At 41.8% G+C, this 51,393-nt stretch overlaps 1 protein-coding gene across 1 annotated transcript; it reads left to right on the top strand.

Annotated features, from left to right (window-relative positions):
• Positions 1 to 13,618: 13,618 nt before the first annotated feature.
• DSTN (destrin, actin depolymerizing factor) lies at positions 13,619 to 50,864 on the top strand. The gene is made up of 4 exons (XM_036826473.1): positions 13,619 to 13,915; positions 44,749 to 45,056; positions 47,594 to 47,670; positions 49,689 to 50,864. Exons 1-4 carry the CDS (start codon positions 13,913 to 13,915, stop codon positions 49,796 to 49,798), a joined length of 498 nt encoding a protein of 165 aa, XP_036682368.1. The 5' UTR covers positions 13,619 to 13,912; the 3' UTR covers positions 49,799 to 50,864.
• The last annotated feature ends 529 nt before the right edge of the window (positions 50,865 to 51,393 follow it).

Genomic DNA, 51,393 nt, shown 5'->3' with positions numbered 1-51,393 from the left:
CCACATGCCCTTTCATTCTTTTTTTTTTTTTTTCTTTAAAAATTTTTTTGGAGTATAGTTGATTTACAATGTTGTGTTAGTTTCAGGTATACAGCAAAGTGATCCAGTTATATGTATACATATATTCACTCTTTTTTAGATTCTTTTCCCATATAGCCCATTACAGAGTATTGAGTTCCCTGTGCTATACAGTAGGTCATTATTAGTTATTGATTTTATATATAGTAGTGTGTTTGTGTCAATCCTGATCTCCCAATTTATCCCTTCCTCCCCTTACCCCCCTGGTAACCAGAAGTTTGTTTTCTACATCTGTAGATAAATTCATTTGTAGCCTTTTTTTAGATTACACATATAAGCAATATCATATGATTTTTGTCTTTCTCTGTCTGACTTACCCTAGGTCCACCCATGTAGCTGCAAATGGCATTATTTCATTCTTTTTTATGGCTGAGTAATATTCCATTGTATATATGTACCACATCTTCTTTATTCATTCATCCGTCGATGGATACTTAGGTTGCTTCCATGTCACACATGCCCCTTCTTGAAGCATTTTTCTTAGCTCCAAGATTCCACTTGCTTCCAGGTTTTCCATTTCTTTACTCCTTCTTAGCCTCTCGAAGGGATCCTCTTCAAATTCACATCCTTGAATTAGTGGGGGTCCGCAGGTTCTGTCCTAAGCCCTCTTCTCTTTCCACCCTCTGGGCCACCTACAATCACATTCAGAGGCACATAGCAGGCACCCGCCAATAGCTTAACCAAACATGATGGGGTCTAGAGATAGGCAGGTCAGGGCTGGTTGGTGGACCCTGATTCCTCCCCACTCTCATTCTGCCGACCTTAGTTTGTGGCTCTGGTGCCCCTGCTCACGAGATGCCTGCTGCCAGTGTCTCCCCACCAACTGTTTGGAATCTGATTCATTCATTTATTCAACAGATATCTATTCACAACCTACTATGTGCCAACACTCTTCTGCACTGAGAATACAGAAGTGAAAATATATATAAAAATCCTTGTTCTTGTGGAGCTTATAGTCAGATGGGGGAAAACTGAAAGTAAATAAGATAAACAAGTGAAAATTGCCCTGTGTCAGATTGGGTGATGGGTGCTATGGAGAAAAATAAAGCAGAGGGAACCGTTGCTTCCTGCTGTGCATTTTCTCCTATTACACATCGGTTTTGGGGTGGGGTGGACCAAACATTTTTGTTTGGGGACTTATTTAGCAGTATTGAGTCTCTTATAGCCCTACTCGGAAGCCTTCCATACTCTCTACTCTTTATATTTCTTTATTTCTGAATTTATAAAAGCCCCCAAACTGCATATAATATGAGCCTTTAAGCATGGGTAAAACTACCCCAATGAATGGTTTGGAAGGTGTGTTAGGGAATGGAGATGCTCCAGAGCACAACATAGTTTTTTTAAGCAGCAAGTTACATCCCCCTGCAATCCTCCCTGCAATCCTTCCTACAATCCCTCCTGCAATCCCCCCTACAACCCTCCTGCAATCCCTCTGCAATCCCCCTGCAATCCCTCCTGCAATCCCCCCTATAATCCCCCTGCAATCCCCCCTACAATCCCTCCTGCAATCCCCCCTACAATCTGCCCTACAATCCCCCCTACAATCCTCCCTGCAACCCCCCTGCAATCCCCCCTACAATCTGCCCTACAATCCCCCTGCAATCCCCCTACAATCCCTCCTGCAATCCCCCCTATAATCCCCCTGCAATCCCCCTACAATCCCTCCTGCAATCCCCCCTACAATCCCCCTGCAATCCCCCCTACAACCCCCCTGCAATCCACCCTGCAATCCCCCTGCAATCCCCCTGCAATCCCCCCTACAATCCCCCTGCAATCCCTACAATCCCTACAATCCCCCTGCAATCCCCCCTACAACCCCCCCTGCAATCCTCTGAAGCTTTTTACCCGAGTCCTTTCTTGCCTCTCCAGTGCTTTTGCCCTTCAGATGGACCGTAAACATAATTTCTTGAACACTACTAGAGAGACTTCGAGACAATAAGATCGGTACTAACCAGCTCTCACAGATGTTTGATCATGCTTGCTTGTACAGTGTTCCCTCATTTTAAAAAAGGAATGTCATAAAAAGTTTTTTCCATAGAATTAAGTAATATTAAGATGGAAAAAAATTAAAAAGCAGAGGGAATCGGAAGGCTGGGGTGTGTGTGGTAACTTTAGACAGGGTGGTCAGGAGAGGCTTCACAGAGGAGGTGACATCTGAGCAGAGAACCAAGAGAAGTGATGGGACAAGGACCTGGATGCCTTCCTGGCACAGGGGAGCACGCTGATGATGGAATACGATGCTAGCCACGGTTTTTAACTCTTTTTTTTTAATTTTTATTTTATTTATTTTTGGCTGCATTGGGTCTTCGTTGCTGCGCGGGCTTTCTCTAGTTGCAGCGAGCGGGAGCTACTCTTCGTTGCTGTGTGCAGGTTTCTCTTGTTGCGGAGCACGGGTTCTAGGCGTGCGGGCTTCAGTAGTTGTGGCATGTGGGCTCGGTAGTTGTGGCTTGCAGGCTCTAGAGCGCAGGCTCAGTAGTTGTGGCACACGGGCTTAGTTGCTCCGCGGCATGTGGGATCTTCCCGGACCAAGGCTCAAACCCGTGTCCTCTGCATTGGCAGGCGGATTCTTAACCACTGAGCCACCAGGGAAGCCCCTAGCCACGGTTTTTAAAAATCACAGGAATACAAAACTATATCTATTGATGGATCAATCGTGTGTGTGTGTGTGGTGTGCTGTGTAAATGTACAAACTCTGGAAGGGCACATTTCAAACCAATGATAGGGTTTCATTTTGGTGAGGGGCAAAGAACTGCAGGGGAGTGAAGTTGAAATTTTCTATGTTTTGTTTTGTTGTTGTTGTTGTTGTTGTTTCAAGTAGAGGGAAGGATTTTTTATTTATTTATTTATTTATTTTTGGCTGTGTTGGGTCTTCGTTTCTGTTAGAGGGCTTTCTCTAGTTGCGGCAAGCGGGGGCCACTCTTCATCGCGGTGCGCGGGCCTCTCACCATCGCGGCCTCTCTTGTTGCGGAGCACAGGCTCCAGACGCGCAGGCTCAGTAGTTGTGGCTCACGGGCCTAGTTGCTCCGCGGCATGTGGGATCTTCCCAGACCAGGGCTCGAACCCGTGTCCCCTGCATTGGCAGGCAGATTCTCAACCACTGCGCCACCAGGGAAGCCCTGTTTTGTTGTTTTTAAATAAGAGAAAGTACTCCCAGGTAATTTGTGTAATTAAAATTTTTTCAAATCACCTTTTAAAATGACTGGATGAAAAGGCAATGGGCAATGAGGGGGGAATACTTATTTTCTTTCTTATACATTTTCAGAATAAAACAAAACCCTGCATTTTTTAATAACCAGGAAAAAAATGCAACAAGGCGATTTCTGTTCTGTAACTATTTTTACTGCTTTTTGAGTCAACCAGCAGATGACCCAGGGCCCACCTGTGTCACGGCTCGTGGCCGGCGGCGGGGTGTTGTTGCTGGGGCCGCCCCCGTGACTGCTGCCTCTGTGTTGCCAGCATCACCATGGCCACCTGCAGACACACTCCTGCCACGGCCTCTGGGGGTGGGGAGAGCCCCCCAGCAGGCTGCAATGCTTAATAATATAAGATGAGCGAAGAAGCAAAGGGAGGAAAAGTACAGAGGGCCAGGCCTTCCAAAAGCAAAGTCCCGGGTCCTTGGCACCCATACCGGGCGCCTGGCACAGCCCCTGGTTAACCTCGCAGTTTCTCTCTCCGGGAAGCTGGAGATAAGCTTCCCAGCAGCTGGGGCAAAGGGCAGTCGGACGCAGTGTTTGGCCGTGCTTGTGTTCCAGGCCAGCTGGGCGGTGGCTTCTTTACAAGAGCACGGGGAGCGACTTTAGCCATTTCTCTGCCCTCCGACCTCCCCTGCAACGTGTTCCAGAGTCTCGGCCCTGGGGGTCTGCACCTATCCCAACATGGCCTCCTCTTCCAAAGGATGGATGCCTTCGTCCCCTGAGACTGGGTGTAGGCGGGTCATCGGCCTGACCTGGCAGACTGACAGAAACATCTTTTCAGACTTGATGCCTCTTCCCGGGTGCCTGGCCTGGGCCCCTCACAGGCTTCACAGTCACTTAATCCATTTTATTTGAGGCATGGAACTGTGGTCTGAGCCTTTCTCACTTTATTTCCTTTTTGGGGGTGGGGGAGTGGGGGGGGGCATGCTGCGCAGCTTCACTTTATTTATTGGTCCTCCTCACCATGGATTTACTATGACTCCAGACTGTAAAGTGTGTGTGTGTGTGTGTGTGTGTGTGTGTGTGTGTTGGGAAAGCCAATCTTAAAGAACACTACTAGTAAGTAAAGCTGCTCTGTTAATAAACTTACAATGGTTGCACAGGATAAAGCAGCTGCAAGGAAGATTTAAGCTACTCATTACTAGGTTTTGCTAAGTTGTTACACCAGCCTTTCCATTGGGTATGAATATTCGTATATTTTTTTTTTTTTAGGAAATAAAATCAGCGGATGGAAGTTAAGGTAATGCTGACTTTGTTTCATGAGAAATAAAAACTCTACTCAGGAGGAGCCCAACCGTTATTTATGGCTCAGACTTTCTAAGTTTTCTCTGAAACAAGCTGATATTCTGGATTCCCAATATTCTCTCCAGAATGCCTAGTTTCTTCTATACAGAGAGGTGGAGGAATTTTTACTCAGGAAGGAAATTTTTTTTTTTCCTAAGGGGAAAATATTTCTAACTGTACCCTCATGAAGTATTTTCATTATATTAGCCAAAAAGAGTCTGGACTAAATAAAGTATAAAACCAAAGGCATTTGAAATGGCTTCCTAGCCAGGAAGATCCGGCAACCATCTCAGTTTCTGGACTCAGGAAAAACAAATGAGATCGCGGCTGGCCAGGAAGGCCACCGCACAACATCCAGGAAGTGTTTTCTGCTCTTTTTTCTCTGAAAGCTTGGGAGTGGAGTCCCAGTTTATTTGTTGACTACACTGTTCTTGTTTCTTGTAACCATAGAGTCTGGTTTAGTTGAGTGTTTCTTATGTCAGGCTCCTGCCAGGCCAATATTTATCATTTTAGAAATTTCCATGAGTCATAAAATAAACCTGAACCCCGCTCTACCTTCTATGGGCACTTCTTCCCTAGAGTTGTTTAAAATAAAAAGAAAAAAATGCTGAATCTAGAATCCAACACAGCATTTATCAGACCACATGCATACTTTCTCTTGCATCAAGGGTCCTTCTCTGAGACTTGAAAGCCATTGAAGGTGTGCAGCCTGGTGCCTGACCCCTTCCTACCCCCCAGCCCAGACCCCTCTCCGGAGGCCCAGGCCGGGGCTGGGAAACAAAGGAAGCCGGAGAGGTCTGAAGCCAGGAAGTGACTCACTGGCTCATGGTGCGGGAAGGAAGGTTTCCCACAGGAGTGAGGAATAAATGATCATAGTGATCAAGTGATTCCTTCCAACTCCAGCGTGGAAAATCTTGCGAGTGGACCACCTCTTAATGACTGAGCCTGAATGTACTGACCAAAAAATAAAAATAAACAAATGTCTGTAAGACGTGATAATGTTAGCCTCTCACGGACATGAAGAGTATGTGACATGAATGCTATTTTTTCCCTTTGTGCCCATCAGCTCCCTTCCCCCAGGTGTGGGTGGCTGAGAGAACCCCATCAGGCCACCGCCTGGACAATTACAGCAACTTACTGATTTTGCTGTAAAAATAGGCCCTGTGTCAAGAGCCCAAGGCCTAGAGTTTATATATCAAAATTCGAGGGTGTGCCTTAGTATTACTAGAATAGGCTACTCTACAAATTGCCAATACTGTGCTGGATACTCAATAAATCTTCTCTTTAGTGCATTTTTGAGCTAAAGGGGTTAAACTCATCAACACCTTCAGTCTGCAGGTGACGACAAGGAGGCCCAGAGAGTTATGTTGTACGAGAGGTTACATGGCCAGTCAAAGCTGGAACTGGTGACAGCGGTATCAAACACCGCATTGGAAGACTGATGATGGAAATACTGGCGTCTTAGAGGCAAAAGCAAAACAGTTATAGCAAAAGGCCCCGGATTTCACATCACAACCTCTGTCCCTTGGCTGTTTCTGGTCTAGCTGTCTTTGAGCCTGCTTTGAGTTCCTCACTGGGCAGAGCTGGGTGTCTTTGGCTGGACCATCATTTGACACCCCTCCTCCCACCCCCAGAAGAAGGGAAAAGAGGAAAGGTAGGAAGCACAGCAGAGCAGCCTCTCAAAGCAAAAACAAACCAACAAAAATTCACATTTACATCTACCTAGGTATCTTAGTCCACGGAGTTTAGTTTTTTGGTAGAAACATTTGGTGCTCTTTCCTTCCAACCATCAGTCTCTGAGTGAGCCCCTCTCGCCACCTTTCCGTACTTGTGTTCGCCAGCCTCAGAAATCATGTGGGGAACTTCCTCTCCTGATACCTCACCCATTAAGCTCCAGTAACATCTCCCTGCTATGATCTGCCCCTCCAGTAGGAGTCTGAGAATTCCCAAGGGATCCTGGGCAGAGTTGTTCTTGGCATTGATCTGTTTGCACTCGTGATCTCCTTGTGGCAGGGCCCATGACTTATTCATCTTCGTGTTCCTGGTGGCGAACACAGCCACAGCTGGCACACAGTAGGGACCCAGCTGTCAAATCTAACTGAAAAAATCTTGCAAAGTGGCATCCCACTGTGAACGCAATGTTTCGCCTCCAAACACAGACTTTCATTTTTTTACCATTTACCTCCTCTTTTTCGTATGAGACATTCAGTTGGTAAAAATAGATGGGATGATGCAAACATCCTTTAAAAAGGCCAGGCTGCTAGGGCTCCTACTTGGTTAGTGTGTATTAGATTGAACCATAAGAAAGTCCTGTTTTTGTAAGTCAAAGATAGTTGAGTTGAGCGTTGCCCATTTTCTATGTTCAGACTAACATAAGTGAAAATAATATAACTACAAATACACCACTTTTTACTTTTCATCAGACTCTTGAAGGGAACGATTGGCCCAAGAGGGATGAATAACCACTGGTCAGGTTATTGTGAGACTACCTACTCCATTTTCTCAAGTATCAATAGTGCACTATTATCTGAAAAACACGTCACAGTTGTTCAATTTTTAACATTATAAAATAGTGGTATATGACTTTAAGGATTAATAGAGAAATCGATAGTGTTACCACGTGGTACTACATTGTTCCCATGAATGTACTTAAATATATTTAGCCCTTTCCTAAAATAGATGCCCAGGCCCCTGGGGCTGCCTGATCCAGCAGGACTAGGCTACAGTAAAGGAATGTCCAGAATGTATTTCCTACGGCTTCCATTTGCCTCGTTTTGTATAACCGCCCACCCCCCGTGGTGTTAAGGAAGCAACAAGGGGTCCCTAGTTCTCTTGTTCAGCATCACTGTGAGTGATGTCACGTGGCGTGATAATAATAATAAGCAGATGGCTTATTCCTCTGGGCTCCTAAGGAACATCTCTCCCCCTAACCTCATCTGTAGAATGGGACTAATAATAATATCGACCTATGGCCATCACCACTAGTTATCTCCCAATATCCATTTCCCCTTCTTCCTTGGTAAAGGAACCCCAGTTTCTTCACTGAGCACGTTGCTACTCAGAGAAGAGACCACACTTCCCAGCCCCCCTTGCAGCCTTATGACCAAGTTCTGGTCAGTGAGATGAAAGGAGAAGCCTTGTCTGGAATTTCTGAGAAGTTTCTTTAAGAGGGAAGAGGCAGAGGTCACATTTCTACTTCCACATTTAAGGAGTTTGCAGCTCTGTCCTAACAACAAGTAAGAAGCTGGACAGACAACTCTTCTTGGATCCATAAGAGAGAAGAGAACACAGGGCAAACCACCGCCCCCAAAGTGGAGACAGACGGGAGAATCCAGGGAGCTGGGGTTAACCAGAGCAGTCTTACGAGGGGAAACCACCGGGGAACCAGTGCCAGGTGGGAAAACCTGAACTGTGATGGACAAGTTAGGGGAGGTTCAGTGCGGACAAGGCTGAGGGTTAAAAACTCCCGAGAGACTCAGTCACAGGGGGACCCTATGCTTTGCCTCCTGAAGCTTACCGTGTTCCCACAGTAAATATCAGAGAAAAATCCCCTCCTGCTTCCAGCAGGGCAGGGCGACAGGAGCCACTGGGAAATCCTCCAGAGCACTTTGTTCTTCTTAACAAAGCCTGCCCTCAGGGGAAACTAGTTCACTGGAGCCTAACCAGTCAGGATTTGATCAGAGCCTAACTCATCTGGGTAAGGGAAATACCCACCTCCAGCCCACTCTAGACAACTTGGGGGTGGGGGCAGGAGTGGCTGAGAAACACTTGTGCCGTCCACAGAGGCACAGGCTCAGTAAAAGACTGAGACCAAAGCACAGGAATATAGAACACTTCCCCTCCCCTCACGCTGCACCACCATGTTACTAAAGGCCTATTCACCACAGTTCCTTTTACCTAGGACATCGTGTCCAGCTACCAAGAAAAAATGACAAGGCATACCAAAAGGCAAAAAACAAACAAACAAATAAAACCCACAAAGAAATAAAGAATGCCTTTGATGGGCTTATTAGTAGACTGGACACAGCTGAGGAAAGAATCTCTGAGCTAGAGGACATATCAGTAAAATCCTCAAAATCAAAAAGCAAAGAGAACTGAGACTGAAAAATACAGAACAGAAAATCCAAGAACTGTGGGACAGCTACAAAAGGGGTAACATACATGTAATGGGAATACCAGAAGAAGAAAAAGAGAAAGGAACAGAAGAAATATTTGAAACAATAGTGACTGAGAATTTCCCCAAAGTATTGTCAGACACCAAACCACAGACCCAGAAAGCTAAGAGAACACCAAGCAGGATATGAATACCAAAAAACTACACCTAGACCTATCATTTCAAATTACAGAACATCAAAGATAAAGAAAAAAAATCCTGAAAGAAGGGGAAGAAAACATTTTACCTATAGAGGAAAAAAAGATAAGAATTACTGACGTTTCCTCAAAAACCATTCAAGCAAGAAGAGAGTGAAGGGAAACACAAAGTGTTGAGAGAAAAAACCCACCAACCTCGAATTCTGTACCCTGCAAAATTATCCTTCAAAAGTGAAGGAGAGGGCTTCCCTGGTGGCGCAGTGGTTGAGAATCTGCCTGCCAATGCAGGGGACATGGGTTCGAGCCCTGGTCTGGGAGGATCCCACATGCCGCGGAAGCAGTTAGGCCCGTGAGCCACAGCTGCTGAGCCTGCGCGTCTGGAGCCTGTGCTCCGCAACGAGGGGCCGCGATGGTGAGAGGCCCGCGCACCGCGATGAAGAGTTGCCGCCGCTTGCCGCGGCTGGAGGGAGCCCTCGCACAGAGACGAGGACCCAACACAGCCAAAAAAAAATAAATAAATACACAAATTAATTAATTAAAAAAAAAAATAAAGTGAAGGAGAGGGACTTCCTTTGCGGTCCAGTGGTTAGGACTCGGTGCTTTCAATGCTGAGGGCCCGGGTTCAATCCCTGGTCAGGGAACTAAGATCCCACAAGCCGCAGGGCATGGCCGAAAAGAAAAAAAAGAACTTTTACTTTTCTTATTCTTAATTGACGGATTAATGGATAACAGTTTGTTTGAAATAACAGCAACAATGTATTCGATTATATATGCTTTTGTATATGTCATATATGCCTATCTATGCTTAGATATAAATGAAATGAATCACAGGAATAATATAAGAGGAGGAGGGTATTAGGATTATTTTGTTACTGTAAGGTACTCACACTATCTGTCAAGTGGTGAAGTGTTATTTGAAAGCAGACTTGGATTAGTTGTAAATGTATACTGCAAACTCCAGGGCAACCACTAAAAAAAGTGAGAAAAGTATAACTGATATGCTAGGAAAGAATAGAAGATGAAATCATCTAAAATGCTCAGTTAAAACCACAAATGACAGAAAAAGAGTGGAAAGCAAACATAAGAACAAAGAACAAGGGCAACAAATAGAAAACAGTAGTGAATATTATAGATATTCAACCAGCTATATCAATAATAATTTTCAAAGTCAATGGTCTAAATGCACCAATCAAAACACAGAGATTTTCAGAGTGCATCAAAAAAAAAAAAAAAAGACCCAACTCTATGTTGTCTACCAGAAGCTCACTTTAAATATAAAGACACATACAGATTAAAAGTAAATGGAGAAAAATATACCATGTTAGCACTAATCAAAACAAAGCAGGAGTAGTTACATTAATTTCAGACAGAGTTGACTTCAGAATCAGGAAAGTTCTTGGGAATAAACAAGGGGGTTATATAAAGTTAAGGGGTCAGTTCTCCTCTAAGACATAATTCTTTATGTGTATGTTCCCAACAACAGTGTCAACCTAAGTGAGGCAAGACCTGACAGAACTGCGAGGAGGAATGGGTGAATCCATTATCACAGTTGGAGACTTCCAACACTGTTCTATCAGACATGGACGGATCCAGTAGGCAGGAAATCAGGAAAATCAGAAAGCAAGCTACGGGACACCACACACCCCGCACAAAACCATGACACAAAGCACCGACATAAGCAAACCACAACACAAAACACCTGCACGTGGCTTATTTCTCCATAAGGCCATTCATCAAATTGATAGCAGTGGTTACCTCTGGGGAGGGAGGTGACGCTGTGGGGATGGAGAGCAAAAGTGCTCTGGGGGCTTTTCTTATTGTATCTTGGAATCTTTCATAATGAGAACACACTCATATCTTACTTACATAATTAAAACTATTTTTAGAAAAGACCACAGACATAAATAAGGGTAGGGGAGAGAGAATAGGTGAATTTGTGAAGAGGCAGGAAAGAAGATAAAAATAGTTTTTCTGCAATATATACTGGCAGGGTTATGTCCCCTCGCAGGCTTTTCCTGATCATTGATTAACACATCTCTCTTCAAGTGCCTCATTAATGTATATTCTCCCCTGCCACTCATATTTATGGTTTTAAATGAAAGCACCTATATGTTCACAGATGGTTACACGTGCAAAATGTTTTCTAAATTAGAAATGGAACACACTCAGTCTCATATTCAAGGGGATACCTTATGTTGAAACTCTTTCCCTCTGTGGGATGAGAAGGAATGAAAATATCTAGGAAACTAATGTGTAAAGGAAGAGGTTAAAGTTCAATGGAGTCTTAAGAAAAATGGGGGCTCATTTTAGGTTAAAATGAGCTGATATAGAAGTTTGCCTGATGGACTGTAAAACATCTTCAGATACTTCACTGACTGAAACAAACATGTATTAAACACCTACTATACATCAGGGGCTATGCCAGTCCATATAAGATGCATCCTAGGGACTTCCCTGGTGGCACAGTGGTTAAGAATCCTCCTGCCAATGTAGGGGACACAGGTTCGATCCCTGGTCCGGGAAGATCTCATGTGTCCCAGAGCAACTAAGCCCGTGCGCCACAACTACTGAGCCTGCGCTCTAGAGCCCGTGAGCCACAACTACTGAGCCCGCGTGCCACAACTACTGAAGTCCACGCGCCTAGAGCCAGTGTTCTGCAACAAGAGAAGCCACCGCAATAAGAAGCCCGCGCACTGCAACTAAGAGTAGCCCCCGCTCGCCGCAACTAGAGAAAGCCTGTGCGCAGCAACGAAGACCCATCACAGCCAAAAATAAATAAATTTAAAAAAAATGCATCCTAAACACCACTTGACCTCAAGGATCTCTCAATATAAAGTAGTGATGGTGGCAGCAAATGCGTATATAAATTACAGCTATACTAACAGTAGGGAAAAACGTTAAGACCTCACTATGGAAGTGTGGTCTGAGGACCCGCAGCATCTGAATTTCCTGGGGTGACTGAGACCCACTTCTAAACCCTGGAATTTGCATTTTAACAAGATCCTCAGGTGGTCTGGATGCTTATCAAGGTTTGAGAAGTGATGAACTGTGGGACTATAGAAGGACCCACTCTTGATCCCTTGGGAAGTGGTCAGAAGTCTCCAGACTCTTGGGAACATTCCAGGATGAGAGACCAACAGGCCCGTGATGTTGGCAGTTAGAGCAAGAAGGATTCTGGAATGAGAAGTTTAGTCTGGAAGGAAATTGGGAACTTTGGAAAGTGTGGGAGACAGGACAAAAAAGGCAGGCTGAGGCCAGAGGCAGAAGGGCCAGACTGAACTGCTGAGATTTCTGGAGGAAGCCACAGAAAATTTTAAGCAGTAAAGTGACAGGATCAGATTCCTCTATTTGGCCATAACTCTGGTTGCAGGGAGGAGGACGAAACGCATAAGAGAGGCTGGAGCAGGCCCGACTTGCGTCCTTACATGAGCACGATTCAGTTTTGAACAGAAAAGAAGTCTTTGAGGACTCAGAGATGGAGGGTGGCACTGAGTCCCGGCCGACAGGGAAACACAGGGCTTCAGCTGCAGCTGGATACAGGTGGGTTCTTTCTTCTCAAAGTGCCGATACCCACCAGCCACATCAGCATCATCCGGGAATTGTTAGAAATGCAAATTCTTGGGTCTCACCTGAGATACATTGTCAGAAACTCTGGGGATGGGGCACACAAATCTGACTTGGAATAAGTTCTCTTTCACATTGCAAACCACTGCTCTAGCCTGCCAAAAATCTTGTAGTAGGTGCTAAGGCTTAGAATTGCCACAACTTTCTTTCTTAAAGAGAAAGCAAACAGAAAACAGGAGAGTAATGAGAAATGAGTCTCTATGTCTAGGGGCCAGAATAAAAGCCAGATATAACCTAGATTTTATATAGTGCCCAGGAAAAGCAAAAAACATATTTACCATCTTGTCCAAAAGCCTCACATTTGGAGAATTAAAATAGTTCTGGTAGAGGCCTGTTAAGTTCTAGGTAGCCTAAACTAAGTAAAACTTAATCATCACGGTTGTAAATTCTTTGTTGCCTTTATTCCCCAGAAAAACACCCTCAGAAAAAGCGCTGGGATTCCTTCTGGCCCTCTGAAAATTGTGTTTCTGATGCAACCGCCCATTAAAAAAAACGCAATCCCAAATTAAAAACCCCCAAAACGGAGCAGCGGGGCTGGCGCCACCATCCTGAGGTATCTCTGCCGTTTCCCAGCCACACTGCTGCGGACTGCAGTGCTGCTTTCCCGGGCTGTTCCCAAAGACAAATAAATCACTCCTTGTTTTTTCCAGACCTGAAATTAGCGGTGACTCAGAGCGCTCTGAATCGCCACAGTCGCCTCGGCAAAGAGGAAAAATGTGCAGATTTTTCCTCTCGCCCGAGGGCCCGACGTGCCGGGCTGGGCCAATCAGGCGAGGATGGCGGGAATCGCACCAAAGTAGGTAAAAAATGCGGGACGCGCGGCCCCCGCGACCGCCTGCGCCCGGGCTCCCGCTGGTCCTTCCTTCGTCCGTCCCTCCCTCCCTGTCATCCTCCCTCCTCCCTCCCGTCTCCTCCGCCACGGGCCCCGCCCCTCTCACCCCGCCCCTCCCAGGCCCCGCCCCTCGCGGCGGTGCACACCTGGCCAGGTGGATACTTCCATGTAAGGGCAACGGCAGCGCAGTGGGCGGGGCGCCACGTGGCCCCGCCCCGGTGAGTGGGCCACCGCCCCTCGCCCGCAGGTGCCAGCTGAAGCTCCGCCCACCTCGTCCGGAGCTGTTGGGGGAGGACCTCGCCCCCCACCGACAGGCCAGAGCTGGTGAGGGGTACCCGGTGCCCCTTCTCCGGAAGGCGAGGAAGACCCCGCCCCCGTGGAGTCGGGGTTGGGGGGCCGCCGGGGCGGGGCGTTGCCAGGTCGGCCGGTTGCGTAGCAACGGTGGGCAGCGCGTGACGTGCGCCGCCGCGTCGGGGCCCGAGGCGCCCGCCAGTCCCTGGGAGGCTAGCGGGGCTGCTGTGAGGAGGACGCTCCGCAGACTTGGTGCTCGCCGGCTCCCTCTCCGCGCTCTGCGACCGCCGCAGTGAAGATGGTGAGCTGGGGGCCCGGGGCGCCGCGGTGTCGGAGCGGCGGCGGCGCGGGGGTACCCGGGCTTCGGCCGCCGCGGACCCGCTGGGCCCCGCGCCGGGGCGGCTCCCCGGCCGCTGCATTCTCGACGCCGCTGCGAGGCCTCCGCCTGGCCTCGGTAGCCCAGCCGGGGTCGACCCCCCGCGCCGGCGACGCCGCCCGGGGTCCGCCGGCGCTCCCGGGTGGGGGCCTCTTTGGCGCACGTTTCTCAGAGGCCGGGCGCGGGCGGTCGGCGACTCGGGCGGTTTCGGCCCCTGAGGTCTGTGCGTCTCGAGGAGGGAACGAGGCCTTTATGGAGACACCTGGGGGGCGGGATGACCACCGAGCGTGACCCCCGCGATTCCGAACCGGGCCTGCGGTCCTTTGCTGCCGCCCCCGGTGGTCCGCGTCCCGCAGCTCCTCGTCCTGCGCGTCCGGCCGGGCGGTGGCCTGTCCGGCCTCCATGTACGGTCACAGATTTTCTTTTACCTGCGAACAGGTTGGCTCTGCCAGCATTTAGCGTGCAGGGGGTGGGCATGATGGTGGAATGCTAATAAAAGCAAATGAAAAAGCTTTTTAAAGTCCATTAAGCTATCCGAGTCGCTAAAAAGTAAACAGATGTTCCGCATATTCTAGTTGTTGGACTCTGCTTAATTCACGTATTTTCTCCTCTAAACTGTCACTCTCGTTTGCTGTAGAACCGTGCTCTTAAGTGGACGATCAAGTAGAACATTTTGTCATTTTCTGTAGTCTGCGCATACTGTTACCATTTTTGGTCAATGATTTGCAGGCAAAGGCTTACCAGACTTTGCTGGAAATATTACACTGTTATTGCATCTGTCTGCCTGGAAGCAGTTGGTACCAGTTTATCTTCCTACACAATGTTTTCACTGAATGACAATTTGGGTTTTCTTACGGTATTGCACCTTTCAGGGCTATGCAGACTGGCTCAGTGGTGGAAGAAAATTAGAGATTAAACAGTAGTTTCTGGATGACTGAGGATATGTAGTACGAATTTGATGTTGTTCAGTTTTTGGTTCTTCTTTGGGTTGATTTTGTAAGCTACAAAGAAGATCGGCATCTTACAACTTTCTAACTTCTTTAAGATTATACTACTTTGTATACTACTTTATGCTAAAAGACTTAATCTAAGGGCTTTGAGTTTTCATAAATTTAAGACCATCCACTCTGACGAAAGTGCTTTGAATCAGGCTGGAGCCGACTTTAGTGCCTTCTGATTTGACATAACTTTATTTTCTGTTTGGAAATAGGACCAAACCTGTTTAGCTAAATGCTTAAACTTGAAAGCTTAACTTTCTTATTTCTATACATTCAAATAAAATGAAGAGTCTGTTTTAAATATTTATGGTTCGGAAGGAGGAAGAGAAATAAAAATTAATCAAGATGGGTGATTCCGAGTACGTTTCAGACTTAGGGAGGTCAGAAGAACTTATGAACTACTCTTGTTAGGATGCTTGCAAAGAAAGAGAGTTTAGAATACAGGTGACCATTTTTATTTTATTTTTTTTAATTGACACACTTGACTCACAATGTTGTGTTCATTTCTGCTGTGCAGCAGAGTGCTTCAGTTATACATATATATACATTCTTTTTTAAATATTGTTTTCCATTATGGTTTATCATAGGATGTTGAATATAGTTCTCTGTGCTATACAGTAGGATTTATATATAAAAGTTTACATCTGCTAACCCCAACCTCAGTCTATCCCTCCCCCAACCCCCTCCCCCCTGGCAACCACAAGTCTGTTCTCTTTGTCTGTGAGTATGTCTGTTTCGTAGATCAGTTCATTTGTGTAGATGACCATTTTTGAAGCTTACTCTTGTATTTAGCCTTATGAGCACAGAGCTTCTCCCTTCATTCCAGCTATTAGAGAATATTGTGAAGATGTAAGTTTATTCCCTGATTTTAGCACTTCTTCTCTGTATTTGAAACTGTTTAGATCTGTTGGTTAGATACTTGGTTCCAAGTTTCTAAGATTTTTTTTTTTCAGATTAAATTTTAACTGTTGATGGATTTGTTCTACATTAACAAAATCACCTCCTGGTACTCACCAAGTCTTCTCGAAGCACTTGGGAATAAAGCAATTTGAAACCAACTCAGAAGATCACCCTGAGCACTTTAAGATGAGATTTCATGTTTTTAAAGTCTCACTTTACAGTGCCAAAAAAAAAAAAAAAGCCTACCCTCCACAGGAACCACATCTACACACTCCAAACAAAACTTTGGTGTGCGTGTGTACTGGGTGCGCCAGCTTCCTCATACAAAGATTATTTACCAGCCTACCATCAAATTCCTAGGGTTATCTGCTGAGTAGTTCTTCCTGTTGGGTATGGATTGAGACATCACAGGAGACTGGCCTAGCTCCTCTTGTAACCAGTGGCTCTCTGGGAAGTCAGAGTGTAGTCTTGTCCCTGAAACAGTAAAGGTCTGCATGATAATCTAACCCTTAACCTTACCTTAATCAGAACTCGGCTCTAACAAACTGAGCTGTTGGCTCAGACTGAATTACACGTGTATTCTCCCGCTTGATGATTAGCAAAAACACTTGTACTTACAGCAATCTAGTGGAAGAGGTTGGGCATGTGTTCCTGTGCCTATTTAACATATTAGAAAACAGCCTGTAAAGGTTTAATTGACTTGTGGCCTTTTCTGACTCCACATCAGGTTTTAAAATAATTTAAAAATTAACTTGGAAACATTTTAAGCAGGAAGGTACACAGAATAATAAGTTCCTTTGTACAAAAAAAGAAAAGGTTAACTTTTTGCCACATTTCAGGTTTTTATGTTACCATTACAGGTAAATACGCATCTTTTTCCTCATCCCATTCCCTTCTCCCCCCAGAGGTAACCACTCCTGTGTCAAAGACGTAATGTACTGGCCAATTAAGGAGATGATTTTTGCAGGTTATTGCATTTGAGAGAACGTTAATTAAAATGAGGGACATCTCAAAAACAAACAAAAAAAAAGGACAGAGACCTGGGGCTGGTAAACTGAGGAGTTTTGAGGAAGCCTGGGGACAGGTCTTAATCTGGAAGTAAGCAAGGGCAGGATCCTTTTGTTGCCCTGAACACAAAATGATGGGAGTGAATTTCTTAATCTTCACTGCTTTTCAGGAGCTCAGGACTCAGGTAAAGTTCAACATAGTCACCTGAAACTAACACATTTCATTGATGTTTCCATACGTTCAGTTGTACATGTATGCATCTGTAATAATATATGTTGCCTTGATGTATTTTAAAATTTTATATAAATGTTATCATGCTTCATGTATCCTTTTGCAACTTTGAAAAAAAGAACTTGGTGAGGTTTAGTTCTAGTTTGCCTCCCATCAGCTACTTTCACGAGCCTGTTTCTCTATTTTCACTACTTGGCATTATGAGACTTTGAAAACCAATCTGATAGGTGTGAAATGGTTTCTCATTCTTTTAATTTGCATTTCTCTGATTAGCAGTAGTTGAGTATCTTTTCATTCTTGTTGCAGCTTATGTTTTTACATGCATGCGCTTTCAGTGCATCTGACATTGTGTAAATACTCCTCACATCTTCATGTAAACTCATTTGTGGAGCCATAAAGTAAATCTGACCTTAAAAGAAAATCAGCGAGAATGTGCTTGTCAAAACCAGACCTGCATAATGAAGACCAATATACCTTGCCTCCGGCACCTGCTTTTCTTTGCGTGCCTCTCAAGCTGCTAAGTAACAGAAGTTCAGTACTCTTAATTCTAGCCACCTGCCCTTGTGAGGCCCTGGTCGTGGTAGAATGCACAGTGATCCAGAATAGAGTTCCATCTTTGCCACAGGCCGTGGAGATTAACATCCTCTGTTCTATACTTATCCTTTTCTTTCTTTTTCCTAGGCGGTCCCTCTAGCCAAAATGTTAAAAACAAACACACATGGGATATACGGGAAAACTGTACTTTCTGCTCAATTTTGCTGTGAACCTAAAATGTCTCTAAAAAATGAAGTCTATTAAAAAAATAAAACAAATAACCATAATCGTTTTTCATAAATAGAATTGTTTTAAATCAAAATGGTGTTTATTGTATACAGGAAGACTCTAAACATTTGTGTTTTTATTTATGTTAATGTAACTTATATTTTCTTTCAGTAATAATTAAGATACTTTGAGCCGAACACCACATTTGAAATTTGAAAAAAAAAAAAATTGAAACTCTTTAAAAACTGTTGTTTTAACATGGACTTTTTTTTTAATCTACAGAGTAATGCTCTAGTCTGCATAACTAGGCCTGGTCTCTGTCGTACTCTTTGCTATTTGCATACCTAAACCACAGAACATAATAAACCATAAACATGATGCTTGTTATTTAAGCATCTTGAGCTACCTTTCCACATAGCCTAATATTCCTCTCTAGGTTTTCCATGAAAGACATACTCAAAGATTTATACGTAACACTCAGAAATATTTTAATCAGTTTTTCTTCTGTCCCTGCCTCCTTGCCTTGATGTTAGAAACTAGTTTTCACTTGGAGTTGTCCTGCTTCTAAAAGCTGTCTCCTGTTCGTTTTGCTTGAAATTTTACATTGGGAGAAGCAGAGAAAAATAAACATCAGATTGGTTCATCTCAGTAATGCTTTGACAGACTTGTTACTTAATTCATGGAATCTTGGAATTCATGTACAAGGAATCTTCTGTACAAGGGCCCCCATAGAGTTGAGTACATAGTCTTGAGTGATCCTTAACTCTTGTAAGATTGTCTTCTAGTAGCTGACATTGTAACGCTTATGTGCTGTTTACCCTATTTCATGATTTGTTTGCTGTGTTAAAGAATCAATTTTTGGTAGATCTTTTAAAAGTAGCTGATTTCAGGAAAAATGCAGTCAGAATTCTTAAAATTCATGTTTTAATCTGTAGTGTGAAATGGTGGAGATTTTGGCTTTATTTTTTTTTGACATGACAAGGGACCGTCAAAGAACTCTTATTCTGTTGCAACAAGGCTTAGGACGAGCACTTGAAAGGTAGAAACTTCAGTGTGTACTGTAGCAGGAAACCTACATTTAAAACTGATTTATCTGTGTGTTTGTGCTTTTGGATCACATTAGAGGAAGACTGTTTACTACTTTCAACATTTTTGCGTTACTTTATAGGTTGTTCCTCCTCTTTGCCTTATCACAGAAAAGAAGGATGAATTTTCTACCCATATTCCTATCTTGGCTTGTTTTCAGAAGATTGCCAACTTGTAAATTTTTAAATTCTTTCACAAAGCACATTTTTGTTGGTGGTAGGTTTTTTTTTTTAATTTTTTTATTTTAAGTAATAGAGCTAAAACTAAAGCATGGGCAGATACAGGTAGAACTTCTCCAGCTTGCGCTGGAGCTATCTTTTAAGTCAGTTATGGAAGCTCTGAAGCTCTGAGGAATTCTCAAATCATTGAAGCCTTGTTTTAAAAACGTTGTAAGTCATCTTTAGACCAGTGTTGTCGAATAGAAATAAAATGTGGGTTACATATGTATTCTTAAATTTTCTAGTAGCCCCATTAAAAAGGTAAAAAGAAAAGATGAAATTTGTTTAACCCAATATATCTGAAATATTGTATCAACATTTAATCAATTAAAAAATGAGGCATTTTACATTCTTTTGTCATACAAATTGTTTGAAATCCAGTGTATATTTTATACTCAGCACAGCTCAATTCAGATGCTCAATTTTCATTGGAAATATTTGGTATATATTTAGATATAAAATTTACAGTTGAAAAAGCAGAGTCATATATTTAAGTTGCTCCAAGCATACTTAGTTTTCCAGTAATGGAATTGATAATCAATTTTAAAATTTAAGTTAATTAAAGTGAAATAAAATTAAAAATGCAGTTCCTCGGCAGCACTGGCCGTGTTTAATGGACTCTGTAAACCACATGTGGTTAGTGGCCACCTTAATGGACCAGCCTCAGACTTTGTGGATTGGCCTGTTTAATTTGTAAGGGGAAGTTAGCATGGGTACCAACACTTCTGTTAATTCTCTGCATGTCTGCATATGACTAACAGTGCTGAGATAGCCTATGAATCCCTTTTATGGAACTTATTAAGATGTTTTGTGGGACTAGACTGTTGAGCTCCATTGGCTAGGATTTGTATATTTCAATAGCACAACACCTCTCCTAGTAGGCCCACAACAGATGTTACCGAATGAACATGAATGAGTGAATGAGAGGGCATTCTTCATTATGATGTGGCCGGGTTCCAGGGAGATGGATTACTTAATTTTTATACTTTCTATTCCCACATACCTTTTTTTTTAATACAATGGGAATTGAGTTTTAAGTACTGAACTAATTGAATAGTACCTCCCCTTTGTATATTGCATTATAGTTTAGTTCGAGTCTTAACAGTGAAAATCCTTTGAGATAGATAAGGCAAGTATTATTAGAGTAGCACCTTTCAACTAATTCTGACACGCAAAAACTGCTCAGTAATGCCAATTCCCTTTCTTTCTTAAAAATGAAACTGAATGGTATTTGATGCTCATTGAGGCATCCTGAACCATAGAAAAGCACTTGAAAGCGTAACAAATGAAAGAACAAGAAGTAATGCTATCTTAGATAACTTATAAGTATTTACTGTGTGTCGGGCATTGTGTTAACTTATCTCACTCAATCCTTATAGCAACCCAGTGAGGTAGGTATTGTTATCATTACTGTTAAACTATACTGAGAAGTGGTTAAGAGCTTGAGCTCAGAGTCTGGCTGCCTAGGTTTTTTGAATCTTGGCTCTGCCACTTACTGACTGTATGACCTTAGACACATTACTGACTGTTCTGTGCCTCAATTTCATCATTCCTCCAAGTGGGAATGATAATAGTACTTACCATCACAACATTTTGTCGATGCATGTAAGTAAAGCAATGCCTGGCACATAGTAAAGTGCTCATCAGCACTGGCTAAAATAATAATATTAAACAACCTTAGATCCAAGTTTGACAGACTCTTTTCTTTATATTCTGAGTACACCAGTGTATACCTCGGTAATTGTAGATAAAATGAAAACGGTGAAGGAGTGCATAAAAACATGTTTCTATTGTTTATTATTTCTTTAATGTTATTTTACTTGGAGTCATTATATATGATCATTTTTTTATGATCAACTTTTTAATTTGACTTTTCAGGTGATTTTGATCCTTGATGTAAAAATATCTTGTCTTCCACTCATAGTTATATTTTTCCTGAAGTAATTAATGGAGAATGAAACACAGTTCTTCATTGCCCTCAAGGTTTAGAATAACAATCATCTATTCAATAAATATTTGAGAAGTTATTATATGCCAAGAACTGACCCAGGTACTTGGCATACAGTACGGAAAAACAAAGTCCATTCCTTGTAGAAGTTATATTCTAATGGGGGTGGGCGGGTGGGAGAGACAACCAAAAAATGACAAGATCATGTCAGGTAATGGCAACTGGTGTGAAAAAAACAGGGTGATCAATAGGGAGTACTAGAAAAGTTGCCTACCTTGGGGTAGATTCTTAGGGAAGTCCTCTTGGGGTGACATTTGAGCTTAAGACTTGCATGGCAAGAAGGAGCTAGCTAGCCATGTTAAGAGCATTTCAGGTAGAAGGAACTCTGTAAGTAGAAAGGCCTTGAGAAGAGAATGAGCTTGACATGCCAGGGACACAAAAGGTTTGTGTAGTTGGAATTCGGTGAAAAGCAGGGAGAAAAGTAGGAAATGGATTGTAGGCAGGAGCTAGAACTGGGTAAGCCAAGGTGATTGCACCAGGAAGCTGTCGGGTGTTTGGTGGTAGGGAGGTGTTAGGGTGTTAAGTTGTGGAATGAGATAGGATTTAGATGTACAAATGGGGACAAAACGGATTGACTGTTGCTATTATTCAGTCAGTCAGTGGTAGCTTGGATTAGGATTGTTAGTACTGGGATAGTGAGAAGTGATTGGATATTTTATATTTGGGGGAAGAGCTGACAGGACTTACTGATCATTTGGGTGTGTGGCATAGGGGAAAGAAAGACATCAAGGATAATTCCGAAGATTTAGACCTGAGCCACTAGGTAGTTCGTGGTGTCACTGTGCTGGGGTCCTATATAAAAGAAGCTAAAATAGTTTGGCAAAAATTGAGGTTCTTGGAACTTTGAGGAACAACAAATTGATCCAGAAGTATTACAGATCTTTAAAATATCTTCACATCTGATTGTAATAATAATGTATGCTCATTATAGAACATTAAGGAAAATTGAGTTGTAATGACAGTCCTATCCAAAGTGCATTTGGTGCACTTTCTTTCAGGCCATTTAAAACATATGCTCATTCTTTCAATAAAGAAGTGTTAGGTATCTTCTGAGAATCTAGTACTGTTGTAGGTTCTAGAGATTCAACAGTATACAAGACAAAGTCCCTTTTCCTATGGAATATACATTCTCATGGGGGAGACAGGTAAGAAGTCAGTAAATAAATGAATAAGATAATTGGAGATTGTAATAAGTACTATAATGGAAATAAGAGAGATAGTGAATATCTGGAGAATGTCAATGTAGATTTTTCTCCAACAGTTGAGTTCATCTGTAACAGTTTTATGTCCTTTATTTCTCACATCTCAGTGTGACAAGGGTGTCAAGCGAATTTAATGGGGAAACGAATAGCGTCTTCAACAAATGATGCTGGGACAACTGATGTCCACATGAATGAATTTGGATCCCTGCTTCACACTATATACAAAATTTAACTCAAAATGGGTCATAGACCTAAATATAAGAGCTAAAGCTATAAAATTTCTGGAAGAAAACATAGGCATAAATCTTTGTGAACTTGGATTAGGCAGTGTTTTTTTGACAATTTTCTTGGTATTTTTAGGCAGTGACACCAAAAGCACAGGTGCCAAGAGAAAAATAGATAAATTGGACTTTATTAGAATTGAAAACTTTTTTGCATCAAAGAACACCATTGAGAAAATGGAAAAGACAACCCAGAGAATGGGAGAAAATATTTGCAAATCATATGTCTGACAAGGAACTTGCAGAATATATGAAGGACTCTTACAACTCAACAATAAAAAGACAACTGAATTATATGGGCAAAGGCTTTGAATAGACATTTTTCTAAAGAAAGATACACAGATGGTCAGTAAGCTCATGAAAATATGCTCAAAATCATTAGCCACTAGGAAATGCAGATCAAAACATAGTGAGATCCTATTTCATACCCACTAGGATGGCTGTAAAAAAAAACCTAACAAATGTTGGCAAGGGCATGGGGAAGTTGGAACCCTCCCACATATGTTGCTGGTGGGAATGTAAAATGGTACAGCCATTTTGGAAAATGGTTTGACATTTCCTTAAGAAGTTAAACTTAGGCGTTACCATATGACCCAGCAGTTTCACTCCTAGTTATATACCCAAGTGAAATGAAAACACATGTCCACATAAAAACTTGTACATGAATGTTCATCGTGTTATTCATAATAGCCTCAAAGTGGAAACAACCCAGATGTCCATCAACTGATGATTGGATAGATAAAATGTAGTATATCTATACAATGGAGTATTATTTGGCAGTAAAATAAATGATGTACTGATACATGCTATGACATGGATGAACCTTAACACATGTAAAGTGAAAGAAGCCAGTCAGAAAAAGACTGCATGTCGTATGATTCCATTTATATAGAATATCCAGGATTGGCAGATACATAGAGACAGGAAGTAAATTTGTGGTTGGCTAGGTTTGGGGTGGGTAAGAATGGGAAAGAGGAGTGATTGTTCATGAGTACTGGGTTTCTTTTTGAGGTGTTCAGAATGTTCTAAAACTAGACTGTGATGGATGCACAACTCTGAATATACTAAAGCCCACTGAATTTACACTTTAAATGGGTCAATTTTATGGTATGTTAAATATATCTGTAAAAACTATTTAAACTGTGTAATGGTATTATGCATATACAGTGATGGTATTAAATCATCTTCCTGTTAGATTTAAATCTGTATTGTAAGTAGTGCTCTGTCATCCTTGAGCATAAATTTTTGCCTTCATTGGCATTGTTTGTTCAAAATAGAGTCCTAGGTATGCAATTACTGAGTCAAAAGTTTTGTATTTGTGTGTATATATTTCTGATTTTTAAAATTTGCTCATCATAGAAAACTTGGAAAATAGAGGAAACTAGGGAGTAGATAAAAGTCACTTATATTCCCACTGTTAGAGATGAAATTTCTTTTTCCTTTATATATTTTACTGTACATAAAACTTTATATCCAGCTTATTTTTTCACTTAAACCAAATCATAAATATTTCCCCCATGTCATTAAAAGCTTACCGTAAACATAATTTTAACAGCTATATCACAAGCTATCCTGTGGATATATTATGATTTTCTTAGTAATTCTCCTGTTTTTATTTTAACTGTCTCATTTTTAGTATTATGCAGATTATTTCCCCAGAATAAATTCCTTGAAGTAGGAATACTAGGTTAAAGGGTCAAAGAGTTTACATTGTTTTAAGGCTCTTGGTATAAATGGCCAAATTGCTTCCTGAAAGGTAACAGTGAGTAATATCGTTGCCTGTGGTGGAAGATAAATCTGGAAGGGTAGGTTGGTTCAGATAATAAAGGGCCTCTTGTGCTGTGTTAATGAATTTGGACTTTTGTGGGTGCTTGGGAATTGGTGAAGGTTTTTAATCTTGGGCGTGATAGAAGATTTGAAGAGTAGATGAGAAGGAATAGATTTGAAATACACATTTAAGGAGGAATTGGTAGGGCTTAGAAGCTGAGTGTGACCATGGAACAAAGGTAGATCAGTTAACCAACAGCATCAAGTCTGTTTCCTGTCTTCGGTTCACTGACATGCTAGCTCATCCTCCAGAGAAGCCAAGTTGTTAAGCTAAGACAACATCGTTTACCATTAGCTTATGGTGTGTTCAGTATTATCTTTCTCAGAAGGGACTAGAGTATTTTTTACATTGTTGCTCTTGAAGTAAAAACTAAAAGTAATGTATACTTTTTCCATTTAGGACAATTTACATAAAGTAAAATTCACCATTTTTAGTGTAAGTTCTGCAGATTTTGGCCATATACAGTTGTGTAACTACCACCACAATCAAAATATAGAATAGTTCCTTCACTCCAAAAAAGTGCCCGTATTAATACCTCCTCCAATCCCCAGCAACCACTGATCTGTTTTTTTTTTTTAACTTTTGAATTTTATTCTTTTTTTATACAGCAGGTTCTTATTAGTCATCCATTTTATACACATCAGTGTATACATGTCAATCCCAATCGCCCAATTCATCACACCCCCACCTCCACCCCCCGCCGCTTTCCCCCCTTGGTGTCCATACGTTTGTTCTCTACATCTGTGTCTCATTTTCTGTCCTACAAACCGGTTCATCTGTACCATTTTTCTAGGTTCCACATATATGCGTTAATATACGGTATTTGTTTTTCTCTTTCTGACTTACTTCACTCTGTATGACAGTCTCCAGATCCATCCACATCACTACAAATGACCCAATTTCGTTCCCTTTTATGGCTGAGTAATATTCCATTGTGTATATGTACCACATTTTCTTTATCCATTCGTCTGTCCTTGGACATTTAGGTTGCTTCCATGACCTGGCTATTGTAAATAGTGCTGCAATGAACATTGGGGTGCATGTGTCTTTTTGAATTATGGTTTTCTCTGGGTATATGCCCAGTAGTGGGATTGCTGGATCACATGGTAATTCTATTTTTAGTTTTTTAAGGAACCTCCATACTGTTCTCCATAGTGGCTATATCAATTTACATTCCCACCAGCAGTGCAAGAGGGTTCCCTTTTCTCCACACCCTCTCCAGCATTTGTTGTTTGTAGATTTTCTGATGATGCCCATGCTAACTGTTGTGAGGTGATACCTCATTGTAGTTTTGACTTGCATTTCTCTAATAATTAGTGATGTTGACCAGGTTTTCATGTGCTTCTTGGCCATCTGTATGTCTTCTTTGGAGAAATGTCTATTTAGGTCTTCTGCCCATTTTTGGATTGGGTTGTTTGTTTTTTTAATATTGAGCTGCATGAGCTGTTTATATATTTTGGAGATTAATCCTTTGTCCATTGATACATTTGCAAATATTTTCTCCCATTCTGAGGGTTGTCTTTTTGTCTTGTGCATGGTTTCCTTTGCTGTGCAAAAGCTTTGAAGTTTCATTAGGTCCCATTTGTTTGTTTTTGTTTTTATTTCCATTACTCTAGGAGGTGGATCAAAAAAGATCTTGCTGTGATTTATGTCAAAGAGTGTTCTTCCTGTGTTTTCCTCTAAGAGTTTTATAGTGTCCGGTCTTACATTTAGGTCTCGAATCCATTTTGAGTTTACTTTTGTGTATGGTGTTAGGGAGTGTTCTAATTTCATTCTTTCACATGTAGCTGTCCAGTTTTCCCAGCACCACTTATTGAAGAGACTGTCTTTTCTCCATTGTATATCCTTGCCTCCTTTGTCATAGATTAGTTGACCATAGGTGTGTGGGTTTATCTGTGGGCTTTCTATCTTGTTCCATTGATCTATGTTTCTGTTTTTGTGCCAGTACCATATTGTCTTGATTAGTGTAGCTTTATAGTGTAGTCTGAAGTCAGGGAGTCTGATTCCTCCAGCTCTGTTTTTTTCCCTCAAGACCACTTTGGCTATTCGGGGTCTTTTGTGTCTCCATACAAATTTTAAGATTTTTTGTTCTAGTTCTGTAAAAAATGCCATTGGTAATTTGATAGGGATTGCATTGAATCTGTAGATTGCTTTGTGTACTATAGTCATTTTCACAGTATTGATTCTTCCAATCCAAGAACATGGTATATCTCTCCATCTGTTGGTATCATCTTTAATTTCTTTCAGTAGTGTCTTATAGTTTTCTGCATACAGGTCTTTTGTCTCCCTAGGTAGGTTTATTCCTAGGTATTTTATTCTTTTTGTTGCAGTGGTGAATGGGATTGTTTCCTTAATTTCTCTTTCAGATTTTTCATCATTAGTGTATAGGAATGCAAGAGATTTCTGTGCATTAATTTTGTATCCTGCAACTTTACCAAATTCACTAATTAGCTCTAGTAGTTTTCTGGTGGCATCATTAGGATTCTCTATGTATAGTATCATGTCATCTGCAAACAGTGACAGTTTTACTTCTTTTCCAATTTGTATTCCTTTTATTTCTTTTTCTTCTCTGATTGCTGTGGCTAGGACTTCCAAAACTATGTTGAATAACAGTGACGAGAGTGGACATCCTTGTCTTGTTCCTGATCTTAGAGGAAGTGCTTTCAGTTTTTCACCATTGAGAATGATGTTTGCTGTGGGTTTGTCATATTGGCCTTTATTATGTTGAGGTAGGTTCCCTCCATGCCCACTTTCTGGAGAGTTTTTATCAGAAATGGGTGTTGAATTTTGTCAAAAGCTTTCTCTGCCATCTATTGAGATGATCATATGGTTTTTATTCTTCAATTTGTTAATATGGTATATCACATTGATTGATTTGCATATATTGAAGAATCCTTGCATCCCTGGGATAAATCCCACTTGATCATGGTGTATGATCCTTTCAATGTGTTGTTGGATTCTGTTTGCTAGTATTTTGTTGAGGATTTTTGCATCTATATTCATGAGTGATATTGGTCTGTAATTTTCTCTTTTTGTAGTATCTTTGTCTGGTTTTGGTATCAGGGTGATGGTGGCCTTGTAGAATGAGTTTGGGAGTGTTCCTTCCTCTGCAATTTTTGGGAAGAGTTTGAGAAGGATGGGTGTTAGCTCTTTTCTAAATGTTTGATAGAATTCACCTGTGAAGCCATCTGGTCCTGGACTTTTGTTTGTTGGAAGATTGTTAATCACAGTTTCAATTTCATTACTTGTGATTGGTCTGTTCATATTTTCTATTTCTTCCTGGTTCAGTCTTGGAAGGTTATACCTTTCTAAGAATTTGTCCATTTCTTCCAGGTTGTCCATTTTATTGGCATAGAGTTGCTTGTAGTCTCTTAGGATGCTTTGTATTTCTGTGGTGTCTCTTGTAACTTCTCCTGTTTCATTTCTAATTTTATTGATTTGAGTCCTCTCCCTCTTTTTCTTGATGAGTCTGGCTAATGGTTTATCAATTTTGTTTATCTTCTCAAAGAACCAGCTTTTAGTTTTATTGATCTTTGCTGTGTTTTCTTTGTTTCTATTTCATTTATTTCTGCTCTGATCTTTATGATTTCTTTCCTTCTGCTAACTTTGGGTTTTGTTTGTTCTTCTTTCTCTAGTTCTTTTAGGTGTAAGTTTAGATTGTTTATTTGAGATTTTTCTTGTTTCTTTAGGTAGGCTTGTATAGCTATAAACTTCCCTCTTAGAACTGCTTTTGCTGCATCCCATAGGTTTTGGATCATCATGTTTTCATTGTCATTTGTCTCTAGGTAATTTTTGATTTCCTCTTTGATTTCTTCAGTGATCTCTTGGTTATTTAGTAATATATTGTTTAGCCTCCATGTGTTTGTGATTTTTATGTTTTTTTCCCTGTAATTCATATCTAATCTCATAGCGTTGTGGTCAGAAAAGATGCTTGATATGATTTCAGTTTTCTTAAATTTACTGAGGCTTGATTTGTGACCCAAGATGTGATCTATCCTGGAGAATGTTCTGTGTGCACTTGAGAAGAAAGTGTAATCTGCTGTTTTTGGATGGAATGTCCTATAAATATCAATTAAATCTATTTGGTCTATTGTGTCATTTAAAGCTTCTCTTTCCTTATTTATTTTCATTTTGGATGATCTGTCCATTGGTGTAAGTGAGGTGTTAAAAAGTCCCCCACTGTTATTGTGTTACTGTCGATTTCCTCATTTATAGCTGTTAGCAGTTGCCTAATGTATTGAGGTGCTCCTATGTTGGGTGCATATATATTTATAATTGTTATATCTTCTTCTTGGATTGATCCCTTGATCATTATGTAGTGTCCTTCCTTGTCTCTTGTAACATTCTTTATTTTTTTTTTTTATTTTTATTTTTTTTTTCATTCTTTATTTTAAAGTCTATTTTATCTGATATAAGTATTGCTACTCCAGCTTTCTTTTGATTTCCATTTTCATAGAATATCTTTTTCCAACCCTTCACTTTCAGTCTGAATGTGTCCCTATATCTGAAGTGGGTCTCTTGTAGACAGCATATATATGGGTCTTGTTTTTCTATCCATTCAGCAAGCCTGTGTCTTTTGGTTGGAGCATTTAATCCATTCACGTTTAAGGTAATTATCAATATGTATGTTCCTATGACCATTTTCTTAATTGTTTTGGGTTTGGTTTTGTAGGTCCTTTTCTTCTCTTGTGTTACCCTTTTAGAGAAGTTCCTTTAGCATTTGTTGTAGAGCTGGTTTGGTGGTGCTGAATTCTCTTAGCTTTTGCTTGTCTGTAAAGCTTTTGATTTCTCCATGGAATCTGAATGAGATCCTTGCCAGGTAGAGTAATCTTGGTTGTAGGTTCTTCCCTTTCATCACTTTAAGTATATAATGCCACTCCCTTCTGGCTTGTAGAGTTTCTGCTGAGAAATCAGCTGTTAACCTTATGGGAGTTCCCTTGTATGTTATTTGTCATTTTTCCCTTGCTGCTTTCAATAAATTTTCTTTGTCTTTATTTTTTGCCAATTTGATTACTATGTGTCTCAGCATGTTTCTCCTTGGGTTTATCCTGTATGGGACTCTCTGCGCTTCCTGGACTTGGGTGGCTATTTCCTTTCCCATGTTAGGGAAGTTTTCGACTATAATCTCTTTAAATATTTTCTCTGGTCCTTTCTCTCTTTCTTCTCCTTCTGGCACCCCTATAATGCGAATGTTGTTGCATTTAATGTTGTCCCAGAGGTCTCTTAGGCTGTCTTCATTTCTTTTCATTCTTTTTTCTTTATTCTGTTCCTCAGCAGTGAATTCCACCATTCTGTCTTCCAGGTTACTTATCCGTTCTTCTGCCTCAGTTATTCTGCTATTGATTCCTTCTAGTGTAGTTTTCATTTCAGTTATTGTATTGTTCATCTCTGTTTGTTTGTTCTTTAATTCTTCTAGATCTTTATTAAACATTTCTTGCATCTTCTCGATCTTTGCCTCTATTCTTTTTCCAGGGTCCTGGATCATCTTCACTATCATTAATTCTGAATTCTTTTTCTGGAAGGTTGCCTATCTCCACTTCATTTAGTTGTTTTTCTGGGGTTTTATCTTGTTCCTTCATCTGGTACATAGCCCTCTGCCTTTTCATCTTGTCTGTCTTTCTGTGAATGTGGGTTTTGTTCCACAGGCTGCAGGATTGTAGTTCTTCTTGCTTCTGCTGTCTGCCCTCTGGTGGATGACGCTATCTAAGAGGCTTATGCAAGTTTCCTGATGGGAAGGACTGGTGCTGGGTAGAGCTGACTCACTGATCTGTTCTTTGTCCCTGTAGTTTCTTTCACCTTTGCATGAATATCATATAAATGGAATTGTGCAGTCATAACCTTTGAGTCTGGGTTCTTTTCACTTAGGATAAGGTATTTGTGCATCAGCAGTTTGTTCCTTTTGTTGCAAACAGTATTCCATGCCCCAGTTTAGGAATATATTCTTTGTTTCCTGTCTTAGTGAAAGATGAGGCAAAATGTTGTGGAGATCTATTTTTCCTCTAATATTAATAAGTGCTTGAAACGGTCATTCTCTCCACCTTGGATAAAACCACTAATAGATATATCTTATTATTAAGTAGTGCTTTTTAAATTTTTTCAACTGCAGAACCAATTGGCTATTTAACAAAGGAGGGGATTGCAGAAATTTTGAAATGTGTCAGTTTGTTTTATGGGATATTGACTTCTTAGAGGTCATACTCTTTGCATATTGAATACTGTATACATTAATGTCTCTTATCTAGCATTTATCCTGAAATTAAGTGATGCTTACATATCAGACAGTTTTAGAAATAAAAAGTATGTATTTGTGATCTTTAGAACAGAATATTAAGTAGAAAACTTACATTGATTAAGTAAACATTTATTAAACAGCTTCAGTTCTGGGTAGATGGGGGATTGTGTGTATGTGTTAGGCAGAGGGCATTGATAAAGATACCAAGAGTTGAGGTGATGTCTTATGGTGGTTTTGATTGTTTCCCTGATGATTAGTGATGTTGAGCACCTTTTCACGTACTTCTTGGCCATCTGTATGTCTTTAGAAAAATGTGTATTCAGAGCCTCTGCTCATTTTTTAATTGAATTTTTTTTGTTGTTGCTGAGTTGTATGTGAGTGAGTTCTTTACATATTTTGGGTATGTACCTTATCAGATACCTGATTTGCAAACATTTTCTCCCATTCAGTAGATTGCCTTTTCATTTTGTTGATGGTTTCCTTTGCTGTGCAGAAGTGTTTTCATTTGATATAGTTCCACTTACTTATTTTTGCTTTTGTTGCTTTTGTTTTTTGGAGTCAGATCCGAAAAATCATCACCAAGACCTATGTATGTCGAAGAGCTTACCATCTATGTTTTTTTTTATGAGATTTGCGGTTTCATATCTTCTATGCAAGTCTTTAATCCCTTTTTTGAGTTAATTTCCTTATGCTATAAGATAGTGGTCCAGTGTCATTCTTCTGTACCTGGCTGTCCACTTTTCCACTTTTAATCTCTCTATTAAAAGAGATTGTCCTTTCCCATTGTACAGTGGAGCCTTGAATGGCATGGGTTTGAACTGCACAGGTCCACTTAGAGGTGGATGTTTTCAGTAAATATGTGTGCTATGGTAGTACACAATCCATAGTTGGTTGAATCCACCAGTGCGGAACCATGGATTTGGAGGGCTGACTATAAAATTATATGCAGATTTTCAATTGCACAGAGGGTCAGCACCCCTAGCCCCCAAGGTGTTCAAGGGTCAACTTTTTATTCTTGGCTCCTTTGACATAAATTAATTGACCATATATGCATTAGAATGTCAATTATCAAAAAGACAGAAATAACAAGTGTTGGTGAGGATGTGAAGAAAAGGGAACCCTTGTTCACTATTGGGGGGAATGTAAATTGGTTCAGCCATTAAGGAAATCAGTATGAAGATTTCTCATACTGATTTTTTAATTTAATTAAAAATTAAAGAACTACCGTATGATCCATCAGCTCCACTTCTGGGTATTTATCCAAAGGAATAAAAGATGTATGCAACTCCTTGTTCATTGCAGCATTATTTACAATAGCCAAGGCATAGAAGCAACCTAAGTGTTCATTGATAGGTAAGTGAATAAAGAAAATGTGCACACATATATAAATACATAAATGGAATATTATTTAGCCATTAAAAAAAGAGATTTCGCCACTTGCAAGAACATGGATGGAGCTTGAAGGCATTAAGGTAAGTGAAATAAGTCAAACAGAGGAAGACAAATACCTTATGATCTCAATTATATGTGGAATCTAAAGAGAAAAACCCAAACTCATAAAGAGAACAAATTGGTGGTTGCCAGAGGCAGGGTGGTGGGCAAAATGGATGAAGGTGGTCAAAAGGTACAAACTTCCAGTTATAAAATAAATAAGTCCTGGGGATGTGATGTACAGCATGGTGACTATAATACTCTAATAGTACTTATTGCATATTTGAAAGTTGCTAAAAGAGTAGATCTTAAAAGTTCTCATCACAAGAAGGAAAATTGTAACAGTGTGTGGTGATGGATGTTAACTAGACTTATTATGGTGATCATCTCACAGTATATACAAATACTGAATCATTATGTTGTACACGTGAAACAACAGGCATGTTGTTGTGACATAACAGTGCTGTGTCAGTTATAGCTCAAAAAAAAATGTCTTCTTTCAGTTTCATCATCATCGCAAGTGTATTCATGGTTCCATGATGTGATATGCAATGAGTTGTCATTATAAAATCAAATGATGTAAAAATTTTCCTTCTTTACAAGTTTTTTTTGTCAATCAGTTATGAGGAGTCTAAAAAATAAGCATTATAAATATATGCAAACGGTATGTCAGAGGTCTGAAGTTCTATATCTTTAGAAAAAGAAAATAATAGCAGATGTGATCAGGACCAAAATATTCTGTGGAGATCAATAAAAATTGCTTAGAAGTTTTTTGTTTTGTTTCTTTCAGAAAACCCTAAAGTTTTGAGATGTAGTATTTTCCTTGGTGTAAACTGAAGAATTGTACCATAAAGAATGGGGAAAAATACAACACTTCATAAAAATTTTAAGGGATAATCATTTTTCAAAACCTGATAAAGTAGGTGATATTTCTTAGGTAGAATAGGGTTGGAGAAAAAATGATACTGTTAAGTTCTTGCCCCTAGGAGCACAGTCTAGAGAATCAGACACCCAAAAGAAAGTTCATCACAGTCATTGATAATGCTGTGATGGAAATAATCATCCTCTGTGTTAGCATATGGTGGTTGAGAGGCCAAGTAAGCATTTCCTTCCCAGAGGGGAGGCCTGAGCTGAGCCCTGAAGGACTTGGCTGGGGGAAGAGGAGGAAGGTGAAGCATCACTAGAGAATGTGGTGTATTCAGGGAATCCCAGAGGTCGTGCATGACTGGAATTATGGGGTACACGTCAGGGAGAAGTGGGAAAGGAAGCTGGAAAGATAGGGCATAAAGGGCTTGGCATGGATTTTATCCTGAAGGAAATTGGGCACTTGAAAGAAAACAGGAAAGACCTAGGACTATTTGCCAGTGTGCTTACTATCCCTTGGTTGCTCTTACCCCCTCCCATTTTTCTATCTAGATTTGGAGCGGGTGGGGGGAGAAATGGGGGCTGTTACTTTCTCCCTCAGGTTTATGAAACTCCTTATTGTTCCTGCCCTCCCTTTCTGACTCCCTGTCTCTCAGCCTCCCAGCCGGTGGGGAACCTGTTACACCTAGTAAGATTGTCTGTAAATAAGATTGCATGCAATCTGAGTGAGAGAGATGATTTTTAGCAACTGGGCCTTTATTATATCTAATCTATTTTGGCTGTTGAGATGATTTTTCTGTAAGTTTTTTTTCTTTTGGTGACGGTATGGGTGGTGGTTCCTAGAATTTAGGTTATTGAATGAGTTTTTTTCCCTAAGTAAGGTGTAACCATAAAATTGTTTTCGTGGAACTCTAAACATTAACATACAGCTAGTATAACATACAGCTAGTAGAGAGTTGCTGTTTGGTCTACATAGGCTGTCTCAAGGACATTGTCTGTACTTTGCTGCGAGGCGAATGAAGGACTTCTACAAGTGGAAATTGGCTGTAAATTTAACAGTTTAGTCACCCTGGCTTTGGGGGATGAGCCAGTGCATTAGGGCAGAGGGTTAACTTGGAACATTTTCTGGCTCGCTGCTAGCCTGTGTAGTGACTTTGCGCAAACGACAGAACGGCGCTTCCCTCGGTGGCGCGGCCCCAGGAGGCAGGCAGATGGCGCTGCTGCCAGCTTCACAGCCTGCAGAGGCGCCTCTCTTGGCTAGTGGAACAGGGGCTTAATTTAGCTCTTTCTGGCCCCCTTGGCCGGGCACGGTCTAGAAAACTGTACTCAGCAGCTCTGGACACTTTGGGCTTTCCAAGGGATGGAGGATTTGCTGTGTGCTTGCCTGACTGATCTTTACTTACTGGGCAGGAACAGATTTTAAGGCAGAGCCTGTTAGCTCGCCCCACAGCAGGCCCCAGTTTTCATCATTGTGAACTTTGCTTCACACCTGTAGCTGATAGTTGTGCGGAGGATAATGGTAAGAGGTGGTGTGACTCAGTCTTGACTGTTAAAGAAGACCGTTCTCATCCTTTATGTTCTTCATGTGTTTGCTGTTCATCCATTTAATAGTCACGGGAAGAAAGGAGAGAGATACATCAAATGTCAGTATGGTTTTTAAATCTGTAGTTGTGGTCGTCAGAGAACAGGTAGAAACTACTGTTTCAAATAAAAGTTTTAAGCTGTCTGGTTGTTTTGACTCTTCCAAATTAACACTCAGAATATCCCCGCGCCAAAAAAAGAGTCTATTATAAGTCTCTTATCCCCCCAAGATTGCTTCCTTACCTCCAGAAATAGTTGGCCATAATTATTACAGTAAACTGGAGCTGAAATCCTTGCCCTTGGGGGCATTATTTTACTGCATAGTATAGTGACTGTGGTTCCTGAGGACAGGAGGCGTCCATAAAGCTCAATAGTATAGTGTTTTTCCAAGGCCGAAAACTACGTAATATGTTTTATAGATTTGTTTACCCAGTATGTACTATTTTGGTACATCTTGAGTTAATTTTATGTGTTATTTTATGTTAAACTATTTAAAATCCTCAGTTGCATTAGCCATATTTCATGTGCTCAGTAGCCATGTGTGGTAGTGGCTGCCATATTGGACAGTGCAAACAGAGAACATTTGTATCATCACAGAAAGTTCTGTTGCTCAGCGCGGCTTCAAGGTGGTGTTGGAGGTGGGGTGTCTTAGCATCATTTGCATATGGCCACCTGTTTTCCTGTTTTCAGTATGATAACTAAGCCAGAAAGACATACTGTTTACCTCCTCCAGAGAATAACCTCCAGAATTCCAGGGAGTGGGGTGGCGGCAGAGTGGAGTTCAGGAGGGGATCTAGGGACCTAAATGCTTCTCAAACTAATTTCATTCATTCTTATTTGAACTCCCAGTGGCGTTTTGGTAAGGAGATAAATTAAATGTATGTATTCTGCCTTCCATCTTGACACAGGATCTGTGAGGTTCTTAAACCTTACATGTAAAAATGTCCCTGAAGTACTTGTCACTCTCATTTTATTTGTTGTGTGAACATTATTGCTCAGAGGCACCAGTTGTAGTAGCCAAAAGCCGAAATATTCTGTAGTCAGTAATTTTCTGATTCTCTTGGCCCTTGTGCAAGGCATGGTGTAAATAAAGGATAATTGTGAACCCATTTTTAAACTCCCCAACTTCTTTGATTAGCAGTTATGGTGGGTGTTTAGGAGTTGGTAGGTTGAGAAAGGACCTAATTAATGCCATTTTTTTCTGCCAGGTGTTTGTAAATTTGAAAATGTATTTGTCTGCTATGCAGCATTCTACTTTCAAATGTTTCAGACTCTCAGCTTAGAAAAATAATTTTTTAAAAATCAGTAATTTTCTGAGGCAAAACAATAGCTTTCCTTCCTGTTTTCTCCAATGAGGACTGGGTTAAGCGTAGTTGACATCAGTTATGGAGCCACTCAGCCGTCCTACTTGAGTTTGGTAGTATAGACACGGACCACTGTTTCTCAAGTTGTGTTGAAAGGTGGGCTGCTGTAAGCCATCACATTTCGCTTTTGGCCTGGTTCAGTTGTCTACAATAATTGAATCAGAAAACTTGAGGGGCTTCTCTGGTGGCGCAGTGGTTGAGAGTCTGCCTGCCAACGCAGGCGACACGGGTTCGAGCCCTGGTCTGGGAAGATCCCACATGCCGCGGAGCAACTAAGCCCGTGAGCCACAACTACTGAGCCTGTGTGTCTGGAGCCTGTGCTCCGCAACAAGAGAGGGGCCGTGACAGTGAGAGGCCCGCGCACCGCGATGAAGAGTGGCCCCCGCTCGCTGCAACTAGAGAAAGCCCGCACACAGAAACAAAGACCCAACACAGCCAAAAAAAAAAAAAAAAAAAAAAAAAAAAACCCCAAAAAACCTTAACCTTTTAAAAAAAAAGAAAACTTGAGCTTCTTTCAAAGATTACCACCCTTACTCTAGAAATGGAGAGAGTTGATGTTTTAAGTGTGTTCAGTCATCTACAACTTTAAAATACCCAGTGTTTCATAGTCTTTGTAGCTTTTACTTCCCCCTCTGTTTGTGAGTAGTAACTTTATTTAAAGAAGCGTACACTGGGTGAATGTTGAATATAAAGACAATGCCTCCCTGTACAGTATGCATTTAATCTCTGAATCAGTGTTTTACACAAGCTCTGCCAGAGGATTCTCAGGTTTGAGATCCATTATGCTTCAGGAACAAGTTAAAACTGGTAGTCACATGAGATAAAATACAGTGAAGAGGGACTTCCCTGGGGGCGCAGTGGTTAAGAATCCGCCTGCCAATGCAGGGGACGCGGGTTTGACCCCTGGTCCGGGAAGATCCCACATGCCACGGAGCAACTAAGCCTGTGCGCCACAATTACTGAGCCTGTGCTCTAGAGCCCGCGAGCCACAACTACTGAAGCCCGTGCACCTAGAGCCCGTGCTCCGCAACAAGAGAAGCTACTGCAGTGAGAAGCCCGTGCACCACAACGAGGAGTAGCCCCCGCTCGCCGCAACTAGAGAAAGCCCGCGCGCTGCAACGAAGACCCAACGCAGCCAAAAATAAATAAATAAATAAATTTTAAAAAAATACAATGAAGAATCATTTAACAGCAACTATTTTGACATGGGGGTGGAGTTCTAAAAGCAACTGTATTCTCCAGTGGTCACTGGTACAGAACAGAGAGAAACTGAAGTCGTGGATAACATATCTTTTTAAGGTAATCACAAGGCTCTTGTAATAGCCATCTATTTTTGCTCTCAAGGTTTTCTTTCCCAACAGTGCAGCAGATTTTGGTCCTATTTCAGAGTATCCTTTAATGGTCTTTATTGTTAAAACTTTGCAGTTACTCTTTAGAAATAAATTTAAAATTGCAACTGAATTTGGTTTTGCTTTAAAAAAATAAACTTTGGATTTCTTGACAGCTGAGCAGTTAAAATGTTAATAATTAACATTTTAGAGAAATACTGAAAACTGAGACTTATGGGAGAGGATCTTTTCTATTAGGTAAAAAACACAGTGAATAAATGATTCTGAATATTAGTGTTACAACTGTTTTTAAGAGATTCATTGAAATGTCTCTGTGATAACAAATCCACAGAATTTAATACTCACAGGAATTCTTAACCATCACGATAGATGAACTGTATTTCAGTATAATTGGCTTCTTTTTTAATGCTCTATATTTTATTTTGATTGAAATACTATGTTGAGAAAGGACCCATAGGCTTTACCAGGAGTCTGTGGCCCCAAAAATGCTTTGACTTTGGGCCTATTAGTTTTTATAATGTACTCTATCACTACTGCTTCATTATAAAAGTTAAACTTGTAGGCAAAGAAGTAAAATAGCAATGAGCTAAGATTTTAATGTTTCTTGAAATTTTAGAGCAACAGTTTAGTGATTGTCACCTGGAGCTGATTGGAAATGCAGAATCTCAGACTCTACCCCCCGATATTCTGAATCAGAATCTGCATTTTAACAGGCTCCCCAGGTGATCCTACTGACCTGGTGCATGCCCCTAAGTAAATCAGTTGAAGGAACTCTTTTACTCAGGAGATGTTAAATGACACGCCCGAGGTGACGCAGCTGGTTAGTGGGGAAGCTTGGGTGGAGCTGTTGCTCTCATAATTCTGGTGCTTTAATTTCAAGTTATGTGCTTTTGGCCTCTAAAAAGTTAATAAACTGTAGTTACTTAAGGATTAGCTTATCTTTTTTCCGTCCCACTAGTCCGTACCCCAGGCTTTCCCGTTCACCCCCCAAAGGTGGAAGAAGAGCCCTGCTGGGGCCCATGAGCTGGCGGAGGGGCGGCGGCAGAGCCGCCGGGGCTGGAGGGGCGGCGTCCCCTGCCTTCCCAGTCTGCCCTCGCGGTTTTATTTTAGTTCAGCTTTATAAAAATCATTATCAAGAGTCTAGGCACCAGTTGTTTAATCTTCCATATCAAGTGTATTCCAAGTATATACTAAGTAAACCAAGGTCTAACAAATTCAAGCATATTTTATTCATTACAATTGAATCTAATGTACGTGTTACCTCATGCATGTTTTAAATTACTTTCAAGGGCAGAAGTTAGTATTACAGAGTTACTAGTCATAAAGAAATCTTACTTGTCTAACATCGAAGCCCCTAAAGCCACCACAGTGGGAAGATGAGAGAAAATGAGCATTTGGTGATATCAGTCAGCCTCCTGGTCACTGACCTGGATGAACACTTGCTTCTGTCTGCTTCCTCGCTGTCCTCCCTTCCCAGCCAGCGGCTGTGGAGCACAGGGCATGTCCGCACCTCCTCTTCCTTGTACTGTGCCTGCCACGCTGGTGGAGGCCTCATGGCCCCGGCCTTGCCGACCGCAGTGGCCTTTAGGTGGTCTCCTTGCCCCAGTCTCCTCCTGTCCTGGCTCTCTCATGCATGGCTTCGTGCATTTTCCAAAAAATACCCAGTGCCTCCAGACTCCTGGGCCTGCCGTTGGTGGCCTCTCCCCCGAACCCACTCCACATCCTGGTTTCCTCCTCTCATACTGGATGAACTGCGTTCTGTTTGTCAGGAACTGTCTTTTCATCCTTTCAGCCCCCTTATTTTGGAGTGCTTTAAGTCACCTTCCAGGCGAAACTCTCCTTGATTTACCTGCGTCCCCTCCCTGTCCCAGTTTGATCTCTACCTTCTTTAAACGCCCTTCTGTTGGAGTTTATCAAGGAATAATGAACGTTTTACCAAGTATTGAAGCACTATATGTGCTCTTTATCTTCTCCACTATCAGTACACTTCCTTGAGGGTCTGATTTATCCTTGATTTCCTCAAGGGAACACAAAAGTGAACAAGACAGACACATAGTCTTAAGGAGCTTACTGCCCCTTTGGGGAGACAGTCAAGTAATCTTGAAGGTAGGACATCAAGACTGTAGTAAGTGCTATGGGCTAGAGGCATATGATCTCACGGAAGTGCGTGATAGTGGTTTTGACCCAAACCACTTGTTTTCCAAGTGAGAATTGATCTGAGGTGTAAAGAGTGAATGAGGCACAGTGAGCAGAGGCCCCGAGCCGGGAGGGAGCCTGAATGCGGACAACTGACCGAAGGCGGGTAGTGAGCTTCCTGAACTTCCGAGCACGGGTGCTGGAAGGTAGGGCTGCAGAGGTGGGCGGGGCCGGGTCACTCCTGCCGAGGAGTGACTGCTATTTCACCCGCAGATCAGTAGAAAGCCGCCACTGAAGTGCTTTACGCACGGTGATGGGATTCCTGTTCCAGATCTGTGGCTGCAGCGCAGAGGATGAATTGGGGGAGTGGAGGGGATCACGGGGGGCGTGAGCAGTCTGTTGTGTTTGGGATGACAAATTGAACACCAAATATCAGTGGCCTAATAATAAAGGTTTATCTCTATCGTGCAGCGCATTGGGGTTGGGCAGCCCTCTTCTGTCTTGAAGTGTGTCTGCCACGGTCATCTTTGCAGGGGAAGGCAGAGCTTGAAGATCAGCTTTAAAGGGCCAGGGCTGGCAGTGCTTTCTGTCACGGTGCCCACCTCTCACTGAGCAGGTCTCAGTCTTGTGGCCCCAGCTGAGCTTGCAAGAAAGGCTGGAGAACGTGGTGTTCCTGGGTGCACTTAGGTCCTCGTCTCCCTCCCCTGCAGCGGCTTGAGAGGTTACTGGCACAGTTCCAGTAATAGGCAGTGGTAGCTTGGGCTGGGAGAATGGCAACAGAAATGGGGAGAAATGAGTATCTTGGAGAAAAACTTGGAAATTCAAAGGGCTAAGTGAGGTGAGGGTAAAGGATTGTTGAAGATGTCTCTTAGGTTTGGGGCTTATATGAAACTGGGATGGTGGTGTGTACTGGGAAAGGAAGACTGATGAGAAGGAGCAACCTGTATCTGGTTTTGGACATGCTGAGCATCAGATCCCTTTGAAACATCCAGCTGCAGATGTTAGATAGGCAATTGGGTGTGAAGGCTGTGAGCTCAGAAAGGCAGAAGTCTGAACAATGTGCGAGTCATTTGGATTAGGTGATGGAAACCTCAAGCGTGGATACCTCGGGAGAATGCAGAGTCCTTCCTTTCCACCAACACCTCCATCAGCATCTGCTTTCTGCCAGATTGCTCAACCGTTGCCTCTCTGACCTCACTGAACCTGTGGGGTCCTCGGATCCCTTTGCTGGTCCTTAGGGGATTCCCTTTGGAACTCCCCATCATCTTTACCCTCCCTCTTCCTATTTTAGAGGAATAAAGGCATAGTCTTTCCTAAGACTGACTCCCCCATCTGTGCCCTGCATCTCATCAGTCTCGTTAGGATTCTGACTGTGTTGTTTGAGTGGTTAAGTATCCTCTGGAGCCAAATCGCCTGAGTTCAAACCTCAGTTCTTCTGTCAGTTTCTGTGTGACCCTGGCCAAGTTACTTAATCTTTCTGTGCCTCCATTTCCCGATCTGTAGGATGCAAACAGTAATAGTAGCTAGTTCATAGAATGGTGATTTAGAAGTGTGTGACAATAGAAGTTCTTAATATTAGTATTTTTTTCTTTTTCTTTAGTGTTTGGCTTTCTTTCTCTTGTTCCTTCAAGCTCTTAAACTGTTAGTGTGGCCGCGTCTCCCCAGTGGAAGACCACTTCCATGCATTGGAAGTCAGCGTTCAGTCCTCCCCTTCGCCATCAGCCATCCTGTCTGCTGTACCTCAGTTCCCTGTGCATCCCCAGCCCGCTGCCCTGGACTCCTGCCCATCCCTCCGTCTCCTGAAATGCTCAGAGGCCCAGTCATCAAGCCCAGTGGTCCGTTTCCAGTCATTCTCGAACTTTACAGTTTCTGCTATTGCTGACCTCCCTTCTGGAAATATTTTCCCTTGGCTTCCAGGATGGTCTTTTCCCCCTTCTTACTTTTTCTTCTTAGCCTTCTGATAATTTCTTCTTAATTCCATTGACTTGTTTCTCTTTTGCTACTTAATGATGATATGCCTCCGTGGTATTGACTTTGGTCCAAAATACCGATTAAGTGGAGCCTTCCTATTAGATTTGTGCTGTTTCCAGTTACTAACTGGTCATCTCCACCTAGATGTCTTGCACATTCTTCAAGATTAACGTGTTAAACTGTGCCCATCCTCCCCCTTCTGTTTATCCATCAGTCTTTCTAGTCACCAGTCTGGAGAATCCATCCAGGGTCGTCTTTGATGCTCTTCCTTCCTGTTTCACTCAGCTGTATTGGCTCTGCTTTGAAATGTCCTTGGATTTTTTCTCTGGATATTGGCAGTTGCCTCAGAAGTGGTCTTCCTGCTTCCAGTGTCTTTGCCAGCTTCTTCTTCACAGTCTTCGGTGTTAGTGTCCTCAAGCATAAATGTCTGTAGTATTCCCCTCATCAGAAACCTCCACATTCCTCATTTCAGATAGAAAAAAGCCAAAATTCCTCCTTACTGAGGCTTTTAAGGTGCCTGTAAGTTACAGCCAGATTTGGCTGAGGTTAGTTGCATTATGATTGCGGGATACACATTTACTTTCTGTTTTCAATTACTGATATGTAATTAATTTAATTTCCAAGTCGGAATTGAGTGTTGTTTGAAATACTTCACTTAGATATTGACAGATACATTCAAATATTAATTGGTTGGATTTAAGGCTTCAAATGTTTCCTTCATGCTTTTAAAGATGGGTTAGTCAAATGTGATTTACAAATCACCGTTATGGACTAGGGAGTTAGAGGAATTAGGGTCTGTTTCTAATTCCTTGTTAATTTTTGTCACTTTGAACATTTTATTCATCTCTATTCAAAAAATCAAAATAAAGATTCTTAACTTGCTTTCCATAGATGAACTGTGAATATCAGAACAATACTACTCCTAAAGCAGTAAAAGAAGTTTTAAGGTAGTATTTTTTAAAAATGGGAAAGCGGTAAGATTGTGTAACTTTGGAGGTAGTTTTCTAGCCTTAATTTTCTATATATTCCTCTTTGTTAGAGTAAAATGTTCATTTAGGGTTAGATGAGGTAGGATTGAAGTGGATTATGATTAGATGTAGATTAGATTAGATGGGATTGAGGTGAGCTCTTTTAATGAATGAGATGATTAAGTAGTCCAGTTACCTTAATACTAAGTAACTGCTAGGATCTTTGTGTATTTTAACCCCCAGAATTCTTACATGCATTTTTAAGTAACAACTTTATTGAGATATAATTCACATATCATAAAGTACAGTTCGCTGATTTTCAGTATGTTTCCAGAGTTGTGCATCCATCACCACTGTCAAATTCCAGAACATTCCATCACTCCAAAAAGTTGCCCGTCCCAGTAGTAGTCACTCTGCATTCCCTCTCCCCTTCGCCACTGGAAACCACTAATCTGCTTCCTGTCCACGGATGTGACTGTTTTGAACATTTCAGGGAATAGACTTGTGAGCAGTGTGGCCTCGTATGTCTGGTCCTTTACTTAGCATGGTGCTTCTCAAGGTTCATGTGTCGTGTAGCGGGTATCAGCACCTCATTCTGTTATGGCTGAATAATATTTCATTGTATGGATATGCCACATTTTGTTTATTCATCAGCTGATAAACATTGGGTTCTTTCTACTTTTTGGCGGTTAGAAATAATGCTGCTATGAACTTTCACGCACAGGTTTTTGTAGGGACATATGTTTTCATTTCTCCTGTGTCTACACCGAGGAGTGGTGTTGCGGTGTGTGAAGTCCATGTTTAATGTTTTGAGGAGCTGCAAGATGATTTCCTGAAGCTGCTGCACCACTGTTGCAGTTCTTTCAGCAACATTTAAGGGCCCTAGTTTCTCAACAGCCTCACCAACATTTGTTTCTGTCCACAGCCATCCTGGTGGGTGTGAAGTAGTTTTTCATTGTGGTTTTGATGTGCACTTACCTAATGACTAATGGTGCTGAGCGTTTTTTCCAAGTGCTTCTTGACCGTTTTTTAAAAATCTTCTTTGGATAAATGTCTATTCAAATCGCTTGCCCATTTTTAAATTGGGTTGTCTTTTTTACTGTTGTTATAAGGTTTGTTTATATATTCTGGATACAAGTTTCTTATTGGATATACGATTTGCAAATATTTTTTTCCTAGTGTGCAGGTTATTTTTTCATCTCACACGCATTTATATTTAATCAAATGACGTGATGTTAATTTTGGGTATCGTTAACATTTTGGCATTGTTTAGTATTTAAATTCTATTAAGTTTATAATTCTTGCTTTAGAAAAGCTAACATGTAAACCAAAGTAGTTAATGAAGCATAAAAAATTACAAAGTTAATGGAAATGGCACATTCCTTAAAGAAGATGAAAAGATCAAAAAGTGATTTTAGATCTTTGGTTATCAAGATCTTATGTAACCACTTCTTTATTTTGAATAGCAAGTATAACATGGTAAAAGGTTATTTTCTGTAGTCAGTATAATCCTAAATTAAGCTATCCTCTTTGTTATAGCAGTAAATATTTATTTATTTTTAATCGAGATATAATCGACATATAACATTATGTAAGCTTAGGGTTTACAAGGTGTTGATTTTTGATTCATTTATATATTGCAATATGATTACCACCGTAGGTTAGCTAACACTTCTATCACATCACATAATTATCATTTCTTTTCTTGCGGTGGGAACGGTAATGATCTAGTCTCCTAGCAGTCTCATTTATTCTAATTTAAATTTAAAACTTGGAGATTTTATAAATGAAATTTTACAGGTATGTGACTGGTATGTTACTGGATATTAATCATATAATTTTGACATGTGAGTAGAACAAAGACCTTTCAATTCTTTTATTAGCAAAGGATGTGCTGTAGGAGTGGAATTTTCCCAACCCAGCCACTCTGACCATCTATTATTCGTTATGAAAAGAATTTTGGGTATTGTTAACACCCAAACTGGGGAGATGACTGCCCCAGTCAGGGCTCTGAGCAAACCTGTGTAAGAAGAAACTAATTCAGCACCCCAGAAAGCACTGTTTTCCAGGTTTCAGGGTTGGAGGAGCGGCTGTGGCTGAATCTTACCTTACTCCCACATAAGAGTGATGAATGGCTTAGATAGGTAATCTTTTTAAAAGTTGAATGACTGAAATTAGTGTTTGCAGCCCAGATTTTCTAGTCTTCCTATTAGATGGTAAATATACCTTAAAAAATTTAAGTGTATGCCAGTCTGTAAACCAGAAGTTACGTAGTGTTTTGCATTTGGCATGATAAAAACTGTAAGCCTCCTTATGATTTTTTTCCCCTTCTCATTCTAGGCCTCAGGAGTGCAAGTTGCTGATGAAGTATGTCGCATTTTTTATGACATGAAAGTTCGGAAGTGCTCCACACCAGAAGAAATCAAGAAAAGAAAGAAAGCTGTCATTTTTTGTCTCAGTGCAGACAAAAAGTGCATTATTGTAGAAGAAGGCAAAGAGATCTTGGTTGGAGATATCGGTGTAACCATAACTGATCCTTTCAAGCATTTTGTGGGAATGCTTCCTGAAAAAGATTGTCGCTATGCTTTGTATGATGCAAGCTTCGAAACAAAGGAATCCAGGAAAGAGGAGTTGATGTTTTTTTTGTGGTAAGCGTTGTTAGAAATATTGAACCTTCGCGAATCTCAGAGTTAATCTCTTACTGTTAGCTTAGCACCTCACCAGATTCTTCTCCAGCACGCCCTGCCAGGAACCAGCCTCCCACTTCACTTGTGCCTCTGTGGCTTGCTGCCTTTGAAGTTGGTGCTGGCGTGGCCTCCAGCTGGAATTTGCTCTGCGTTCACACCGTCCAGTAGGGTAGCTACTAGCCTCTTGGGGCTGTTGAAATTGAAGTCTGAAGTTCAGTTTCTCAGTTGAGTCACCACATTTCAAATGCTCAGTAGCCACATGTGACTAGTGGCTACCTTTTTAGGTAGCACAGCACCGGTACAGAACATTTCCTTCGCTGCAGAAAACTCTGTTTATTGGACAGCGTTGCTGTAAATAGTGAAACTGTGCTATAAAGTGATTTACATGGCCTTAAAAGGCTGTTTAAATTAGTTATCCTGGTCTTTTCAAGTAAGTTCATATTTGAGATTAAGCTTGACTTAAAAGTCACCCTATATTCCTCATCTAATTGTATTGTATGTAGTACATTCCTTGATATGGAATTCTTACACAGTGAGAATCTTCTCTGGCTTCCAAGGGGAAGGGGGAAGTGGTAACAGCCTCTGATTTGGGGGGAGTGAGTGTCCTCTGGGCTCTGGCCTGAGCCGGGCAAGGCAAGGAGGGGCTTAACTCTCAGCTGTGTGCCACCAACAGCGTGGGACCATGGGGCTGGGAAGTCAAAAGAGTTCAGGTCTCAGGGAATGTAACCCTAGGCCTCAGCTCAGTCCCTTGCAGCCCTGGCTGCACCTGGTGAGGTCAGATGCGCGTATTGGGCGCTCACTGTGGAAGGAGCCTGGCGGCCACAGACACAAATGCATAAAGATAGTAGTGAGACTTAAAACTGAGCATGTTGAATGAAGGTGCATCCTTTAAACTTTTATTTCTGCTACATGCCAGGCATTGTGTTAGGGCTGGGAAAATAGCTGTGAAAAAAAACAGCTAAAGCCCTGGCTCTTCTGGGATTTACTCTTGAATGGCAGATATGGCAGGTAAAGGTTTAAGCTTTTAAATTGGTTAATATTTCCTTCATTTGCACTATTTTTTATCCTGGATTTTTATCCACTATGAAAATGATACATCCTTATTAAAGAACATTTGGAAAATAAAAGTAGAATGAAGAAGAGAAGATTCAGTGTTAGTGCAGTGTCTTATTTTTGCATTATTACTTTTTAAAAGAAAGATAAAACCTTATAGGAGTTTTCCATAACAGGCTCTGTTTAGGGCCCAGGGAACGGCTCTTACTTCAAGTATTTTAAAGATCTGGTTAGAGTAAAATCAGAACAGCTAAAGCTATTTTTGTCCCTGACCTATTTTGCATAAGAAAAGCACCCACTTAATTTTGTAGCTGGTGCATCTGAGGTCCTTGTTGTGGCTTTGCCTCCCTCCTTGGACCTCAGAGTTGTGAGGAATATGCGCTGAGAGACCGAGAAACTGCCCTTCGCCTTGTTCCCAAGAAGAGACTCGGCCCGCTGTGTGGGCGGCAGACTAGGTGAGGGCCCCACCGGGCCACGGTGTTCATGACTGTGGAACGTCCTGGAAATATGGCAGCTAAATGGAATCGTGGTGGTGTGGAGTGCAGGCAGGCCTGAGGTTTGGTGTATAGTGAGAGACAATGCATTCGTAGATGTGCAGTTTGAGTAGGTGAGATTTTTCTGTGCATTGTTAGTATTTCTGTTACTTTCAACGTTGCTGGTAAAGAACATGGTAAAGCGTATGCTGTGCTTCCAGTATTCATTCAAGAGGGGGAGGCACTAAAAATTTTGTAAATACAAGGTAATAGTTATATTAACAATTAAGACATAATGATTGCTGAATTGCCATTAAGCTTAGAAAAAGAAATCCTTGTGACATGTTTTATTATGTTAGACTGAGATGGAAAATGAGTGCCTGAGGTCAGAATTTGCTGCTGGAACAGATGTGAATGAAGGGACCGGGTGGGCAGGGGCAGTAAGGGGACTTGGACTTTATATACATTCTTTTCCAGAAAACAACCTGAAGCAAAAATTGCTAGCATTTCTTAATTCTGGGTGGCAGATACTTGACTTACAGATTATTCTCTGTACTTTTCTGTATTTTGAAACTTTTCCACCAGAAAGTATTAAAAACCTCATACAAAGATGGTGGTCATTAGCCTGAACTCAAGCCTTTATTGATACAAATGAAAAACAATTATCTTCAAGAAAACAGTTGGGTCATACAGTGAATTATCCAGTGTTGTTTCTTTTATTCTAGCGCCATTAACTGATTTCTGATCATTGGTCCTCAACTTTTTCCCCGCCTTGGTCAACCTGAGTTATTATGTATATGCTCAGCCATCACGGTCCGAGGAGCGGAAATGGAAAAATTGTGTAGTTAGAGAAGCTCTCCCAGAAGGTTCTGAGGACCCTCCCTGCCCACTGCTGCAGATGTTTATTTAACAAGATGTAAATTGAACTTTCTCTAAACCAGTGTTTTTCTTCTTTGGCGCTTCTGTATCCAGGGCTCCAGAACTAGCACCTCTGAAAAGTAAAATGATCTATGCGAGCTCCAAGGATGCGATCAAAAAGAAATTTCAAGGTAAGGTCTAGTTGACTTCCAGGTATTCGGCTGTGTCGTGAGCCCTGGCATGGGGACCACCTTTTCTAAGAAGCACCTTACTCTCCTTGGAGGGCCCCGGCCACAGAGGAGGGCATCACTGCTTGTTTAGAGGAAAACCCTGGAGGCTGACCCGGCTTTCTGCACGTCTCTGCCTTGCACAGGCCACCCTGGGCCGAAAGGCCTGTGTTCGATATTCTGTTCCCTCGACGCTGTGTGTGTACTCCTGTTCAGGCTGGTGTGAAACTAGTTTGAGATGCTGTCAAGTTTCTCACGTAGCAGGTGGGGACTAACTGGTCATACTAAGTAATAAATTTGCTGTTGCCTCTGAATGTCGTTGATAGAACAAAGTTGCACAAAGGAAATGTTCATAAATGGGAAGGGCTGCTCTTGTCGCTGGCTTTTCTTTGGAATGGTATGATTTTAGGTTATAGACTCATCTGTGTCCAAAGGAAAGTGGCCTCAGTCCTTGGGCTGGCCAGTTATATTTGACTTGCCGCTGGGTGAGTGGGATCCTGATGAGATGGCCTGGACGCACTTACCGTCTCCAGCCAGGAGGAGATGTTGGCATGATGGACAGAGCGTGGGGCAAGTGCCCTTAGCCCGCGGAGGGCTAAGCTTGTCGTCCGACTGCTGTGTGACCTCCACGGGCCGGGCTCTCCCAGCTGTGAACGGGAGGTGCGCAGTAGAAGAGGTGGTCCCTGCTTTCCTCCTGCGGCTGCTGCGGACAGCTGGGACAGCCGCGGTCACAAGGGCTTGGCCTAGGGTCGCTTTCTTTCTGTTTGTCTTACTGTGACTGATCTTTATGTTCTTGTGGTAGATCAGGTTTGCCCTAGCTTGTTTTACTTGGGGAAACAAGATTCTCGCTTCCTTTCCTGCGTCGTGCAGTCCTTGTCAGGCTCCTCGTGTGCTTGGTTTGGTGTCGGGCTGCCCCCTGGAAGTGTGCGCACCGGCCGGGGAACTGGTGTTCTGACGTGACCCCTTAGCTCCAGCACCGGCACAGGGCGCCCCAGAGGGCGTCGGAGTGGATTCCTCCTCCTCGCTCTGCGGTGCCTTCCAGTAAAGGAGCTGCTCCGTGGACTTGCTCTGCTGACGTGAAAGACCGTCTCCCGGGCGCCTTTTTTCCTGGTGAAACCACCGCTGGCTTTCTCCAGTGAGTCCTGAGTGGTCCAAAAGCTGACCTGCTGTGCTTTCAGCAGCTTAAGAAATGGTCTTAAAACTATGGAAAATCAGAAAGTGCAGCTGTTTAAGAGAGCAGCTGTTTACAGAGACGCTACTGTATATGATTCCATAATTGAGCTCCTTTTGTGCAGTGTGGTGGTGTAATTTTTATGAGAAGGCGATCAGTAAAACATTTCACATAGTCTTCATCGTGATAGATTTCTTAGATGTATTGTGTGGTGCCACTGGAGACCTGTTTTCTAGAGCAGAAGTGATCCCATTTGTAAGTGCTCCTATTCCTCAATTCAGTTGACTAAATCAACTGTACAATCAAAACATCAAATTCATATGTTTATGTATATTTCAAAAACCAAGAAAAATTATTCCTAGACCTGCTTTTTAACTTGTTGAAATGCACCGCATCTGTAGAAAAGCATACGTGAATTACGGTTGTTTCTTGGTTTAATGACCAGCGCCCCGAAGCCTTCCTGGTGCCCCTCCTCACACCACTGCCCCTACTTCTTCCCCCCAGGGACACCAGTCCCCTGGCTCCTAACAGCGTAAGGTAGCTCTGGCTGATTTTGTGTTATACGAGTGGAACCGTCTAGAACATACGCTATTAAGTCTGGCTTCTTTTTGTCAGCATTAGTCTGTGAGAGTCATTCGTGATGATGCATGTGGTTACAGAGTACTCATCACTGTGTGGTATTCCGTGGTTTGTATATGCCACGGCTTTCCCACCCATGTTTGAACTGGTCGTTTAAAATGGTTTGATATCTTAGAGAAATAGGTAAGCTACTGCCATAATTCTAAATAGAATTGTTGTTTTTCCTCCCTAGGCATAAAACATGAATGTCAAGCAAATGGGCCAGAAGACCTCAATCGGGCTTGTATTGCTGAAAAGCTAGGTGGATCCTTAATTGTAGCTTTTGAAGGATGCCCTGTGTAGACCATCACTCGGTGCCACAAACTGAAAGCTTCCGTGTTTAATGTTATCCTTTTGCTATGTAAGTAAAGCTGATACGTTTAGGCCAGGGACTCGCTGAGGGGAGCTGTCTTGTCATTTGCTAGGGTAAACTATTCCATGAACATGTGCAAATGGCCCTAAATAAATCTAAACTCTAAAGTTGTATTGGTGTGAAATTAAATTCTTACTGGCCAAATGCCTGTTTTGATTAGTTGACTTGTAAAGATTTTTGTTAAGCTCATGATTTTTAATAGTGCAGTTCACAAAACAGTCCAAGGCCACGTGAAGAGAATTACTGCATCTTCATTAACCTCAGCAGTTACTTTGTTTCTTTTGCTTAGAGAATTGGTCATAATCTGGTTATAATTTTGGCCCAAATTCTTTTTTCTCTGTTGAGCTAAACTGAATAATGGAAAATAATTCTCCTCACAACATGTAACAGCACTAATGTACTTACTAACTATGTAAGATTCTACCAGACGTGTGGTGGAGACTGCTTAGAACCAGCACTGATCTTGCACAGCACTACTTTATGCACGTAGTTGGCACACAGGAAGCAGCTCCTGCACCTGCAGCTGCTCGCTGGTCTAGTCGGGAGGCTGTTCTGAGAGTGACCTTGCATCTTGGAAATCTGGAGAATGTGCACTTTCTTGTAACAACGAATTATAATGCAAATTAGGGCTCCAGTGTAATCCACTTTGTTGATGAAAATGGTGAGGTGGTGTATTGACAGACTGGGATACCGGGATGTCTTTAATTGTGTCTCCTTCAGAACTGTGTTGCTTCTGGTACAATAAGGTTTGGAAGAACATTATGTTTACTCTGGGGCCTGGGCAAGCTTCTTAATTTCCTAGAGTAGTTTGCCGACTGTCTGAAGCGGGGAGCAGGTGTGACGGTCGACAGCCGCGGGAAGCCACGCTGAGGACACCTGGAAGTGACTGCCTTTCACATCACAGGTGTAACACTGAACAACACAGAGATGCACAAACAGTGGAATTTAGAAGTAGCAGTACTGGCTTTATGTAATAAAGGAAGCATTTTTAATTTCTCTCTCGTGTAATTATTCATGGCTGAACTGGGGATAAAGGATTTTGCCTTCCATGTGTGGGGTTAGGTGTGGAGGTCTGGGTATTTCAGACAATTAGCGTTAAGGCCACAGCTCCCTCCTCCTCTGATTGAATGAAAAAGTTGGTACAAAAGTTGGGAGTCTTTCTCTTATTCCAAATGTTTATCCAAATGCCGGGCTTTTGTCTCCTCTCTGATTTATTTGGGAGCCAAAGAAGGATACGCTTTGATCAAAGTACTTCTTTCAAAATTATCTAGAAAATAGTGCTGGCTACTGGTTTACCGATAAGCTGCTTGTCATTCTTTCATCCTGAATTTGTTTTCTCTTCTGCAAAGCAGTGCTTTTAGTGAGTGTACATTAACAGGCCTCCGAGAAGCTCTGCGGGCCCAAGACTGCCCTTTTCAAGAATCAGCTTTGTAGGTAGAGCCAGGAGTCTAGAAGGAGAAGGTCTTTTCTGTGGCTTCACCTTGTGACGTGTGGCCCCACCTGTATGAGTTGCACCGCTCCTCCG

Source organism: Balaenoptera musculus, chromosome 15 (assembly GCF_009873245.2).
Source record: "Balaenoptera musculus isolate JJ_BM4_2016_0621 chromosome 15, mBalMus1.pri.v3, whole genome shotgun sequence".
Taxonomy (NCBI): Eukaryota; Metazoa; Chordata; class Mammalia; order Artiodactyla; family Balaenopteridae; genus Balaenoptera; species Balaenoptera musculus.
This window is presented reverse-complemented; position numbering and strand designations above follow the sequence as displayed.

Excerpts from the sequence above, each read along its gene's own strand:
- DSTN (XM_036826473.1), top strand. Across the intron at positions 45,057-47,593 it reads GAGTTGATGTTTTTTTTGTG|GGCTCCAGAACTAGCACCTC; the intron begins GTAAGCGTTGTT and ends TTCTGTATCCAG. Across the intron at positions 47,671-49,688 it reads GATCAAAAAGAAATTTCAAG|GCATAAAACATGAATGTCAA; the intron begins GTAAGGTCTAGT and ends TTTCCTCCCTAG.